Here is a 62,010-nt window from a genome sequence, read left to right on the forward strand (position 1 = left end):
TTCACACTGAGCACATGAGCACATGTGACAGACGTGACAGAGTCTGGAGACGCCGTGGAGAACGTTCTGCTGCCTGCAACATCCTCCAGCATGACCGGTTTGGCGGTGGGTCAGTCATGGTGTGGGGTGGCATTTCTTTGTGGGGCCGCACAGCCCTCCATGTGCTTGCCAGAGGTAGCCTGACTGCCATTAGGTACCGAGATGAGATCCTCAGACCCCTTGTGAGACCATATGCTGACACATGCACATTTGTGGCCTGCTGGAGGTCATTTTGCAGGGCTCTGGCAGTGCACCTCCTTGCACAAAGGCGGAGGTAGCGGTCCTGCTGCTGGGTTGTTGCCCTCCTACGGCCTCCTCCACGTCTCCTGATGTACTGGCCTGTCTCCTGGTAGCGCCTCCATGCTCTGGACACTACGCTGACAGACACAGCAAACCTTTTTGCCACAGCTCGCATTGATGTGCCATCCTGGATGAACTGCACTACCTGAGCCACTTGTGTGGGTTGTAGACTCCGTCTCATGCTACCACTAGAGTGAGAGCACCGCCAGCATTCAAAAGTGACCAAAACATCAGCCAGGAAGCATAGGAACTGAGAAGTTGTCTGTGGTCACCACCTGCAGAATCACTCCTTTTTTGGGGGTGTCTTGCTAATTGCCTATAATTTCCACCTTTCGTCTATTCCATTTGCACAACAGCATGTGAAATTTATTGTCAATCAGTGTTGCTTCCTAAGTGGACAGTTTGATTTCATAGAAGTGTGATTGACTTGGAGTTACATTGTGTTGTTTAAGTGTTCCCTTTATTTTTTTGAGCAGTGTATAATATAATTACCTGGAATTAAATACAGAGGAGTCTGTCTCCTCTCTCTGCCCTGGTCCACTGAGGATCCCTGAGTCTAAGGCAGAGCTGCTGTGGAGAGCTGCTCTCATGCGACTCGGTAGCCAGCCTCTAAATCTATCAAACGAGAAGGCATGGTTAATGCAGAACTAACCCAGTTCTCCCTAGACATATCAAAGACAGAGCACACACCCTATCCAATAATCCTGTACACTCTATTGAATTAGATGGTGGCCACTGTTCGTCTTTGGTCAAGCAGCTTACCTCTTTTTCAAGTTGGAGTTGAGGCCAACTTTGGTGCCTTTCACCAGAGGTAAAATTGTGGCTAGAACACACAAGCAGATGGTGGTTTGAAGCACCACTTTCATATTGGCTAGAACCTGTGAATAACAATGGAATGAATTAGCATGATTTTCAGAACAGTACAATTCTCACCTTTCCCCACGAGTAGTTGAGACAATCTCCTGGCTCCAAAAGCATACCTGGATTATACCATGCTTACATAAGAGGGTCCAAAAGGCAGGTTCCCTCCAGCCCCTGGTCATTCCTTTATTTCAGGGTTACATTTTGCCTAATGTAATAGCTGGACAAAAACTGTATTGGCTAGAATTCCTCTGTGTTCAGGAATACCATACATTCTAAATGGATGAGACTGGGCTATTTTCTTCAGTAAGAACAATATAGTAAGAAAGCTGCACCCCTGTATATACACACACAAAACTGCTTATCTTGGACAACAAAGACAGCACCCCTGTCTATACATTCCTGCCTTGACTTCAGAAAAAAATATGTTTTACCTAATACAAGTCAGTAACAAAAGATACATTCACAAGTTCAAATGACAGAGGTGACTTACCTCAGTCTCAAAACAATTTTACTTCACCGGGAGGTTGTGAGGAAAAAGAGTAATATGTATCCCAATGGCTCCCAGTTGCATACAATCGATCTATCCAGTTGGCTAGGTGTCCTTTTCAAGGCTATAGAGTTACCTATTAGTCTGAGTGTACATAGCCAAGTGAGAGGCTTTATAGGGGGGATGGGAGGGACTTATACCTGAGTGACAGTCAATGTGGGAGGGGCTTGTGTATGTGAAAGCTTTTCCCATCCCATTCTCCAGCAGACAGCGGGATAAGCCAGTCAGGCTCGTGAGGCCCATGTAATGTAGCACAGCTATACACTGAGTGCACAAAACATTAAGGACAACTGCTCTTTCCGCGACAGACTGACCAGGTGAATCCAGGTGAAAGCTATGACCCCTTATTGATGTCACTTGTTGAATCCACTTCAATCAGTGTAGAGGTTAAAGAAGGATTTTTAAGCAGGTTAAAGAAGGATTTTTAAGCCTTGAGACAACTGAGACATGGATTGTGTTTGTGTGCCATTCAGAGGGTGAATGGGCAAGAAAAAATATTGAAGTTCCTTTGAACGGGGTATGGTAGTAGGTGCCAGGCGCACCAGTTTGTGTCAAGAACTGGAATGCTGCTAAGTTTATCACGTCAACAGTTTCCTGTGTGTATCAAGAATGGTCCACCACCAAAAGGACATCCAGCCAACTTGACACAACTGTGGGGAGCATTGGAGTCAACATGGGCCAGCATCCCTGTGGAATGCTTTCGACACCTTGTATAGTCCTTGCCCCTCGACTAATTGAGACTGTTCTGAGCGCAAAAGAGAGAGGGGGGGAGTGATGAGTGATGAGAGTGACATTCATATTGACAGCCAAATGAGTAACAGTGTTGATGTGTGCCACTCGTTGTTCTCAGTTTTCTAAAACATTTTGTTACTGGTAACCTCTGTGCTGTGTCTAGACTTGACAGGTAGCCTACCCCTTTCCTGCAGTCAAATCACCCAATCGCTCTGTAGTGGCCTCATTGGTGGAATGTTATAAATGTTTTTCATAATTAATAAACATTGTTTTTAAAAACCTGCTGAAAATCTGGTGTTTCTAAGTCAAATGGTTGTGTTATATTTCAGTCTTCTGTGAGGTATATGAAGTGTATTATTGGGATGCAAACTCAAAATGTAACACATTTCAACTCTATATCTCAGATGGTACAGGTGTCAATTTTTTTAAAAGCCCATAACCATGTGTGTGAAGTGTATACTCTTGTTTCAAAGTAGATTTGTTTAAGACCTTCAAGAAACACTCTGTGTGACCCTGATTTACAGTAGTACCCTGGAGGAAATTAGGGTTAAGTGCCTTTTCACCTTATCGGCTAGGGTATACAAACCAGCGGTTTTTCGGTTACTGGCCCAAAGCTCTAACTGCTAGGCTACCTGCTGCCCAAGCATCAGCTGTAACTCATTGCTGATCAGACTCCACACTTGTCCCCACTCTCCTTAATCACCACTGCCACCCTACTTAAACCTGAACAAACTAACATTCCTCCTCTTTGTTCTGCAGTGCATGTCACGTTGCACAACGCTGCGGTGCTAGCCTTATCAAGTTTTGCATCTCTCCTCCTATATAGTATCTCTAAGGTTCTTCCAAGGATCTCCTGAGGGGATTGCCATCACCACGGTAGCCTAACTACCACAGCCTGTGTCTACCTGCAACTCCAAGCCAAACTCTAGAGTCCATTCCCAGGAGCCTTCATCCGCAGCCCTTCGTTTCATCCGGTCCATTCCCATCCTGAATCCTCATTCTCAATGTATTGTCCTTAAACTCGTGAAATATCAGGAAAGGCCATTTGTGCCTGACATTGGTCAGTTCCGGTGTTATAAGACTGATGGTTTCTCAACACAGACATGTTTACATCGCAGGTTAGGATAATTAATGTGGCAGGTTAGGTGAATTAGCTTGACAGGTTAGGAGAATGAGGTTAAGCTTAGGGAAAGGGTTAGGTTTAGCTACAATACTACAGTTGTCAACAACAGCCATGGACCAATTGGAGAATCAGTCAGTCTGCAATTACACACTTCTCGATATCCCCACTCTGGCTGGATTCCAATAGGAATTACACATCACTTTGCAAGCCATCATAATGTGACTTGCATGCAGTGCTGACACTGTTACACTTTCTCAGTGTAATGAATTAACACCTGTAGTGCTACAGTAAACAAATATTGGGTGTTGTTTTAACGCTGTATGATGTAAAGTCTAATTAGCATATTTCCCAGGGTGAACTTTCTTCTCGAGTGAATTGTAGAGTTACAGCCATGACTGTATTTGTTAGTGACAGAAAGGAAAGGAAAGGTGATACCTAGTCAGTTGTACAACTGAATGCATTCAACTGAAGTGTGTCTGCCGCATTTAACCCAACCCCTCTGAATCAGAGCTGCGGGGGGCTACCTTAATCAACATCCACGTCTTCGGCGCCCAGGGAACAGTGGGTTAACTGCCTTGCTCAGGGGCAGAACGACAGATGAGACATGGTTATTGAATTCTTTCCTTTTAAAGGCCTATGGCTTTTACCAAGGGAGCACTTAGGAGAATGCTATAATTAAAATTAAACACCATGAAAATACAAACATCAAAAGGCCTTACTTTGATGGCCTAGTTTTATCCTGTGGTAAATTCAGTTGATTGGACATGATTTGGAAAGGCACACACCTGTCTATATAAGGTCCCACAGTTGACAGGGCATGTCAGTGCAAAACACAAGGCATGAGGTCAAAGGAATTGTCCGTAGAGCTCCGAGACAGGATTGTGTCGAGGCACAGATCTGGGGAAGGGTACCAAAAAAAATCTGAAGCATTGAAGGTCCTCAAGAACACAGTGTCCTCTATCATTCTTAAATAGAAGATGTTTGGAACCACCAAGACTCTTCCTAGAGCTGGCCACCTGGCCAAACTGAACAATGGGGGGAGAAGGGCCTTGGTTAGGAAGGTGACCAAGAACCCAATGGTCATTCTGACAGTGCTCTAAAGTTCATCTGTGGAGATGGGAGAACCTTCCAGAAGGAAAACCATCTATGCAGCACTCCACCAATCAGGCCTTTATGGTAGAGTGGCCAGACGGAAGCCACTCCTCAGTAAAAGGCACATGACAGCCCACGTGGAGTTTGCCAAAAGGCACCTAAACACTCTCAGGATTCTATGATGTGATGAAACCAAGATTGAACTCTTTGGCCTGAATGCCAAGCATCATGTCTGGAGGAAACCTGGCACCATCCCTACGGTGAAGCATGGTGGTGGCTGCATCATGCTGTGGAGATGTTTTTCAGCGGCATAGACTGGGAGACTAGTCAGGATGGAGGCAAAGATGAACGGAGCAAAGTACAAAGAGATCCTTGATGAAAACCTGCTCCAGAGCGCTCAGGACCTCAGACTGGGGCGAAGGTTCACCTTCCAACTGGACAACGACCCTAAGCACACAGCCAAGACAACGCAGGAGTTGTTTTGAGACAAGTTTTTGAATGTCCTTGAGTGACCCAGCCTGTGCCCGGTCTTGAACCCAATCGAACATCTCTGGAGAGAATTGAAAATAGCTGTGCCGCAATGCTCCCCATCCAACCTGACAGACCTTGAGAGGATCAGCAGAGAAGAATGGGAGAAACTCCCCACATACAGTTGTGCCAAGCTTGTAGCATCATACCCAAGAAGACTCGATGCTGTAATCGCTGCCAAAGGTGCTTCAACAAAGTACTGAGTAAAGTGTCTGAATACTTATGTAAATGTTATATTTCAGTTTAATAAAAATAAAAAATGATCAAACATTTCTAAGAACCTGTTTTTGCTTTGTTTTGATGGGGTATTGTGTGTAGATTGATGAGGGGGAAAAAAACGATTTTATCAATTTTAGAATAAGGTTGTAACGTAACAAAATGTGGAAAAAGTCAAGAGGTCTGAATACTTTCCGAAGGCACTGTATACAGTAGCGGAACTAGAGTTTTCTACATGTGGTGGCCAGGGGGTGGTCAAGGCTACTTCAGGGGGTCCATAGACCATGACAGAAAATGTGTGTGTAACCCTAACCTGGCATCAAAGGAGCATGAATGAATCCTATGATTGCTGATTAGAGGTCGAAGTGATAATTCACTGAACCCGGAGTTCTTCAATGTGGCAGATAATGTGGTCCAAAATGGTTACTTCACTAGAATTCTTTAACATACTATGAATAGTCAGTGTCTCTACCTCGGAACTGCAGCTCAATTTCTTTCTTTCTTTCTCACGCACGCACGCCCACGCACACGCACACACACGGGTCACTCTGTTTTCATGAATATATAATCTAGTGTTGAGCATCCAAAATATTTTCTGAAAATAAAGCTCAAGCACAAAGGAGATAAGAGAGCATTTGTGTGTTACATAAATTGCATAGTTTATTTACAAAAAAAATGTATTTACAAAAAAACACACTGCAATTTGACATACCAGGTATCAAGCAGAAATCGACTTGAAAAATATAAATAATTTTGATGCCCATCAATATTACAAATTTACAGAATTATATTTATGCTCATATATATTATGTTTTGGAATTGGCCTAATCAAGACCAAATTAAATCTGTGTGGCATGATACCCTTTGGATTTATAATTTTAGAATGTCAGTGTACTAGTTAGTACACAGTGCAGGTTTTAATCATGACCAGAGGGAGCGCCTAAGTGCCAAATTATCCTAGGTCGATTTAAAACAGCATAATTCTGCGGTTCTGGTGAGAACTGGCAAAATGTTTCACAAACTCATTCATGTTGAGGGAGTGTGCCCACCTTGACTCAACACTGAGAATTCCGAGGTGACTTAACTTGTCATCAACCATTGTTGTCCTACGGTGGGTTTTAATCCGTTTTAAAGCTGAGAAGCTTCTCTCGCAAGAAGCACTGCTGACTGGTGTAACAACAGAATTCTTACAAAGTCGAAATAGCTCATGGAAGACCTTTTTATAAGGTTCTAGAAACACAACAAAGTCAAGGAGAGTATACGGTCTGTTCCTTCCACTTTCCTATCTAGAAGCCGCTTGGTTTGATGAACCTCATGTTTGAGGTCCTCTAAATCTGACTCAAAGGTCTGAGCAAATGCCAACAGAGGCTCTTCGTTCAAGAATGTTGTACACTTTTTGTTGAGAGACTGGACCCTTTGCATTATCTCGCAATTCTTCTTTGAAAAACACCTCTGCAGCTCAGCTGTGTATTTGTCAAGCACCTGATAAAAGATAGCTCTTTGGAAGCTATCCCCATCACTTTGGTCACTATTTTTCTATCCTACAGTGCTCATCATCAATGAGTCGTGAAATCTTAAGCTTGTTTTAGGCTGTCTTTACACACTGTTTGTACACTTATTTTGCAGTGCTCTGCAATCTCTTCAACCTCTTTCCATAGTTCTCCAAAGTAACCCCCACTTCTGTAGTCCTGAAATGTGTCTGTAAGGGCACCTACTAGAGCCACAGCCCTTGCTAGGTTAAGAGAGCTTGATTGGAGCATGTCAGAAAGACATTTGGCATCACCAAGCACTTTACAAAAGGTAACCAAAAGCCCTATGAAATGTAAATCTATCTGAGAAAGAAGGCCCCTTGCCTCCACTGATCTATCACCACTATTTTCAAGTGTGATATTCTGTAGCACTCTCAGAACTGCTGGAAGACTGTCCCTCAGATCACGGCATGCCATGTATCTGCATGCCCACCTTACATCCGTAAGTCTCTGTAGTTCCCTGGGCTGCTGCTGTGGATACAGCTCTTTCTGAACTGCAAGCCACTTGAGATGAACGTACGAGCCAGATACAAAGTTGGAGCAGGAGACAAAAAAAGTTAACTGCCTCAGGCACTGATTTTACAGCATCGACAAGAACCAAATTTAAACAATGTGCATTACAGTGGACATAAAATCCAAATCTTGCACTGTTCTTAATCCGTGCAGATACACCAGAATGCTGTCCGCTCATGACGGATACACCGTCATAGCCTTGCCCCACAAGATTATTTCTGTAGTCCAGACCATGTTTTTCAAGGCAATCAATTATCATTTTTGTGAGACCTGTTGCATCTAAGCTTTCAGGCGGCGCTGGACAGACGGCGGCTCAGGCAGCGCTGGACAGACGGGAGCACCTGGAGGAAGGAAACGGAGAGACAGCCTGGTGCGTGGGGCTGCCACCGGAGGTCTGGTACGTAGAGGCACCGGATAGACCGGACCGTGGAGGCTCACTGGAGGTCTCGAGCACCGAGCCTGCCCAACCCTACCTGGCTGAATGCTCCCCGTAGCCAGGCCAGTGCGGCGAGGTGGAATAGCCCGCACTGGGCTGTGCTGGCGAACCGGGGACACCATGCGTAGGGCTGGTGCCATGTACCTCGGCCCGAGGAGACGCACTGGAGACCAGATGCGCTGAGCCGGCTTCATGGCACCTGGCTCGATGCCCACTCTAGCCCGGCCGATACGAGGCGCTGCTATGTACCGCACCGGGCTCTGCCTGCGCACTGGGGACACCGTGCGCCACACGGCATAACACGGTGCCTGCCCGGTCCCTCTCTCTCCACGGTAAGCACGGGGAGTTGACGCAGGTCTCCTACCTGACTTCGACACACTCCCCGTGTGCCCCCCCCAATAAATATTTGGGGCTGCCTCTCGGGCTAACAGCCGCGCTGCCGTGCTGCCTCCTCATACCGCCGCCTCTCCACTTTCGCTGCCTCCAGCTCAGCCCTGGGGCGGCGATATTCTCCAGCCTGTGCCCAGGGTCCTTCTCCGTCCAGAATCTCCTCCCAAGTCCAGGAGTCCTGCGATCGCTGCTGCTGCCCGTTACCACGCTGCTTGGTCCTTTGTTGGTGGGTGTTTCTGTAATGCTCGTTGTTGGGAGAAAGAGAGGAGGACCAAGATGCAGTGCGGTGAGTATTCATAATGCCTTTTAATGAAAAACGAATACTCGAACAAAACAACAAAACTAACGAAAAACGAGAATGACACGAAACGAAACAGTCCTGTCTGGTGAATTACACAAAGACAGAAAATAAACACCCACGAAACACAGGTGGAAAAAGGCTACCTAAGTATGATTCTCAATCATTGACAACTAACGACACCTGCCTCTGATTGAGAATCATACCAGGCCAAACGCAAAAACCAACATAGAAAAACCAACATAGATAACCCACCCAACTCACGCCCTGACCATACTAAACAAAGAAATAACAAAAGAACTAAGGTCAGAACGTGACATATGCTTAGATATGCAGAAAAATTGACATATTTCTGGCATAGAGTTAAGCATAATGAATATGGCTCTAGATTGCAGGAACAAGTTGTTCCAGGTGTTTGAAAAACTCAAAATTATCCAAGACGGGAGGCCTAGTACCCCTCTGGACCACCCCCCAGCCATCCTCATGTACTTTGTGCCCCCTCAGATGTTTAGGGTGCATGACGCCCCTGCGAGAAAGTGTAGGCTATATAGAAATAATGACGCTCAAATAGAACAATTTTATCAGCCTAATCGAAGTGTTGATGACAATTCACATTCCAGTGTTCGACCTTCTAAACAAAGCTGCATGGGATTTAATGTGATTCCGTGCAGCCAATGGCAATGTCCGCTTTAGGTATAATGCCTGGAGCCGCTTGTGGATTTGACAGCTGTAACGCAGTCCCACCTCCGACACTGCCAAAACAACCACCATGCGGATGTCGGCTAAAGCTTGTCTGATTGAATAGAGCCCTTAATCTAGTTAGTCAAGAACTACATAGCCCAGAAATTAGTACTCTGAAGTCAATGTCTCAGAATCGTTTTATTTATTCTGAATTTATTAGAATTAGGCTGTCACAACTTCTACCGAAGTCGGTTCCTCTCCTTGTTCGGGCGGTGTTCGGCGTCACCGGTCTTCTAGCCATCACCGATCCATTTTTCATTTTCCATTTGTTTTGTCTTGTTTTCCCACACACCTGGTTTTCATTCCCTCATTACGTGTTGTGTATTTAACCCTCTGTTCCCCCCATGTCTTGTGTGGTATTGTTTATTGTAAGTTCTTGTGCACATGTTGACTGGTGCGCAACGGATGTTGTACCCATGTCATGTTATTCTTGATGCCGTTGGTTTTGCTATTAAACTGCTCCGGCTATTACCTAGTTCTGCTCTCCTGCGTCTGACTTCCCTGCCACCGGTTACACACCCCTTACATAAGCCTAGTCCTGATTTAATTTAAGCTCTGTCCAAGAAACTGCACCCATGTATACCCAGAAACATAATGATTTAGTTTAAAAGATGGGGACATTCACTGCAACATTGCAAATAGGCAGTTCATTTTCTGTAGGCAGTTCATTTTCTGTGGTTATGACAACGGCACTTTAAATGCTCCATTAAGTATTATGGATGTATTTTAAACAGGCGATAAGAAGCTGTGAACGTGCCAATTGAGATGCACTGCCAGTCTGCACAGTTTCCACTAAATAAAAACACTTTGAAACCAAATTGCATGCACTGCATTTCTACAGAATGGAGATGAAGGAACTTTGGGCAGGATAACCACTGTGGCTTATTTCATTGGGTTGTATTGTATTAGTCAGGATTCGTAGCATGAAAAATTCAACTCACTTAATGAATCAATGAATCAATGAATCAAATGTATTTATAAAGACCTTTGTACATCAGCAGTCACAAAGTACTCTTCAGTAACCCATCCCAGAACTCTTTTGTTGAACAGAGCAGTGTAAATTTAAAGCAAGCCAATGTGTTCACTAGAAAGTTGCCCAAAGTTGTTGAAAAGCATTGAGATGACAGATTATGATAGTTACGGAGAATTTTAAATTCTGCAAATGAGAAATATGGTCAAAGAAGCTGGTTGCCAACAGGTAATATGATCTGATATTGGAAGACAACTATCCGTGTTTCAAAGCCGGAGAAAAAAAATCTAGATTAACTAGATAAGAAGTGTCAAACTCATTTTCTTGGGGGCTTCAACGAGGTCCAGAGGGCCACACTGAAAATTGGTTATATTCCCCTGCTGTCAAAATTAGCAAAGAATAGTTGTCTATCCATCGTTTTGGGAATTTGAAATGCTCTCCGACTCTTTGGTGATCATTAGTAAGCTGGACAGTCAAGAAACTGAATGAATATAGATCCATTATAATTTCTAGACAGTTTTGATTTAGTAATTTTAAAGTATATTGAGTTAGTTTGCCCCCCCACAATTGTTTTATTATTATTTATTTTTTATCTATATTTTTTTACTCAAACCACCCTCGGGTCGGATTGGACACCCGCGGGCCGTATGTTTGACACCCTTGAACTATGTACAGTTCCTTCAGAATGTCTTCACACCCCTTTTCCACATTTTGTTGTGTTACAGCCTGAATTTAAAATGGATTAAATTGAGATATTTTTGCCACTGGCCTACACACAATACCCCATAATGTCAAAGTGGAATTATATTTTTCGAACTGTTTACAAATTAATAAAAACTTAAAAGCTGAAACGTCTTGAGTCAATAAGTATTCAACCTCTTTGTTATGGCAAGCCTAAATAAGGTCAATAGTAAAAATGTGCTAAACAAGTCACATACATTAGAAACTTATAGGACTCATTCTATGTGCAATAATAGTGGTTAACATGATTTTTGAATGACTACCTCATCTCTGTACCCCACACATACCATTATCTGTAAGGACCCTCAGTCGAGCAGTAAATCTCAAACACAGATTCCTCCACAAAGACCAGGGAGGTTTTCCAATGTCTTGCGAAGAAGGGAACCAATTGGTAGATGGGTGAAAATAACAGACATTGAATACCCCTTCGAGTATGGTGAAGTTATTAATAACACCCAGTGACTACAAAGATAAAGGAGTCCTTCCTAACTCAGTGGCCGGAGAGGAAGGAAACCACTCAGGGATTTCACTATGACGCCAATGGAGACTTTAAAAGAGTTACAAAGTTTAATGGCTGTGATAGGAGATAACTGAGTATGAATCAACAACATTCTTGTTACTCCACAATAATAACCTAAATGACAGAGTGAAAAGAAGGAAGCCTGTACAGAATAAAAATATTCCAAAACATTCATCCTGTTTGCAATAAGGCACTAAAGTAACTGCAAAAAAATGGGGCAAAGAAATGTACTTTATGGCCTGAAAACAAAGTGTTATGTTTGGGGCAAATCCAACACATCACTGAGTACAACTCTATAATATTTTCAAGTATAGTGGTGGCTGCATCATGTTATGGGCATGCTTGTCATCGGAAATTACTTTTTGTAGGATAAAACTAAACAAAATCGAGCTAAGCATAGGCAAAATCCTAGAGAAAAACCGGGTCCAGTCTGCTTTCCAACAGACACTGGGAGACAAATTCAACTTTCAGCAGGACAGCTAGTTTCCGTCCTCCTCTGGGTACATTGACTTCTATACAAAACCTAGGAGGCTCGTGGTTCTCACCTCCTTCCATAGACTTGCACAGTAATTATGACAACTTCTTCCAACCTATCAGAGCTCTTGCAGCATGAACTGACATGTTGTCCACCCAATCAAAGGGTCAGATAATTAATCTAGTATTGAAAGCATAAGCTACAGCTAGCTAGCACTGCAGTGTGTAAAATGTTGTGAGTAGTTGACTCAATAGTTGAACAGTTTTGAACAAATTAGTACCTTAAAAATGAAAGAGAGATAGGGACAGAGAGAGAGAGAGATAGCTATATTTCGTTGTATTTTTTTCAATTTCACTTACATAGCTAGCGAATGCAGCTAGCTAGTTTAGACTACTCAAATACCTGGCTCAAACAGAGAGGGATGCTATGTTAGCTAGCTGGCTATGGCTATCCAACAATGGGAACTATTCCAAGTCAGGGTAAGCTTTTGGTTTTATGAATTTATTGCCACCGGGGCCCGCCGGTGTAACTGCTAAACTGCTTGCTGACTGTACAATGTACTGCATGATTGTAGCAGGTTTACTAACGTGTTAGTTCTAGTAGTTATGTTGACTATGACGTTAGCTAATATGGTGACAATGATGCAGGCTGTGTGTAGAGGTTAGTGGTATGAAACTTTGGTTTGGAAAGTTTTTTTTGCCTGGTCAGACAGCTGTGTTGTAGCAACCTAGCTTATGATGGGTATAGGTAAAATTCAATTATCATGTAGTAGCCGAAAGCTGACAGTCATCCAATATGCTGTCATAGAAATCGTCTTGAATGGCACCGACCGCTCCTGCTGTGTATATTGACTGTCAGACCACGTTGATATATAATGACTATCAATGATGTCAAGAAGTTTGTATACATTTTTTGTTTGACATGTCTCTTGATGTAATGACATGACAACTGCTTCAGAGTTTAGGGCAACCTTTCCCGCTCTTTAGTTCCATACTGGCTGAAGACCTAGCTAGCCAGTTACTAGCTAACATCAGACACAGATAAAAGTGTAAACCTATAATTATCTTTGCCTTAGATGAATAGGGAAAACCTCTAAATATACACACTGCAGTCGTTTTGGCACCAGTAGACTACCTACCTATCTATGTAAACCACGTCCCTCTGCGAGCACGCCTTCTGCGATGTTGGTTACAAGGCGGTACTTATTTAAATTAGACAAGAGAATAAGACATTACCATTGGTGTATTCAAATGTAGCTTTTGTGATGTCACAAAAAAAACGTAATAATCCCGCCTCCTGAATCCAAGTCTTTGACATGGGGGGGAGCAGTAACTTTATGCTCAATCTCCATCAATGTAGAAGCAACAGCCATTTTTCACACTTTGGTAGTCCTGGTTTCTTCCAAATATCATCCAATTTCATGACAAAGTTGATTTGACTGTTTGGGACTTTTAACACAATACCCTACCTGTTTCATAAGGCCTTATTTTGATGGCCTAGTCTTAAACCTATGCAGGGGCCTCAAACTCATACACATCACTTAGAACCAAAACCACACCAATCATTATTATATTTCCCAACATGCTCTATTGCAGGTTGATTTTGAGAAGCGTATGTTTGTGCATGTACATTGATTGGTAGTACAATAGGTAGTTACAGTCTTGTCTCATCGCTGCAACTCCCCTACAGATTCCGGAGAGGCGAAAGGTCGAGAGCCACGTGTCCTCCGAAACACAACCAGTGCCAAGCCGCACTGTTTCTTGACACTGCTCGCTTAATGTCCAATGCCCAATCGGCGAGTCAATTGCAGGGATGCTTAGATTGTACTACTGGAGTGAATTTGAAGAATCATCAGCTGACCTGAACAAGTTGACTAACGTAATATCTGGCTACATTGAATTCTGTGTTGATTTAGTGATCCCTTAAAAACATGTAAGATATTTCCTAACAACAAACTATGGGTGACCAAAGATTTGAAAATGGTGCTAAGCAAGAATAAACAAGTGTTTGCCTCCGGGAATCCACTCGAAAGAAAAGAGGTACAGAGAGAGGTGAACAAAGAGATAAAAAAGGCGAGATGCCAGTACAAGGATAAGGTGCAACAGAAACAGCGAGACTCTCGGTCTGCCTGGTTGGGCATTAAGAATATGGCAAACACCCCCTTCAAAGGGAGGCAATGTATCGATCCCTACCTGGACGAGAGGGTGTGCCTTTGACCGTTTTGAAACAGGGGTTCCCCCGCTCCCCTGGCCTGTCTGGAGGAGGATGTCATGCCAACCGAGAGCGCGCTTGTCATCATTGAGGAAGTCGTACAACGAGTGTTCTAAAGCACTGGAGCACAAAAGAGCCCGGGGCTTGATAACATAAGTGGTTGTGTCTTGAAACACTGTTCCACTCAGCTGAGCAGTGTCTTCTGCTCTGTCTTTCAGCGATCCCTGGATACATTGGAAATTCCATCTCTATGGAAAAAATATGTTGTTGTACCTGTCCCAAAAACCTCTCATCCATCTGCATCAAATGATTACAGACCTGAAGCTCTTACCTCTCTCTTGATTAAATCTCTTGAAAAGATCATCAAGACATACATAATCAACACCACCAGACACCTTCTTGACCCCCTCCAATTTGCATACCGTTCAGAGAGAGGGGCAGATGATGCCATCCTCTCGCTCTTACATCTGGTGTACATGCATTTGGAGGGCAGTAAAACCCATGTGTGTATCATATTCACAGATTTGTCCTCGGCATTTAACACAATCAATCCATTGGTCCTCGCGGACAGACTGAGAGGAGACTTCAGACTTGATGCCATGCTTATCACATGGATCACCAACTTCCTAACTGATAGGTCTCAGCGGGTACGAGTTGGCAACACACTCTCTTGAGGTGCGCACTACTTCAGTTGGAACCCCCCAGGGCAGTGTTCTTTCACCAGTACTATGCATACTGTATACAGACAGCTGCCGGAGCCGGTTCCCAGAGCACCACCTGATCAAATACTGTATGCTGACGATACTGCTTTGGTCAGTCTCCTCGAAGGGGGTGAGACAGAGCATGGACCGGCTCTGAATGATTTTACTGTCTGGTGTGAGTTATCCCATCTAAAATTAAATACATCAAAAACGAAGGACCTGGTGATTATCATTCAGAGGAACACTACCATGCACACACCATCACTGATAAAAGGTGAGCCCATTGAAATAGCGGAGGAGTACAAATACCTTGGGCTAGTCATTGACAACAAGCTGTCCTGGGATCAGTGTACTGACGCTATTTTTAAGAAAGGCCAACAGAGACTGTACTTCCTACAGAAACTGATCTGACCATCATGGTTCTCTTTTACAAATCATTCATGGAGAGCATTCTGTCCTACTGCTTGACCTGCTGGTTTGGGAATATCAAGGTTGCACAGAAAAACTGGTTGGGCAAGATAGTCAGGACTTGCGGAAAATATCTGTCATCTCTCTACTTGGGCAGAGCACTCCATAAGGCAAATAAAATAGCGGTTGACTCTTCCCATCCACTCCACCCTGAATTCCAGCTCCTTCCCTCTGGTTAAGAAAATAGGGCCAAGTACTCTTTTATTCCGAATGGAATTCAGTAACTTAACAAAAATGTTGGACTAATTGCACTTAGCACTTGCACTATGAAACTGCACTTACCCCGCCTATTTGCTTGTAAATATCCTTTGCTATTTATTTTATATTTTTAGACGTGATATGTTTTATGACTGCTGCAAGATGAATTGTCTCTCTGAGGACATTAAAGTTTTCTGAATCTGAATGTTACATGGACTTATTGCACCCGTTAACCTAAAATGGTTGTTCCAGTTTAGATGCTTTAGGTAGTCTCGTAGCTTAGACTTACCAACCTTGGCAGTAATTCTGAATACAGGTTGTGGGTGATATCCCCACACTGGTTGGATTTGAACAGGAATTACACATCACCTTGCAAGCCAGCATGATGTGACTTGCAGGCCTAATGTGGGCTGTAAACCATGAGTTTTAGACCATTATATTAGACTCACAGGGAGAAAAAGGTTTAGATTTGTTCCTAAAGGGGTGTAAACACTTGTCACTGTAGTGGTAACCTGTAGTGGGCTCCCAGAGTGGCGCAGGGGTCTAAGATACTGCATCTCAGTGCTTGAGGCGTCACTAAATCAAATCAAATCAAATTTTATTAGTCACATACACATGGTTAGCAGATGTTAATGCGAGTGTAGCGAAATGCTTGTGCTTCTAGTTCCGACAATGCAGTAATAACAACAAGTAATCTAACCTAACAAATTCCACAACTCACAACACTACAGACACCCTGGTTCGATTCCAAGCTGTATCACAACCGGCCGTAATTGGGAGTCCCATCGGGCGGCGAACAATTGGCCCAGCGTCGTCCGGGTTTGGCCGGTGTAGGCTGTCATTGTAGATAGGAATTCCTTCTTAAGGTCATCCTTCGTACCTATAGTTATAAGTGCTTAATTGTACCCCAATTCATACCTCAGGCAACATCAGGCCTGCAAGCAGGATTGCAAACTTCCTGTAACTTTCCCATGCTTCACCATAGAAATGGGGCAGTTTTCCTCCAGACGTGACGCTTGGCATTCAGGCCAAAGAGTTCAATATTGGTTTCATCAGACCAGATAATCTTGTTTCTCATGGTCTGAGTCCTTTAGGTGCCTTTTGACAAACTCCAAACGGGCTATCATGTGCCTTTTACTGAGGTATGGCTTCCGTCTGCCCACTCTACCATAAAGGCCTGCTTGGTGGAGCGCTGCAGAGATGGTTGTCCTTCTGGAAGTTTCTCCCATCTCCACAGAGGAACTCTAGAGCTCTGTCAGAGTGACCATCAGGTTCTTGGTCACCTCCTTGACCAAAGGCCTTTCTCCCCCGATCGCTCAGTTTGGCCAGGCGGACAGCTCTAGGAAGAGTCTTGGTGGTTCCAAACTTCTTCCATTTAAGAATGATGGGGGACACTGTGTTCTTGATGACCTTCAATGCTTCAGACGTTTTTTGGTACCCTTCCCCAGATGTGTGCCTCGACACAATCCTGTTTCGGAGCTCTACGGCAATTCTTTTGACCTCATGGCTTGGTTTTTGCTCTGACATGCACTGTCAACTGTGGGACCTTATGTAGACCGGTGTGTGCTTTTCCAAATGATGTTCAATCAATGTAATTTACCACAGTTGGACTCAAATCAAGTTGTAGAAACATCTCAAGGGTGATCAATGGAAACAGGATGCACCTGAGCTCAAGCTCGAGTCTCATAGCAAAGGGTCTGAATACTTATGTAAATAAGGTATTTCTGTTTTTTATGTTATATAAATTAGCAAAACTTTCTACAAACCTGCTTTCACTTTGGGGTATTGTGTGTAGATCGATTAGGAATTTTGTTTATTTAATACATTTTAAAATAAGGCTGTAACGTAACACTATGTGGAAAAAGTCAAGGGGTCTGAATACTTTCCGAAGGCACAGGTTTTTAGAAATGTTTGCTAATTTATTTATTTTTAATTAAAAAATGAAATATCACATTTACATAACTATTCAGAACCCGTTAGTCAGTACTTTCTTGAAGCACCTTTGGCAGCGATTACAGAATCGAGTCTTCCTGGGTATGACGCTACAAGCATGGCACACCTGTATTTGGAGAGTTACTCCCACTCTTCTCTGCAGATCATCTCAACCTCTGTCAGGTTGGATGGGGAGTGTTGCTGCACAACTATTTTCAGGTCTCTCCAGAGATGTTCAATCGGGTTCAAGTTGGGCTCTGGCTGGGCCGCTCAAGGACATTCAGAGACTTGTCCCGAAGCCACTCCTGCTCCATTTTAGCATAAGGCTGTGACATAACAAAATGTGAAAAATGTCAAGAGGTCTGAATATTTTCCGAAGGCACTGTATATGTCACAACAGGTGTAAATATGACAGTGTTATGACCATATTATGACAGGTTATGACAAGTTATGTCAGCTGTCATGACATTTTATAACATTGTTATGTCAAGTAAAGCGTTACCGAAAAATTTGTTATTTCTCTTTGTGTATTATAAGATTAATCAATCAATTGCACAAACATAGATATTAAAATAAACAATCAAAAATCTACCAGCAATACAGCATGCTGGGAAATATGATCATGTTTTTGGTTAAAAGTGAAAAAGTTTCAGGCCCCTGCATTTTGGTAAAACTAAGAAATACATATAGCATTGTGATAAAACATTTAAATAATTTATGATAACATATTCTCTTTGCACCGAAAATGGATGAATGCAACAACCATATCTATGTCACTAACTAATACAGTCATGGGTAGTAACCAATTATTTATATATACACTAGATGACTGACAGGGGGCGCAGTTTTGAAGCCACCGCGCTTCCGCAATCCCCAAACGTTGTAAAAATATTTTAGAAACTATAGAAATGTTTTATGTCTACATTTGTTTTTGCCACGTTTATTCTATTTCAGACACCTTAATGCATACTTTGAAATTGTATTATGTTATTTAAACATACAAATTAATAATAAACAAATATATAAAAACATTTTCCTTAAAGTATAATTTTTAGAATGTACAAATGTCATGGTCCCCACTACAGCTACAAAATATTAAAATACATGTAATTTTGGCCTTGAAAGATTTAATGGGGGACTCAAACATCTATGGAGGACTCCCTTGAAACTCCCCTTCTGGGGAGTGCCAATATGGCTGACCTGTGGCTTCAAAGCCTCTCAATGGCCAATACATAGCATCAGCACACATGTATACACTACATGACCAAAAGTATGTGGATACCTGCTTGTCGAACATCTCATGCCAAAATGATGGACATTAATATGGAGTTGGTCCCCCTTTTGCTGCTATAACAGCCTCCACTCTCCTGGGAAGGCTTTCCACTAGAGGTTGGAACATTGCTTCGGGGACTTACTTCAGCCTCAAGAGCATTAGTGAGGTCGGGCACTGATGTTGGGCGATTAGGCCTGGCTTACGGTCGGCGTTTCCATTCATTCCCAAGCTGTATGGACCTCGCTTTGTATATCACATGGGTGTTGTCATGCTGAAACAGGAAAGGGGCTTCCCCAAACTGTTGCGACACATTTGGAAGCACAGAATCGTCTAGAATGTCATTGTATGCTGTAGCGTTAAGATTTCCCTTCACTAGAAGAGGCCTAGCCCAAACTATGAAAAACAGCCCAAGATCATTATTCCTCCTCCATCAAACTTTACACTTGGCACTATGCATTCGGGCAGGTAGCGTTCTCCTGGCATCTTCCAAACACAGAACCGTCCGTCGGACTGCCAGATGGGGAAGCGTCATTCAATCACTCCAGTGAACGTGTTTCCACTGCTCCAGAGTCCAATGGGGGCGAGCTTTACACCACTCCAGACGACGCTTGGCATTGCACATGGTGACCTTAGGCTTGTGTGTGGTTACTCTGCCATGGAAACCCATTTCATGAAGCTCCAGATGAACAGGGCTGACGTTGCTTCCAGAGGCAATTTGGAACTCGGTAATGAGTGTTGCAATCGAGAACAGACAATTTTTACCCACTACGTGCTTCAGCACTCAGCGGTCCAGTTCTGTGAGCTTGTGTGGCCTACCATTTTGTGGCTGAGCCGTCGTTGCTCCTAGATGTTTCCACTTCACAATAACAACACTTTCAGTTGACCGGGGCAGCTCTAGCAGGGTTGACATTTGACGAACTGATTTGTTGGATAGGTGGCATCCTATGACGGTGCCACGTTGAAAGTCACTGAGCTCTTCAGTTAGCCCATTCTACTGCCAATGTTTGTCTATGGAGATTGCATGGCTGTGTGCTCGATTTTGTGTACCTGTCAGCAACAGTGCGATTGAAATAGCCGAATCTACTAATTTGAAGGTGTGTCCACATACAATATCAGTCAAAAGTTTGGACAAACCTACTATTTCAAAAACATTATTTTTTACTACTATTTTCTAAATTTCTACAGAATAATAGTGAAGACATCAAAACTATGAAATAACACATATGGAATCATGTAGTAACCAAAAAAGTGTTAAACACTTTTTTGAGATTCTTCAAAGTAGCCACCATTTGCCTTGATGCCAGCTTTGCACACTCTTGGCATTCTCTCAACAAGGTTCACCTGGAATGCTTTTCCAACAGTCTTGAAGGAGTTCCCACATATGCTCACCACTCTGATGCAGCACTCCATCACTCTCCTTCTTGTCCAAATAGCCCTTAAAACAGCCTGTAGGTGTGTTGGGTAATTGTCCTGTTGAAAACAAAACTGATACTCCCACTAAATGCAAACCAGATGGGATGGCGTATCACTGCAGAATGCTGTGGTAGCATTTATTTGGGCTGCAAATCTAATGGTAACTCTAATGAACTTATCCTTTGCAGCAGGGGTAACTCTGGGTCTTCCTTTCCTGTGGCGGTCCTCATGAGAGCCAGTTTTATCATAGCGCTTGATGTTTTTTGCGACTGCACTTGAAGAAACTTTCAAAGTTCTAGAAATGTTCAGGATTGACTGAACTTCATGTCTTAAAGTAATGATGGACTGTCATTTCTCTTTGCTTATTTGAGCTGTTCTTGCCATAGGGCTATCTTCTGTATACCACCCCTACGTTGTCACAACACAACTGATTGGCTCAAATGCATTAAGAAGGAAAGAAATTCCACAAATTAACAAGGCACACCTGTTAATTGAAATGCATTCCAGGTGACTATCTCATGAAGCTGGTTGAGAAAATGCCAAGAGTGTGCAAAGCTGTCTTCAAGGTAAAGGGTGTCTACTTTGAAGAATCTCAAATATAAAATATGTTTTGATATGTTTAACACTTTTTTGGTTACTACATGACTCCATATGCGTTATTTCATGGTTTTGATGTTTTCACTATTATTCTACCATGTAAAAAATTGTCAAAATAAAGAAAAACCCTGGAATGAGTAGGTGTGTCCAAACTTTTGACTGGTACTGTACTTTTGTATATACAGTTGAAGTCGTAAGTTTACACACTTAGGTTGGAGTCACTAAAACTCGTTTTCAACCACTCCACAAATTTCTTGTTAACAAACTATAGTTTTTGCAAGTTGGTTAGGACATCTACTTTGTGCATGACACAAGTAATTTTTCCAACAATTGTTTACAGACAGATTATTTCACATATAATTCTTTGTATCATAATTCCAGTGGGTCAGAAGTTTACATACACTAAGTTGACTGTGCCTTTAAAAACATTCCAGAAAAGGATGTCATGGTTTAGAAGCTGCTGATAGGCTAATTGACATAATTTGAGTCACTTGGAGGTGTACCTGTGGATGTATTTCAAGGCCTACCTTCAAACTCAGTGCCTCTTTGCTTGACATCATTGGAAAATCAAAAGAAATCAGCCAAGACCTTAGAAAAAAATTGTAGACCTCCACAAGTCTGGTTCATCCTTGGGAGCAATTTCCAAACGCCTGAAGGTACCACGTTCATCTGTACAAACAATAGTACGCAAGTATAAACACCATGGGACCACGCAGCCGTCATACGCTCAGGAAGGAGATACGTTCTGTCTCCTAGAGATGAACGTACTTTGGTGCGAAAAGTGCAAATCAATCCCAGAACCACAGCAAAGGACCTTGTGAAGATGCTGGAGGAAACAGGTACAAAAGTATCTATATCCACAGTAAAATGAGTCCTATATCGACATAACCTGAAAGGCCGCTCAGCAAGGAAGAAGCCACTGCTCCAAAACCACCACAAAAAAGACAGACTGTGGTTTGCAACTGCACATGGGGACAAAGATCGTACTTTTTGTAGAAATGTCCTCTGGTCTGATGAAACAAAAATAGAACTGTTCGGCCATAATGACCATTGTTATGTTTGGAGGAAAAAGGGGGAGGCTTGCAAACCGAAAAACACCATCCCAACCATGAAGCACGGGGGTGGCAGCATCATGTTGTGGGGGTGCTTTGCTGCAGGAGACACTGGTGCACTTCACCAGATGTGAATAGATGGCATCATGAGGATGGAAAATTACGTGGATATGTTGAAGCAACATCTCAAGACATCAGTCAGGAAGTTGAAACTTGGTCGCAAATGGGTCTTCCAAATGGACAATGACCCCAAGCATTCTTCCAAAGTTGTGGCAAAATGGCTTAAGGACAACAAAGTCAAGGTATTGGAGTGGCCATCACAAAGCCCTGACCTCAATCCTATAGAACATTTGTGGGCTTAAAAAGCGTGTGCGAGCAAGGAGGCCTACAAACCCGACTCAGTTACACCAGCTCTGTCAGGAGGAATGGGCCAAAATTCACCAAACTTATTGTGGGAAGCTTGTGGAAAGCTACCCGAAATGTTTGACCCAAGTTAAACAATTTAAAGGCAATGCTACCAAATACTAATTGAGTGTATGTAAACTTCTGACCCACTGGGAATGTGATGAAAGAAAAAAAGCTGAAAGAAATAATTCTCTCTACTATTTTTCTGACATTTCACATTATTAAAATATAGTGGTGATCCTAACTGACCTAACACAGGGAATTTTTACTAGGATTAAATGTCAGGAATTGTGAAAAACTGAGTTTAAACGTATTTGGCTAAGGTGTATGTAAACTTCCGAATTCAACTGTATGGTGTACATCATTGCTGGTAACTCTTAAATTTACTTGAAATGCAAGGCACGGGGAAATATTTGAATAAGGCTTTACACTATGCATTGTGTTAATTTAACATTTTTCTATAGTCTATATGGGTCCACAGACTCAACACTTTCAGTGTTGATTTAACACACAAAAAAGTACACTGTAGAATTTGCTGTGCAGTATGTCAAGATACGGTATAAAGTTTATAGTTAGAAAATGATTTAATATGCAATGGATATCTTCCATTGTGTATAACCAGCATTGACTTGATGAAAACTGAGAAAATTGTTGGGTGGTAGTGTCTGCTCTACAAGAGTATCATCATTATTAATTGTCAGGGAAGGTGTGGCGTGTGCATTGTTGACACAGGAGCTTAAGGCGGAATTAGGTAATGATACAAATGTCAAGTGTGTTTTGATAGCATTTTGAACGACCTGACAGTAAGTCAAGTCCTCTAGAATCTATACAGAGACAAGGCAGTGAGTAATTAATTGGACACATGCCAAAACGTAGACACACTATGGTGCCATGGTAAAAATGTGTTCTTTGGAATAGCCAAACCATGATTCAATGGTGTGTGTTCAAACATGACTGTGCAGTGTCTCGATTCAAAAAAATTGTTTTCTTAATCAATACTGCCGATGTAATCCGTGTTCCTTTCCTCTTGGTCCATTCATCCCTGGGGCGGCAGGTAGCCTAGTGGTTAGTGTTGGGCTAGTAACCAAAAGGTTGCTAGATCAAATCCCCGAGCTGACAAGGTAAAAATCTGTTGTTCTGCTCCTGAACAAGGCAGTTAACCCACTGTTCCGAGGCTGTCATTGTAAATAAGAATTTGTTCTTAACTGACTTGCCTAGTTAAATAAAGGTAAACAATCCCCTCTCTCTTCCTCATTCACCTGCTGCTTCTGTTAATGTGGCATTCAGTGACTTATTGAGTGCTTAGATGAAGCTGTTATTATTTTTTAAACAACAATGACATAGTGGATAATGTGATTCTACATAACTGACCGCATTGGCCAGGCTCTTGTGTTGAATCAGATCCCCCAGAAACATTCCTTGGGATGTATCATGGTAAAGTGCTAATTAAACCTCAGCATACACTATATTAAGGAACCGCACATCAACGGCCTACTGATTTAGGTAATCATTTCTTGTTCCCTTCTCTTTTCTGTAACATGCATTTAACAAAATAATGTCAAGGCCCCAACATTCCACTTGGGTACACTCCAAACAATGGAAATTCACTGGGTCGGTTGTGCTCCGTGGAAAAATACAGGTCTGAATGTTTGGGGGACACGGTTCGCTTCTGGATAATCCTGTTTATGACTCTGTAAGTAGGGCCAATGGAATAAAACTAAATAGTGGATTTATTTTTGTATTGGTGGTTTCGATCTACAACACACTGGTCGGTCAGAATTACATTTGTTTTTTAGAACAGTAACATACACTATATATACAAAAGCATGTGGGACACCCCTTCAAATTAGTGGATTCGGCTATTTCAGCCACACCCGGTTCTGACAGGTGTATAAAATTGAGCATACAGCCATGCAATCTCCATAGACAAAACATTGGCAGTAGAATAGCCTTACTAGAGCTGCCTGGGTCAATTGTATGTTCTGTTATTGTGAAGTGGAAATGTCTAGGAGCAACAACGGCTCAGCCGGGAAGTGGTAGGCCACACAAGCTCACAGAACTGGACCGCAGAGTGCTGAAGCGTCTGTCCTCGGTTGCAACACTCACTACAGAGTTCCAAACTGCCTCTGGAAGCAACGTCAGCACAAGAACTGTTCGATGGGAGCTTCATGAAATGGGATTCCATGCCATCTTATGTTGATTAATGGATGGGGCCAAACACTCTCCAGTGGTCTTCTGGAAAGGTTTCACTGAGAGCATGGAAAGCTTGAGAAGAAGAAAATAGAAAGGTTCTTATACTAGTTCTGTGTAGGTTTCACTGAGTCCATTTTTCCTGACTCTGAGCCAATGGCACAGATTAACATCAGCCTTGGGATAGCATATCTATAACATTTTGAGTAGCAAATCTATTTCTTTTGAGATACCTCTACTCAGTTATCTGAAACTCGTGGCTCGGGGACTACATCTGGCCCGTCTCATGTAAATGTAAGTGACAGCCACATTGCAAATGGTCAACTTTGAAGCCACAGATCAATCAAATCAACTTTTTCATAAAGAATGCCATTATCTTCCAACTATTGGATCATGGAGGAATCCATCACAACACCATTTGGGTCAAATATTTGTCACTAAGGCAATAAGCGGCACAAATACGTATCACATTTCCCAGATATTTAGGACTTGACTCTGAGGGGTACACTACAAAGCAGGATCAAGGAGTTAGCTAGCTAACCTGCCTAAATATTATGAAATATATATGTACACTACCGTTCAAAAGTTTAGGGTCCCTTAGAAATGTCCTTGATTTTGAAAGAAAATACCATTTTTTGTCCATTAAATAACATTAAATTCATCTGAAATACAGTGTAGACATTGTTAAGGTTGTAAATGACTCTTGTAGCTGGAAACGGGTGATTTTTAATGGAATATCTACATAGGCGTACAGAGGCCCATTATCAGCAACCATCACTTCTGTGTTCCAATGGCACGTTGTGTTAGCTAATCCAAGCCTACCACTGTTGTGTCGTCTGCAAACTTGATGATTGAGTTAGAGGCATGCATGGCCACAGTCATGGGTGAACAGGGAGTACAGGAGGGGGCTGAGCACGCACCCTTGTGGGGCCCCAGTGTTGAGTGGAGATGTTGTTTCCTACCTTCACCACCTGGGGGCGGCCTGTCAGGAAGTCCAGGACCCAATTGCACAGGGCGGGGTTGAGACCCAGGGCCTCAAGCTTAATGATGAACTTGGAGGGTACTATGGTGTTGAATGCTGAGCTATAGTCAATGAACAGCATTCTTACATAGGTATTCCTCTTGTCCAGATAGGATTGGGCAGTGTGCAGTGTGATGGCGATTGCATCGTCTGTGGACATATAGGGGCGGTAAGCAAATTTAAGTGGGTCTAGGGTGACAGGTAAGGTGGAGGTGTAGGTGATATGATCCTTGACTAGTCTCTCAAAGAACTTCATGATAACAGAAGTGAGTGCTACGGGCGATAGACATTTAGTTCAGTTACCTTTGTATTCTTGGGTACAGGAACAATGGTGGCCATCTTGAAGCATGTGGGAACAGCAGACTGGGATAGGAGATTGAATATGTCCATTAACACACCAGCCAGCTGGTCTGCGTATGCTCTGAGGACGCGGCTAGGGATGCCGTCTGGGCCGGTAGCCTTGCGAGGGTTAACACATCAAGTGTGCATATGAAGTGGCTATGTTGAGCGTAAAAGTGATAATTTGCAAAAGGTCCTATAGGCTAGATTTAGAGTTATTTGGCAACATTAGTTGCATGGTGTGACTATAGGCTATTGATGATTTGAAAGAGTAGCAAAAAAAGCTTGAGCTCTGTTCCTTGCCTCAGGCTGCACAGTTGATCATATTTTCACCCATCAGACTATTCTCAATTTAATCTTGTATTTACTATTTAGAATGACCCATTATCAAATGGGCCGGAACAGGGGCAGGGGAAAAAAAAGACTTGTCATCTGTTGGATATTCCGCCCAAAACTCTGTATACCATGGGCTCTCAAATCCTTAGCTTAGTGATGAGCTTTGAGGGCACTATGGCGTTGAACGCTGAGCTGTAGTCAATGAATAGCATTCTCACATACAGTAGGTGTTCCTTTTATCCAAATGGGAAAGGGCAGTGTGGAGTGCAATGGAGACTGCATCATCTGTGGATCTGTTTGGGCGGTATGCAAATTGGAGTGGGTATAGGGTTTCTGGGATAATGGTGTTGATGTGAGCCATTACCAGCCTTTCAAACACTTCATGGCTACGGATGTGAGTGCTATGGGTCTGTAGTCATTTAGGCAGTATACCTTAGTGTTCTTGGGCACAGGCACTATGGTGGTCTGCTTAAAACATGTAGGTATTACAAACTCGGACAGGGAGAGGTTGAAAATGTAAGCGAAGACACTTGCTAGTTGGTCAGCGCATGCTTGAAGTACACATCCTGGTAATACGTCTGGCCCTGCAGCCTTGTAAATGTTGACCTGTCTAAAGGTCTTACTCACATCGGCTGCGGAGAGCGTGATCACACAGTCTTACGGTACAGCTGGTGCTCTCATGTATGTTTCAGTGTTATTTGCCTCGTAGCGAGCATAGAAGTAGTTTAGCTCGTCCGGTAGGCTCGTGTCACAGGGCAGCTCTTGGCTGTGCTTCCCTTTGTAGTCTGTAATGGTTTGCAGGCCCTGCCACATCCGACGAGCGTCAGAGCCGATGTAGTACGACTCGATCTTAGTCCTATATTGACGTTTTGCCTGTTTGATGGTTCGTCGGAGGGCATAGCGGGATTTCTTATAAGCTTCCGGGTTAGAGTCCCGCTCCTTGAAAGAGGCAGCTCTAGCCTTTAGCTCAGTGCGGATGCTGCCTGTAATCCATGGTTTCTGGTTGGGGTATGTACGTACGGTCACTGTGGGGACGACATCATCGATGCACTTATTGATGAAGCCCATGACAGATGTGGTGTACTCCTCAATGCCATTGGAGGAATCCCGGAACATATTCCAGTCTGTGCTAGCAAAACAGTCCTGTAGCTTAGCATCTGCGTCATCTGACCACTTTTTTATTGATCTAGTCACTGGTGCTTCCTGCGTTAATTTTAGCTTGTAAGCAGGAATCAGGAGGATAGAATTATGGTCAGATTTGCCAAATGGAGGGCGAGGGAGAGCTTTGTAAGCATCTCTGTGTGTGGAGTATAGGTGGTCCAGAGTTCTTTTCCCTCTGGTTGTACATTTAACATGTTGATAGAAATGAGGTAAAACTGATTTAAGTTTTCCTGCATTAAATTCCCTGGCTACTAGGAGCGCCGCCTCTGGGTGAGCGTTTTCTTGTTTGCTTATGGCGGAATGCAGTTCATTCAATGCTATCTTGGTGCCAGCCTCTGACTGTGGTGGTATGTAAACAGCTACAAAGAATATAGACGAAAACTCTCTTGGTAGGTAATGTGGTCTGCAGCTTATCATGAGAAACTCTACCTCAGGCGAGCAATGGCTCGAGACTTCCTTAGATATCGTGCACCAGCTGTTGTTTACAAAAATACATAGACCGCCGCCCCTTCTATTACCATACGCCACTGTTCTATCCTGCCGGTACATCATATAACCTGTAACCACCATCATATAACCTGTATGGTGATATTGTCGTCGTTCAGCCATGACTCCGTGAACCATAAGATGTTACAGTTTTTAATGTCCCGTTGGTAGTTTAATCTTGGCATTGTCCATTTTATTGTCCAAAGATTGCATGTCTGCGAGCAGAATTGAGTGGAGTGGGGGTTTATTCGCCCGCCTCCTACTCCTCAGAAGACAGCCTGCCCTCTGGCCTCTCTTTCTCCGCCTCATCACGCAGATCACTGGGGTAAGGGCCTATTCCCGAGGGAGCCGTATATCCTCCACCTCGGGCTCGTTGGAGTCGTGTGTAACGGTTCTCGTCTGGTGCAGGAGAAGAGGACCAAAATGCAGCGTGGTAAGTGTTCGTCATATTTTAATAATAACCGAACACGACAAAATACAAAAATCACAAAGAGAATGATAACAAAAACCGAAACAATCCTGAATGGTGACACAAACACAAAAACAGGAAACAAACACCCACAACCGAAATGGGGAAAACAGGCTACCTAAATATGATTCTCAATCAGAGACAATGATCGACAACTGCCTCTGATTGAGAACCATATCAGGCCAGACATAGAAATACAACAACATAGAAAACAGAACATAGACTACCCACCCCAACTCACGCCCTGACCAACCGAACACAAAGACAAAAAGAAACTAAGGTCAGAACGTGACATCGTGAAAGAAGAAAAAGGATTCTGCTAGTCCGTGGTAAGTAATCGCAGTCCTGATGTCTAGAAGTTATTTTTGGTCATAAGAGACGGTAACATTATGCACAAAAATAGTTTTAAAATAAGTTACAAACAACGCAGATAAACGAACAAAAAACACAATCGGTTGGGGGCACGTAAAACGTCTGCTTTCTGTTCCGGGACTACTTTTTGATTTGTTGAGCAGGCAATTAAGGAATGAAAGAGCAGTAACAGATAAATCCTGTTAATTTGACATTGTTAAACACTGGGCCAGAGTCCTTGGATAGAAGGGGGATTGATGGACATTGCGGTCAAGGTTATGTGTAATTCCCTTCTCTGAGTCATAACTTTTTTGGCACAAGAACAAAGCAGTCAATATTGTCTTAATTCATAAATAGCAACTGCTGCTCTACCTGTATGACACACTACTCCCACAGGGCACAATACTTATGTGCTAGGAAACGAATGATGATACAGTAGCGCACAGATAATTCTACCTTTAGGCACTGCCACATCAAGCCCACAGCCTTTCACTCACTAAAAGAAAGCCTTCCTGAACTGTTAACTTCTTCCTCTTCTCCCTTATACTGCTTTCAGGTATTTTTAGACAGATATTCAGGTATTTTTAGAGAGTCTACTTTTTTAAAGGATGCTGGTATACAATGCGTTGGTCAACTCAACTTTGGCTTATTCAACTCCAGCCAGAAGAAATCAATAGAGAAGTGTAACAGATGTAAATCGTACTCTCCCTGCGTTGTGTTTTGTCCAAGTAAATCACATCAGCCAGTGGTCCCAGTTGAGCATAATTTATTTCTGTTGCTGTTATTAAATAGGAAACAGCACGTTAGTTGTGCAGGGCTTAACGGTATTGATGGCTGTCGCTGGCAAAATCCCTTGCATCACATTTTCAGACTGGGCGAACAAAATACAATACAAAATATAATATGTGTAAATACCTGCTGTTAAATGGGAAACAGCATGTTAGTTGTGCAGGGCTTAACGATATTGATGGCTGTCGATGGCAAAATCTGTAGCATGAAGACAACTGTGTTAGCAGTGGGCTTATGTGACCATTACGTTCGTGTATGCTAGCTAACACACTTATTTACAGCAATCATATGCCAAAGCACATCCCAGAAAGCCCCTCAATCCCTAACAGGTACCGTATACCCACATATGTATAAATCAGTAATGTACAGCAAACTTGTGCACATTGTAAAATAGAAAACAGTATTCAGAACGTGACCTACCTCCTGCATCACATTTTCATACTGGGAAGAGCTGACGTTCGCGATCTCCCCCTATCTGCAAGCGGGGCCCATCACAACACGCCTTATTGTCATCAGAGTTTAACCAACCAATAAGAATGCTTGAACATTAAATACACCTTTCTTTAAAAGGCAAGTGGAAACATAACCAACCCTGTTACAGAAGCATAAACTGATGTGCTGGCTGGCTAGAGCGCAGTACTGTCCATGGTACGGTCCATGGGGGGTGTTGGTGCAGGTCCTTTTTGCTGAGACACATTTGCACACATTCCTCAGTGTTCTTGGGGGAGGATGAGGAGAGGAGAGTCTCGGTTTTAACGCTTTGTGTCTTGTCACGTATACAACATTCCACACACAGATACACAGCGAACAGAGTAGCACCCCATTCCATGTCCACTTCAGACTGCACGCTTACCTGTACCTGTGTGTGTATGTGTAACCTCTAGCCATAAACCTAATATAAATCCTGCTGTAGAAGGGGGAATGGCACACCCCTCACCTTTTACTTGGCTCCTTTAATTGTCCAGGGATATTTATAACTGGAATAAACAATTGAAACAGATGGGTTTAATTTTCCTGCTGGCCTTGGGCATGACCTTCCTGTAAGAGAGCAGGGTAGACTGAAGTTAGAAACTCTGATTGAAGCCAGATTCCTTTGTCCCAAACGTTGAATCTTTGCCTCCTCACAAATTCCAATTAATTCTTTTTTTTTTTCAATGTTATTTCACCTTTATTTAACAAGGTAGGCTAGTTGAGAACAAGTTCTCATTTGCAACTGCGACCTGACCAAGATAAAGCAAAGCAGTTTGACACATACAACAACACATAGTTACACATGAAATAAACAAACATACAGTCAATAATACAGTAGAAAGAGTCTATATACAGTATGTGCAAATGAGGTAAGATAAGGGAGGTAAGGCAATAAATAGGCCATGGTGGCGAAGTAATTACAATATAGCAATTAAACACTGGAATGGTAGATGTGCAGAAGATGAATGTGCAAGTAGAGATACTGGGGTGCAAAGGAGCAATATAAATAAATAAATACAGTTTTGGGATGAGGTAGTTGGATGGGCTATTTACAGATGGGCTCTGTACAGGTGCAGTGATCTGTGAGCTGCTCTGACAGCTGGTGCTTAAAGCTAGGTGAGGGAGATATGAGTCTCCAACCTCAGTGTTTTTTGCAGTTTGCTCCAGTCATTGGCAGCAGAGAACTGGAAGGGAAGGCGGCCAAAGGAAGAATTGGCTTTGGGGGTGACCAGTGAGATATACCTGCTGGAGCGCGTGCTACGGGTGGATGCTGCTATGGTGACCAGTGAGCTGAGATAAGGCGGGGCTTTACCTAGCAGAGACTTGTAGATGACCTGGAGCCAGTGGGTTTGGCGACGAGTTTGAAGCGAGGGCCAGCCAACGAGAGCGTACAGGTCGCAGTGGTGGGAAGTATATGGGGATTTTGTGACAAAACGGATGGCACTGTGATAGACTGCATCCAATTTGTTGAGTAGAGTGTAGGGGGCTATTTTGTAAATTACATCGCCGGAGTCGAGGATCAGTAGGATAGTCAGTTTTACGAGGGTATGTTCGGCAGCATGAGTGAAGGATGCTTTGTTGCGGAATAGGAAGCAGATTCTAGATTTAATTTTGGATTGGAGATGCTTAATGTGAGTCTGGAAGGAGAGTTTAAAGTCTAACCAGACACCTAGGTATTTGTAGTTGTCCACATATTCTAAGTCAGAACCATCCAGAGTAGTGATGCTGGATGGGCGGGCAGGTGCGGGCAGCGATCGGTTGAAGAGCATGCATTTAGTTTTACTTGCATTTAAGAGCAGTTGGAGGCCACAAAAGGAGAGTTGTATGGCATTGAAGCTCGTCTGGAGGTTAGTTAACAGTGTCCAAAGAAGGGCCAGAGGTATACAGAATGGTGTCGTCTGCGTAGAGGTGGATCAGATAATCACCAGCAGCAAGAGCGACATCATTGATGTATACAGAGAAAAGAGTCGCCCGAGAATTTAACCCTTTGGCACCCCCATAGAGACTGCCAGAGGTCCGGACAACAGGCCCTCCGATTTGACACACTGAACTCTATCAGAGAAGTAGTTGGTGAACCAGGCGAGGCAATCATTTGAGAACGCTATAACCTTGTGTTCGTATTCCCTTATTCTGTATCTTTGCTTCTTCACATAATCAAACACAACGCTATAACCTTGTCGTATTCCCCTTATTACCTAAAGCCGATGATAACTGAACACATACACCGAGTATACAAAACATTAACAACACCTGCTCTTTCCATGACATAGACTGACCAGGTGAAAGATATGATCATGATAACTGGTGATGATAGTAGTGTCTACATGAACCTTAGTTCTGTATGATCTCTGCCTATATTTCATGGTTTGAGGGGCAGTATTTCTGTTACATGTATTTGAAATACGTATTTTAAAGTCCTTACTCTAGTCTCCTTTTCAGCTCATTTACCACAGTCCCTGTGCCCAAGAACACCAAGGCAACCTGCCTAAATGACTACAGACCCGTACCACTCACGTCCGTAGCATGAAGTGCTTTGAAAGGCTGGTCATGCATCACATCACACCATTATCCCAGAAAACCTAGACCACTCCAATTTGCATACCGCCCAAACAGATCCACAGATGATGCAGTCTCTATTGCACTCCACACTGCCCTTTCCCACTTGGACAAAAGGAACACCTATGTGAGAATGATATTCATTGACTACAGCTCAGCGTTCAACACCATAGTACCCTCAAAGCTCATCACTAAGCTAAGGACCCTGGGACTAAACACCTCCCTCTGCAACTGGATCCTGGACTTCCTGACAGACCGCCCTCAGGTGGTGAGGGTAGGTAGCAACACATCTGCCACACTGATCTTCAACACTGGAGCCCGTCAGGGGTGCGTGCTCAGTACCCTCCTGTACTCCCTGTTCACCCACGACTGCGTGGCCAGGTACGACTCCAACACCATCATTAAGTTTGCAGATGACACAACAGCGGTAGGCCTGATCACCAACAACGACGAGACAGCCTGTAGGGAGGAGGTCACAGACCTTGCTGGGTGGTGCCAGAATAACAACCTATCCCTCAACGTAACCAAGACTAAGGAGATGATTGTGGACTACATTAAAAGGAGGACCAAGCACGCCCCCATTCTCATCGACGGGGCTGCAGTGGAGCAGGTCGAGAGCTTCTAGTTCCTTGGTGTCCACATCACCAATAAACTAGAATGGTCCAAACACACCAAGACAGTCTTAAAGAGGGCGCGACAAAGCCTATCCTTAAAAAAAAAAAATGATTTGGCAAAGATTTGGCCTCAGATCCTCAAAAGGTTCTACAGCTGCAACATCGAGAGCATCCTGACTGGTTGAATCACCACCTGGTACGGTAACTGTACGGCGTCCGACCGCAAGGCACTACAGAGGGTAGTGCGTACGGCCCAGTACATCACTGGGGCTAAGCTGCCTGCCATCCAGGACCTCTACACCAGGCGGTGTCAGAGGAAGGCCCTAAAAATGGTCAAAGACCCCACTCACCCCAGTCATAGACTGTTCCCTCTACTACCGCATGGCAAGCGGTACCGGAGCGCCAAGTCTAGGACCAAAAGGCTTCTCCAAAGCTTTTACCACCAGGCCATAAGACTCCTGAACAGGTAATAAAATGGTTACCTGAACTATTTTCATTGTGTGCCCCCCTCAACCCCTCTTTACACTGCTGCTACTCTCCGTCTACCATATATGCATAGTCACTTTAACTATACATTCATGTACATACTACCTCAATTAGCCCGACTAACCGGTGCCACCACACATTGGCTACCCAGACTATCTGCCAATCCCTCTTTTACACTACTGCTACTCTCGGTTTATCATATATGCATGGTCACTTTAACCATACCTGCATGTACATACTACCTCAATTAGCACGACTAACTGGTGCCTGTATATAGCCTCGCTACTGTATATAGCCTCGCTACTGTATATAGCCACGCTACTTGTTATTATTCACTGTCTTTTTCCTGTGTTTTTTTTATTCCCTTACTCATCCATTGTTTACCGAATACCTATTTTTTACTTACAATTGCATTGTTGGTTAGGGTCTGTAAGTAAGCATTTCACTGTAAGGTCTACACCTGTTGTATTCGGCGCATGTGACAAATAAACTTTGATTTGAACAGGCTCATCTCAATAGATGATCCAGGTGTCCTCTGACATGGAGCAAGTTGGGGGGGAAGGCCTTTCCTCTTTTGCTTCTTTATTACTCCAGGAAGGGGGAGGCTGATGACAGAGGGCACCATCAGGTCAACTCCTTGAATGGCCTACTCCATGCAGTTTTAACTTGTCTAAAAAACATTTTTTACCCTTAAAGTACAATTCCACCACTTTTCAACCTAATTTCCATTCTCCAGCACAATAACAGTGTAATTCTGGGTATATATATATATATATATATATTACACACACACACACATTACCAGTCAAAAGTTTGGACACACCTACTCATTCAAGGGTTTTTCTTTATTTTTACTATTTTCTACATTGTAGAGTAATAGTGAAGACATCAAAACTATGAAATAACACATATGGAATCATGTAGTAACCAAAAAAAGTGTTAATGATATGCTGTAATATATAAACACATTACCTAGCAGTCAACCTGCTTGCACCAATCCCATGGATATATGGTAAAATACAAACCCCATCTCCCCTCAATGAATGTAATTTATTAATACCTTCATTACAGTGACCGTAATACGATAACAGTAATTCACTGCATTTTGTATTTTATTTTGGTACATTTAGGGTATTTTACATTTTGTACCAAGATACATTTTGATGTATTGTTACTCATCTCCATTTATGAGCTGAGCAAGGACATATGAATCATTGACCTGAACAAAAATGCTCTGCATACTTTTTAACCTAAACCTACCTTAGAGACGAATGATGTACACATACTCTGATAAACTGTGTGTCTCGCCAGATGCTTGGTTAAGGTCACAACTTTCACTAAACCAACAATGCCTGAGAGGTTCATTGTCTCCAAGGACACTATGGCGTAGCCGCTTTATTTGAGTATTATAAACTCAAAACAAACAGAGCCTGTCCAGAGACACTTAAGGCTCCTTAACTTGGAGTACCCCTTCACAGCAAATACCTGAAATTCCTTCGTTTTTACATTTCCAGGTATTTGCAATACCTGGGAGTTGCGGTTTCTGTTAAGGTGTCTTTACTCAAATGTGGTACTTTTCCCACCACTGATAACCATCACATCGAAGTAAAGTTATAGTCCCGCAATGACGTGTGGTCCTCTTACTATGGCTCGTGGGGAAAGCGTGCAGTTTATTAGGCTACAGATGAAATAAATGACGATGATTTTCATAGGGTGGTGAAAGTGCAAAGGCATGAGCTTGATGCGCCTTTCCTAATAAATATCGAGGGTCTTATTCTGGTGACTTTATCGATGCTTGGCTGCAGCTCTTTTGCCCATAATAATCTCAGGTCATATCTGCGATCTATTGGCTAGATCGCATGTGTCAATACTAAGGTGGGAACACTCGCTGTATAACACAACATCAGTAGAGTTGAAAATGTGATGGAAACCCATTTCACTTTAATTTAACCGCAAAATGTATTTTTACGTGCACTACATCATAACGGCAAAGCCTTTTATCCACAACAGGTCAATTGGATAAACACGCCGCTGGTGGGACAACGCGAATATTGTCTTTATTCGGAATTGTTAATATTGCCATGAAAATCTGTGGCCAATTGGATGGAAACCTAGCTACGGACTAGAGACACTTCTAGGCCAGAGATTTGGCTTGTGGTGGAAAAAGTACCCAACTGTCATATTTGAGTAAAAGTAAAAAGACACCTTAATAGAAAATGACTCAAGTAAAAGTGAAATCACCCAGGAAAATACTACTTAAGTATATTTTAACAATTACATTTACTTTCGATACTTAAGTATCAAAAGTAAAAGTATAAATTATTTCAAATTCCTTATAGTAAGCAAGCCAGACGACACTCAGAGGTTATTTAAAAGGAAGCATGTGTGTTAAGTGAGCCCAAAACAGTTGGGATGATCAGGGATGTTCTCTTGATAAGTGCATGAATTAAACAATTTTCCTGTCCTGCTAAGCATTTAAAAATGTAACGAGTACTTTTGTGTAAAAATTACATTATTTTCTTTAGGAATGTAGATGAGTAAAAGTAGTCAAAAATATAATAAGTAAAGTACAGATGCACACAGAAAAAATACTTTAGTACTTTTCACCACTGGATTTGGCCAAAAAAGCTATAAAAACGATTTATTTCAATATGAACGAAAGTTAAAGTTTCTCGGCAGATAAATACAACACTTATGCAGATAATCTTGGTTTACGTCTCACTGTAGATTATATTTTATTTTAGAAAGTGGAGGGTTTGTGCAGTGAAGTAATGGAAATAGGGACCCCAAACACACACACTGTTAACAGCATAACATGTATTATCCATGACATAAATTAAAGTAAATTATGTGTAGGAGAAGACCAAATGAAGAATAACCTGCGTTTTCTAAAACTATAGTGCCCCCTGGAGTACATAATTTGAAAGTACTGTAACGACCCGGTATTGTGTTCTGTGTTTGTGGGTGTGTTATGGTTCTCATGGCTACTAGCAGGGGTTAAATATGTCAGGACAGATGGAAAGGTTGGGGGGGTATGATGGGTAATACCGCGGGATTTGGAAATGCATAAATAGGGATTACTGTCTCATTGTTCTCTCTCTTCTGTTCGGGCCTTGATCTGTTCATATGAGAGTGACCCTTAACTCAACATGTATAATTGTGTACGTTCGGCATTTAGCGGCGTGGGCTGTGGCCTGAACAATAGCCCAGTTTAGGAATAAACCTGTGTTCTAACCTGTACACCTAGAGTCCGTCTCTTTCCTCTTTAATGACCCAGTCGGGTCATTACATTGGTGTCAGAAGTGCTTTCGAACTACGGGATCGAGACTAGGCGAGTTAGCTGTTCAGTATAGGCCGGGTTGGCTTTAGCGTGACTCGCATCTACGGTCATGATGCCTGGGGCGAGGCGGAAAATTAAGGAAGAGTCGGACAAAGTGTCCGTTGTGGGCTCGGGGGTACCCGGTCGGGAGGGTCAGGCGGCGACTGCCGTAGAGGGGCTTGAGAGCCACTTGGCGGGAGTTAAATTTTCAGTCAGCAAGATGGCAGAACTGGCGGGTTTTCCTTCACATCGCTCGAGAGCAGACGTCACGGCGACGGGGATATCGACGTCACCGGGTGCGGAAATGGCTGGGCCTGCTTATGTAAACAGAGATGGCAGCGACCTATTGCCATTAGCCACGGTAGCGGCTAAACTACCAAAGTTCAATGGACAAGGTAAATGGGAAGTTTTTTTCACTCAATTCGAGTTGTTGGCTAGAGCCGGGAGGTGGTCTGACGAGACGAAAGCGTTACAGCTTGCCCTGAGCCTGGCGGAGGAGGCGTCGGAATGCCTGCTAACGCTAGCCCCGAACGATAGGGGCGACTACGGTGCGCTAGTGGAGGCATTGGGGGGCCGTTTCGGCAGCGACGCGCAGCCCAACATGCTGCGGATTGAACTGTGTAACAAAAAGAGACTTCAGGGGGAATCATTAAAGGCGTTGGCAAGTGGTATTCTGAGCCTGACCAGGCGGGCTTATGCAACTATGCCGATTGGGGTGCAAGACGAGCTGGCACGGGACAGTTTTATTAGAGCGCTCTCTTCCACCGAACTGGGTAAGCATGTTCAGATGGCGGACCCACCATCTCTGCGGGCTGCAGTGGAGATAGCCAGGAAGAGGGAGCTGATCTGGGGTGAGGGAGTGAGAGTGGAAGTCACCAGTCAACCAGAGGTGAGAGCAGCGGTGGCTGGGGTGCCAGGGGTCACAAAACCAGAGTGGGTTGACGAGTTGGGCGGGCTAGTCAAGACTGCTTCGCTTGTCATGGAGAGGGGCTCCAGGCAACGTCGCAGTGTCAGCTCAACTCCTATTGTCTGCTGGGGTTGTGGCCAACCTGGCCACATTCAGCGGGAGTGTGGCAGATTCCCCCGTCACCAGGGAAATGACAACGGGTTCTCGCGCAGGGGGCAGCGCGGGCCCACCCCCCCGCCCCCGAACCCACTGTAAGCAAAGGAGGTACCCAGCAGCGCAGACAAGAGGGTGGGGACCTGCTCCCCCAGGGTGTAGCTGCCGCCGTGTTTCCTAGTCCGGTAGTTGTGGTGGGACGTACCACCGTTGGGGACTTCTGCAATGTCATCGTCAAGGTAGAGGGGGTGGAATGTTTGGCCCTGGTCGACACGGGCTCTACAGTAACCCTGGTGAGACCAGACATACTACCTGTTGGGGTGCGGGTGGAGCCGACCCTTGTCCAGCTACGGACTGTCACGGGGGAGCTAGCCCCCATGTTAGGGAAGTGTCAGCTATCTGTGACTGTGGGGGGGAGAACTGTGGGGTGTCCGGTGTGGGTAGCAGCGGTGCAGGACCCCTGTATACTGGGAATGGACTTTTTGAAAAACTGTGGGGCTCAGTTGGACTTAGCGTCAGGCACTTTGAGGCTGTCGGGGGGGCCCACAGTGGGAATGTCGCCTTCGGGAGGGCCAGCAGGGGGCAGGGCTGTCCCTCCGTCTTCCTCCAAGCTTGCAGAAACTCCACCGGTCATCCCGGCTGCTCCCTTGGTCGTTGTGCCATCCCAGCAGCTGTCTCCGGCGGCGACGGCCTTCACTCCCCATCATGGTGCAAGCACAGGCAGCCCAGTAGCCCAAAACACACTGGCTCCTTCAACCCATCAGCCCGACGGGGGGAAGGAGGAAGCTATCGACGCCGTCGAGGCTGTGTGGCTGAAGAACTGTCAGGGTCTGGATGAGGGACAACAGAGACAGTTAAAGCAGCTGCTGTTGGACTTTAAAGATAGCTTCGCTTGGGGGGAAGATGAGGTAGGACAAACGCACCTAGTTCAGCACGAAATAGACACTGGGGACGCCCGACCCATTAAAATTCGGCCCCGTCGTATTCCCCTTGCCAGGAGGGAAGCAGCAGACACAGCTATTGTTGACATGTTGCGGGCTGATTTCATTGAGCCATCAGATAGCCCATGGTCCGCGCCGGTCGTCATGGTGCCTAAGAAAGGGGGTAAACTTAGGTTTTGTGTTGACTACAGGGGCCTAAATTCTGTCACCACTAAAGACTCTTATCCCCTACCGAGGATTGATGAGTCGCTAGACCACGTGAGAGGGTCCTCGTGGTTCTCCTCCCTTGATCTGCGCAGTGGCTACTGGCAGGTGCCCCTCTCGCCAGGGGCACGTGAAAAAACGGCCTTCTCCACAGATAGGGGCCATTGGCAGTTCAAGGTGCTGTGCTTCGGGCTCTGTAATGCTCCTGCCACCTTTGAGAGGCTCATGGACAGAGTGCTGGCGGGGGTTCCGAGAGACGAGTGTGTTGTGTACCTAGACGACATATTGGTGCACGGCACATCGTTTGAGGGGGCACTGGGGGCAATTAGGCGAGTGTTGGAGAGAATCTCGGGGGCGGGGCTAAAATTACATCCGGGAAAGTGCCATTTCATGCAAAGGGAGGTGGCGTTCCTGGGGCATCAGCTGGGTGGTGAGGGCATCAGCACGATGCCAGACAAAGTAGAGGCTGTGAGGGGGTGGCCAGTTCCAGGGGGGAAAAAAGATGTTAAGAGCTTCCTGGGGCTGGCATCCTACTATCGTAGGTTTGTGAAGGGGTTTGCGGGGGTAGCGGCTCCTTTGAACCACCTTCTCAAGGAGGACACTGTTTCAGTGTTTCAGTGGACCGAAGAGCACCAGCGGGCGTTTGAGGCCCTCAAACGTGCCCTGATGGAGGCCCCTGTCCTGGCCTCACCAGACCCGAACCGTCCGTTCATCCTGGACACCGACGCAAGCAATGAGGGTTTGGGGGCTGTGCTGGCTCAGCGTGGCCCTGATGGGGAACACGTAGTAGCTTATTACAGCAGAACTTTTGATAAGGCTGAAAAACGCTACTGCGTGACAAGGAGAGAGCTTTTGGCTGTCGTGGCAGCAGTACGCCATTTCAAGTACTACCTGGGGGGCCTGCCGTTTGTGGTCCGGACGGATCACAGTGGCTTCTCTCCTTCAAGGAGCCAGAGGGTCAGATTGCCCGCTGGCTGGAGGAGCTGCAACCCTACGACTTCCAGGTGGAGCACAGAGCCGGCCTTCGCCACAGCAATGCAGACGCCTTGTCCCGCCGCCCGTGTGCTGAGGATGGCTGTGGGTACTGCGCCAAACGGGTGGAGCGAGAGAGAGAACTGTGCAGGGAGGAGGGAGTCACCGCCACGGTGAGTCAGCTGAGTGTGACAGAGTGCCGGGAGCTTGAGGCTGTGGACGTTGGGGAGTGGAGGCGTCGCCAGGAGGAGGACGCAGAGCTGCGTCCTGTGCTGCGGTGGGTGGAAGAGAGAAGACGACCGCCGTGGGGGGAAGTAGCCCCTCTATCACCAGTCACCAAAGGACTGTGGGCTAAATTCACAGTCCTTAGAGTGGCTGAGGGAGTGCTCCAGAGGGGGTGGAAAAAGCCAGCGACTGGAGAAATTACGTGGCAGGTAGTGGTGCCCAAAAGGCTGCAGGGGAGCGTGTTACAGCAGCTTCATGGGGGAGTAGGCGCAGGGCATTTTGGGGTCTCCAAAACGTTAAAGCGCATGCGTAAAGGCTTCTATTGGGCAAGGCACAGGAGGGATGTTGAGGACTTTTGTAGGCAGTGCGACGAGTGTGCTGCTAAAAAAGGACCTCCAGGTCAGTCACACGCCCTCCTACAACAATTCCCAGTAGGGGAGCCCATGGAGAGACTGGGGGTAGACATAGTAGGGCCGTTTCCAACCACAGACAGCGGTAACAGGTGGATTCTAACTGCCATGGACTACTTCACGAAGTGGCCGGAGGCTTACGCTCTCCCAGACCAGGAGGCGGGGACAATAGCTGATGCGTTGGTGGGGGGAATAATCAGTCGGTTTGGGGTGCCACAGTCTATTCACAGCGACCAGGGAAGAAACTTCGAGTCACGGGTGTTCTCAGAGTTGTGTAGACGGTTAGGCGCGGAGAAGACGCGCACTACTCCGCTTCACCCCCAGAGTGATGGGCTGGTGGAAAGATTTAACAGAACATTAGCACAGCAGCTGGCCATCGTTACCTCAAAACACCAGAGAGATTGGGACACCCACTTACCGTTTATTCTTATGGCGTGTAGGTCGGCTGTTCAAGAATCGACTGCGTGCTCCCCAGCACTACTAATGTTAGGTCGTGAGTTGCGCACCCCAGCCGAACTGACGTTTGGCCACCCTCCTGATAATGACGACGGGGTTTTGCCTGGCCCGAACTATGTGTGTCGTCTGCAGAACCGGTTAGAAGCGGCTCACACCTTCGCAAGAGAGCAACTCGAAAACGCAGGGGTGCGCCAAAAGCGCCACTACGACTCGCGCGCTAGGGGGAGGCACTTTGGAGCGGGAGAATGTGTGTGGCTTCACAACCCCACGCGCAAGAAGGGGCGGTGCCCAAAGCTGGACAGTGCATGGGTGGGGCCGTGTCTGGTGATAGAGAGAGTGGGGGAGGTGACGTACCGGGTGGAGGTTCCCCCACGGAGCAGGAAGGTGGTGGTCCACCGGGATCGATTGGCACCCTACAGAGGGAGGAAAACGGTAGGGAATGGGAGTGAGGGCTCTGATGTGAGCCCACGGGAACAGTCTAACGAGGAGACTCTAGCACAACCTGAGCCTGGGGAGGGGGCTGCTTCTTCGGAGGGCGCTGGAAATGACATTGGGGCAGAGGAGCGTTCTGGGGGGCCACCGCTGAGAGTCACGGGGAGGCCCAAGAGACTGATGCGACCTCCGGGTCGTTTTAAGGATTTTGTTGTGTAACCCTAGGGGCTAGGGTTTAGAAAGGGGGGGGCTATGTAACGACCCGGTATTGTGTTCTGTGTTTGTGGGTGTGTTATGGTTCTCATGGCTACTAGCAGGGGTTAAATATGTCAGGACAGATGGAAAGGTTGGGGGGGTATGATGGGTAATACCGCGGGATTTGGAAATGCATAAATAGGGATTACTGTCTCATTGTTCTCTCTCTTCTGTTCGGGCCTTGATCTGTTCATATGAGAGTGACCCTTAACTCAACATGTATAATTGTGTACGTTCGGCATTTAGCGGCGTGGGCTGTGGCCTGAACAATAGCCCAGTTTAGGAATAAACCTGTGTTCTAACCTGTACACCTAGAGTCCGTCTCTTTCCTCTTTAATGACCCAGTCGGGTCATTACAGTACCATACCATTCTCCTTGTTTCAATGGCAGCATCATATCAATTAGAGACTGGGGTCTTGTATCTATTACGTTCTATTGTGAATATTGTTACATGATATATCAACAATCAGTTCTCTACTTACGTGTGCATCCTTGCAACAACTGCATACAATTATTGTTTAAGATTGAACCCTGTAATAAAACAATCAGTCTTCAGCTATTTAAACACATTAATGACTACAAAATACAAGAAGTTGTCATTTGTGAAATTGTCAGTATACAACTCCATCCCCCACCATGAGTGTGGTTCTGGCACCGTGCTACAAAGCCCTGTAATTTGCTACACTATAAAGGGGTTGCTGTGAATTTGTCAGTTACAGGCAGCTCAGTGGCAGGTAAAAAATTCTGTATTTCATATTCCAGTACACCTACAGTAATATAAATATGGTATAAAAGTACTGTGTAATGACAGAGTACAATACCTTAAAATGTACTATTATAAAATAAAATAAATAAATGCTCCCGTAATCTGAATGAATGGATGATTGAGGGGAGGGGTTTGTATTTCACAGTACTTTACGGTAATTACAAAGGATTGGTGCAAGCGGGTGGTTGCTAGGTGAAGTGTTTACACATTACAGCCTATCAATGAATATTTGCGTGTTTTATATCACGCATACTTCTAGGGGCCAACAAAGGCTTTTAAACTGGCCGGAACTACATGGCAAAACAGACCAAAAGGACATGAAGATACAATGCTTAACCATTTTTGTGCCACTCCAATCTGTCCCCTGTAGAATTTAAATAGAGATCAATAGTAATGGTAGAGGCACCAACTCCGCCATGGCTCGTTGGCCAAAGTCTTTTGGGAAATGAATCAGGTTTTTGGAGGGGTTTTGGATAAACGCTGAAAATAAAGTCTGTGGTAAACACAGGTTTACGACCTTACACGTTTTGTTCTATGAGATATTCTTCATCGGGTAAACGTCACTGTGAATTTTGAAGCATTTCTGTAATCAACACAAGCATGAAAGCACATAGGTTATGGTACCCGACTGATATCTCATAGATTAAAACATATAAGATCTCCGAAGCCTGTGTTAACGTCAGACCTTATCCCAAAACCCCATTCATTTCCCCCATAAGGATGGCAGTAAATCATTTTCAGTTTTTAGGACTACAACATGGGGAGTTCTATTGATGGGACACTATAACCACATAGGAGTTCAAGTGATAGAGCACACTTGCTCACAGGTGCAACAAATACAGCCTTTACAAGGCATTCCTCAAAATATTTGAATGAGCCAGAAACAACAATACCATGCACCCACTAGTGGTCGAGGGCTGCCGAGTGGCGCAGTGGGCTAAGGCACCGAATGTCAGTGCTAGAGGCGTCACTACAGACCCTGGTTCAATTCCAGGCTGTATCACAACCGGTCGTGATTGGGAGTCCCATAGGGCGGCGCACAATTGGCCCAGCGTCGTCCGGGTCAGGCTTGGCCGGGGTAGGCCGTCATGGTAAATAAGAATTTGTTCTTAACTGACTTGCCTAGTTAAAGGTTTTTAAAAAATAAAGGGGTTTTGGTGCACCAAAGATATGGTACGGTACTGTATTCTGTGTGGTGAAATTACAGTAACATTTGAAATACAGCAATTCTTTCCTAGCCCATAACATTTTCCCACAATGCGCCATAATGTACAGTATGTTGCCGTAAAACTTTGAGTATTTTAATATTGATAATACCTCCGATTACTGTACAATTTTTCATTACAGTGTAGCAGCAAAGTTTCAAGTGTAACACCGCAAATGTCCCATTTCTTAGTATGTGTACGCAAAAATTACATTTAATAAAATGGGAGTAGTACACTATGATGGCTAGTTATTTGATTATTATTTTCATGAGTAATGAAATTTGATGATGTTAACATGGAGTTTTGTTCATACTACTTTATGGGTTATTAAGTGCTATGACTTTGGCAATGGAACCTGATTAAAATTATGCAAGCTGTAGTTTTACATTTACAAAAGACAAACAATTGTGAAATCCCTTAGGAAAAAAATGTATAATCAAAACACGGTCAAAAACGTTTTGATGAAAGGAATCTAACGTTTCGGACCACACTCCACCTTCCTCAGACATTGAATTACTAGTGTCAAGCGTGCAGCTCCTTCAGTCCTTCATATGAAAGCAATTTGAATCTGTCTGTTCATTTTACTATCAGGCTATGCAGGTAGTATAAAGATCTGTACTGCACCTGCTGTGAACTGGGTCGTGTTCATTAGGGCACGAAACAGAAAACGTTTCAAATCGATTTGCAACGGAAAAAGACAATTTCCTATTGGACACTGTTTCAGTTTGTTGACTTCCATTTGGTGCCTAATGAACACAACCTGGTATCTGTGTAAAAGCGAGCCTGCCTTCCCTGTTCCCTTTTGAGTTAATGAATGCTGAAGACGCAACATTTCACACTGAGGGCAAAGTTGCATCAATGTTCCATCAATGTTTCAGCAACCATGAGTGTGTTGAATGGGGGCTCTACTGGGTCTGGGCGGGTCGGTTCTTCCGCTCCTGCCAATCCTTCTTCCTCAGGCTTAGTTCTGCCTCAGTGAAGGCTGCTGGGCCCCAGTTAGTGATATTCTGAGGCCCCTTTGAACCTGAGAAAACAAAAATCATAAAGGTCTTTCACATCACTGCAGACAAAGGAAAGGAAATGAGGAGGGGAAGCCACTTTAGATTATTGAGATGCGCCCAGGCCACAGATGGTGAGAAAGAAAAATACCAGAACAGGACAGAGCGGAAATATAGCTAAATGAAGAGAGTATTGATAAAAGGAGGAGAGAGGGAAAGTGCGCAGTAATATAGTGTTGTGTTACCTGGTTGAATGAGGCGGACCAATCCCTCATGGTGGGCCACTTTATGTTTCCAGGTCCTGGTGTTGTTCGCTGCGTCCTCCAGTTTCTGCATTACCTCCTGTGACAAACAAAGAAGAGACGATCTCAGTCGATTTGTACAAGTAAGTCATCTCATTTTCAAATTAAGTGGAAGTTGGTTTTTAATACTGAAACAGGACAACCCACGGCTCACCTGTAGAACTCTAGTGCCCCCTACAATTGCCGTCTGGTAGTAGTTGCCTAGACACCGCTCTAGCACCCCCTAAACATCTAATTAGGCATTGTTCTAGCACCACAACTCAAGCACCCTAGTTCTAACAGACCCAAAATTAGTCCTACTCCTGAACTGAAAAGCATGCTCAATGAAGAACCTCTGTCGAAAGTACATTTTAGTCCAGAAGCAGGCCGTAAATCTTCAATCCTGGAAACCGACCCTAATACATGTCTCACCTGGTACTGCTCCAGTGCCCCCTGCCTCTCACTCTCTAGTTGCTCCAACTGCAGCATGGCGGCTTGCAGGGCACTTTCCTTGGCCGTTCCCTCCTTCTCCAACTCCTGTTTCTCCGCCTCCGTCTCAGTGATGGTCCTCTGCTGGTGGAGGTGGATCTGCTCCAGCTCAGCCCTCTTGGTCACCTCCTCCTCCAGTAACCTGGAGAGACGTGGACAGAAAGTCCAAGGAACAGATAGTACAGAATGTGTCACATTCAAAACAGGGGAAAAAAGAGATGTGTTGATCAAAAACACAATTACACTGCAAACATAAATCCACCCTAGCATATACGCAACGCACGCACACCCACACAAATGCCCTACTCAGAACACAATGTGAGAAGTGCTGAGCCCAGAGAAGCACAAATGTCAGCAGAGGAAGGAAGGAAGTGTTTCTGTACTGGAGGGACTGTTGCCCACGTGTGTGTATCCCCCTCGTGAATCCATTGGGGGGGGCTTTGTGTGCGTGCGTTTCCCTCTTCCTCACTGACAAACTCCACTTGTCAGACAATTACAGTGACTCAGCCAGAGAGACAATGAAGTCCATCACTGTACATTCATCTCAAGAGTGCATGCGTATATGCCTGCTTTTCTGTGTCTGTGGAGCACTGACCGGGCCTGGAGCCTGCGAACTGTCTCCTCGTCCTGCCTGGCGCCTCTCTCCTCCTCCAGTGCGTCCTCCAGGCGGTGGTACATGTCCTCCAGCTCGCGGACGCGCTGCAGGTACTGCTCCAGCTCAGTGGACTTCTGAGCTACCTGCTCCTCCATCTCCTGTCGCACCTGAGGACCGGCGAGAAGACACTTGTATAAAGAGCCCTACAGGTATCCAAGACTAAATCTAGTGGTGCTCTTGGACCGGACGACCCATTCACTAGGAGTCGGCGCTTAGTAGGCTGTAGCACTCATTTAACTTACTTCAAATGTATTAAAAACTCTACTTTGGGTGACCTATCCCTTTTAATCACTCATTTAACCCATTGTGTACCACTCACTTCCTTTTCTATCTTAAGCCCACTAATTTCCTATCATTCAGCCCTACCATTCAGGCTATGACAGTTCCTGATTGGAAACACTTGCCACCGCAAATGCCAATCTGTAAAAATGATGTTAATTTTCTTTTTTATAACAGGGGGGGGGGGGGGGAAAAGGACGCAACCCTTGTGGGTACATCCTGAAACAGAGCAGACATTGACTTGAGAGAATAAAATAAATGGAACACCTCATTGATAGATGGTTCTATAAACTGATGTCATTTATAAAGTCTGCCAGTAGGATGTTTGGACTACATGTCAGAGGTTATGAGCTTAAGAGCATAAACAGGGGGATAAAATAACTAGAAAGTTGAAATCCTTTTTCATGGACCCAAGAATTGACTGAATAAATAAAGAGAAGTCTCACTGGGTGCAGTGGGTCCCTGAAAAGCCAGCGTAATGAAATAGTAGCCAACTAAAGGGGTGCGGCCCAATTTGTTGAAGTCAAATAAGTAGCTGGCCACAGTGTTTAGTAGTCAGCTGTGGGTGTCGCTTACAGTCTAAACAATCTCTCTTTTGGTCACTAAATTGTGTGTAGGTAGGTACCATTTTCTCCCTCTCAAGGTCCACCCTGTAGCGATCCTGTTGTTCAGTCTGCGTCTGCAGGAGTCTCCTCTCCTCCTCTGCCGCATTGGCCGCCGCCTCCTCCAGTTTCTGACCAATAGCGGAGGGAACAGTCATTACATAATTGAGCATAATTGACGACAGATACACCTGACGCAAATGGTAAATCTTAGCACTGGCGGAAGCGCTATAGGTCCAAGGTTGTGTCAGAAATATTTTTTGCCATTTTCACTGCATGAATTATGGGACTGCAGCTGGTGGTAGCGCGAAAGGGCTGGGTTTTGATTAATACAAAAGTTAGAGGCTTGCTCCTCACTGGCCAATCAAAACGTGCTCCATGGCTAAATATGTGGTTGCTTCAAATTGTGTATTTACGGTCTTATGTATTGCGGCGTCATCAACTCCAATCCGAATGTTAGTCCATTATAGCCTAGTTTGTTAAATAGCCTACAGAAACAAAATGTAGGCCATATCCCATCTTTGTTAAATACGTTGAACATGTTTGCATTCCACATTGTTCTACGTTATTGCGGCAGGTAGCCTAGTGGTTAGAGCCATTGGGCCAGTAACAGAATGGTTGCGAGATCGAATCCCGGAGCTGAGAAGGCAGTTCTGCCCCTGAACAAGGCAGTAAACTCACTGTTCCTAGGATGTCATTGTAAATAAGACTTTGTTCTTAACTGACTTGCCTAGTTAAATAAAGGTTCAATAAAAATAAAATAAAAATAATTGCATGCTTTCAATATGTATAACATAGCATATAGTAGCCACCCTTTGCCTTGATGACAGCTTTGCACACGCTTGGCATTCTCTCAACCAGCTTCATGAGGTAGTCACCTGGAATGCATTTCAATTAACAGGTGTGCCTTGTTAAAAGTAAATTTGTGGAATTTCTTTCCTTCTCAATGCGTTTGAGCCAATCAGTTGTGTTGTGACAAGGTAGGGGTGGTATTCAGAAGATAGCCCTATTTGGTTAAAAGACCAAGTCCATATTATGGCAAGAACAGCTCAAATAAGTAAAGAGAAACGACAGTCCATCATTACTTTAAAACATGAAGGTCAGTCAATCCGGAAAATTTCAATAACTTTGAATGTTACTTCAAGTGCAGTCGCAAAAACCATCAAGCGCTATGATGAAACTGGCTCTCATGAGGATCACCACAGGAAAAGAAGACCCCGAGTTACCTCTGCTGCAGAGGATGGGTTCATTAGAGTTACCAGCCTCAGATATTGCTGACCAAATAAATGCTTCACAGAGTTTAAGTAACAGACACGTCAATATCAACTGTTCAGAGGAGACTGCGTGAATCATGCATTCATGGTCAAATTGCTGCAAAGAAACCACTACTAAAGGACACCAATAATAAGAAGACTTGCTTGGGCCAAGAAACATGAGCAATGGACATTAGACCGGTGGAAATCTGTCCTTTGGTCTGATGAGTCCAAATGTGAGGTTTTTGGTTCCAACCGCTGTGTCTTTGTGAGACGCAGAGTAGGTGAACGGATGATCTCCGCATGTATGATTCCCACCATGAAGCAGGTGTGATGGTGTGGGGGTGCTTTGCTGGTGACACTGTCTGTGATTTATTTAGAATTCAAGGCACACTTAACCAGCATGGCTACCATAGCATTCTGCGGCGATACGCCATCTCATCTGGTTTGTGCTTAGTGGGACTATCATTTGTTTTTCAACAGGACAATAACACAACACACCTCCAGGCTGTGTAAGGGCTATTTGACCAAGAAGGAGAGTAATGGGGTGCTGCATCACATGACCTGGCCTCCACAATCACCCGACCTCAACCCAATTGAGATGTTTGGGATGAGTTGGACTGCAGAGTGAAGGAAAAGCAGCCAACAAGTGCTCAGCATATGTGGGAACTCCTTCAAGACTGTTGGAAAAGCATTCCTCATGAAGCTGGTTGAGAGAATGCCAAGAGTGAGCAAAGCTGTCATCAAGTCAAAGGGTGGCTACTTTGAAGAATCTCAAATATAAAATAGATTGATTTGTTTAACAGTTTTTTGGTTACTACATAATTCCATGTGTTATTTCATAGTTTTGAGGTCTTCACTATTATTCTACAACGTAGAAAATATATATATTTTTTTTTAAATAGAAAAACCCTGGAATGAGTAGGTGTGTCCAAACCTTTGACTGGTACCGTATGTAAATGAGATATTTCTCCATTTAATTTTCAAATAAATTTGCAAACATTCCCATCACTTTGTCATGGGGTATTGTGTGTAGATGGGTGAGAAAAAACATATATTGAATCCATTTTTAATTCAGGCTGCAAACAAAATGTGCAATAAGTCAAGGGGTATGAATACTTTCTGAAGGCACTGTTAACTTATAAATGCCTCATGCGCTTAGTTCAACTGTCATACCCAATCAGGACCCAAGACATAACCTTGTTTGTAAACAATGAACATGTAAACCAACACTGTATAGCCTCAAAACATGGTTCAAACTGTCATTTTGATCTCATGGAAGTTCAGTCCTTGCATCCATAGCTCGGTCTATGAATTTGAAGGCGGTTCATTTCTACAGCCCCATCCTTCAGCTGTTCACCAACACAATGGCAGGGCAGGACACTTTTTTCATTGTTTGAACTGCAGATTGTCCCTTCCAACAACTACGTTATTTTAAATTCAACTTGGTTGTTAATTGAATCCGGAGTAAGCCGAACGTCTAGAGCTGCCGACCTGTTGAAGTAGAAATCAAGATTAGTGATCGCTGTTCTGACCTCCAGAAGCCGTTTTCGGGCATAGGAAATGAATGGCGGAGACATGACGTACAAAATAAGTTGAAATCAACATAAGAACAACAGCAGAATTGTTCAGGACCCTGTAAAACAGCTGCTATCCACGACAGTGCAATCTTCAAAACTGCCGACTAATCCTAATTTGACTCTTTCCGTGCAGCCGTGACTAGTCAATTGACCTAACTCGTTCGTTACTCACTCACTACCGCAGGTTAGTGTGAAGTGACCAACCGATCACAGAATGGCTACCGTGTACAAGTGAACCCAGGGTTAATAAAGGGCGCCGACCCCTCACCCTCCAGTCCTGTGTGTACCACAGACCTGTCCTGGACTGGGGAGTATGAGAGACGGGAACTTGTTGCACCTCAATGGGAGATTGTTGTTCATTCATTATGCATCGAGTACTAGGGGCACAATGAACGTTCAGACACAGGGACATTGTTGCCCCAATAAATCCAATGATTGTCCACAGCTACACTGCATGTGTTACATTGGACAATAACGTTTTATGGTATTGTTGTATGGCTCATTTGAGCTTGTCCAGATGACTAGTCATGGGTCTCATCTATAAGAGCTCTGCTACAATGGGTATTGAAGAGAAGCACTGGTATGTACTGGAACTTAGAGCACCATCTTTCTTACCAATCTCTACAGAAAATAGAGGGCCTGAACATACTGAAGATGAAGTGTTAGTACAGTAACACCGACCAGTGAAATAACATTTCCGAATGTTTTTTCACTCATAACCGGAACTGCTTTGTTAATATAAAATCAGCTCAATACATGTGTTAAAGAGATCAATGGAATTCAACCAAAACAATGGAAACGCCACGAGGGGGAAAGATTCAGAATCTCCTCATTGCCGCCCATCAAAATCCGCCTACAATTTAAACAACAGTCCATGTGTATGTCACATAATGTTAGGGTAAAAAGTATAATATTAGTATGGATGTCGTCACAAATCAACGGCATTACACTTAAAAAAACGGCTTCAAATACCACCACCAAATTCTATATGGCTAGCTATGCAACCAGCTTATACGAATGGGAGTTAGCATTTTGCGGACATTTTTTCTGAAACCAAAAAGAACAACTTCTAAATATTATGCAGCGAAAACAACCAAATACAGTCTACCACATTGTGGGCCTGTTAGAACACAAATTATGACGAATTTGACGAATATCCACTTTCTTAGATCCGATTTTTTGAATGGTCGCCAAATGGTCTGCATTCCATTGACCTCTTTACCGCATGTATAGGAGAATACTGCCATCATGTATTTGATTTTAACTGTCCATGTTTTTAGCTGCCGAGTGAAATGAGGAAACATCTAATTTAAGTGACATTTCATCTGTAATTAAAGACCCAACTGAGCAGTGACAATTGGACTTCAACTGTGAATAAACTGCATCAAAAGGCCAGACTGAAAGAACTTTAATCAGTATTAAGAGAGTTGACTGGGAAAATGAGTGAAGTGGAAGTGACAAAAAGCTAAGTGCACACACACACTTCATTCCCCTGAACAGCACAACCCACATTCTCACATTGCGAAACCATTGAGGAAACCAAAAAGTAGGGCTATTCTATTGTTAACATTCAGAAGCACACATGGCACTGAATCTACCTACCACAAACTGTTTCTGTGGGAGGAACTTCACACATGTAAAAAGTTAGTCTTTCAGGTGACCTACATCCTTAAGTAGCACTGTCATTTCACAGGTCTTCTCTTCATTTAAGCGATGACGGAGATGAACCACATTCCCCCCCCACGACTGTTTTAAATGTGTACCAGCAACTATCCTCGTGACTTCCAGACTAGACTAAGAACAGTGGAGATAGTAGGTGGAAACGGATTCTAATGACTCCATTTGGTAACACTTTACTTGACACCCATAACCATGTCATAATATGTCATAACCTGTCATGATATGGTCATAACACTGTCATTACTCATATATTTACACCTGTTGTGACGTGTTATTGTATGGCTGGTTATGACACCTACACAAGAGTGTCAAACCCACATTTATTCCCCCCCATAAAATTCCTCGCCAAGAAGTATCCTTTTGTTGGAAAGTTTGTTTCTAAAATCCTGTTTAATTTTTTTTATAAATTCTTTAGTCATATTTTAAATAACTTGTAGAGATATACACTTTATGACACTGTCATGAAGCATTATGACCATCCTGTGTCACTTTACTTGGACTAAGAAAATATACTTTATGACACTGTCAATAAGCATTATGACCATCCTAATCATATAAGCCAGATAGGCCTATCAGGTACATGCCCTTATATCAGTCATCAGTCTTGTCCTGCACCTGAAATCCGCTCCTGCATTCATCAGCAACAGAGCATTGGGGTAGGTGCATGTCTGACATCAATGTGCGAGCAATTACAATGATCATTTTACAGGGTCTAATATATATACATATATATACAGTGGGGAGAACAAGTATTTGATACACTGACAATTTTGCAGGTTTTCCTACTTACAAAGCATGTAGAGGTCTGTAATTTTTATCATAGGTACACTTCAACTGTGAGAGAAGGAATCTAAAACAAAAATCCAGAAAATCACATTGTATGATTTTTAAGTAATTAATTTGCATTTTATTGCATGACATAAGTATTTGATACATCAGAAAAGCAGAACTGAATATTTGGTACAGAAACCTTAGTTTGCAATTACAGAGATCATACGTTTCCTGTAGTTCTTGACCAGGTTTGCACACACTGCAGCAGGGATTTTGGCCCACTCCTCCATACAGACCTTCTCCAGATCCTTCAGGTTTCGGTGCTGTCGCTGGGCAATACGGACTTTCGGCTCCCTCCAAAGATTTTCTATTGGGTTCAGGTCTGGAGACTGGCTAGGCCACTCCAGGACCTTGAGATGCTTCTTACGGAGCCACTCCTTAGTTGCCCTGGCTGTGTGTTTCGGGTCGTTGTCATGCTGGAAGACCCAGCCACGACCCATCTTCAATGCTCTTACTGAGGGAAGGAGGTTGTTGGTCAAGATCTCGCGATACATGGCCCCATCCATCCTCCCTTCAATACGGTGCAGTCGTCCTGTCCCCTTTGCAGAAAAGCATCCCCAAAGAATGATGTTTCCACCTCCATGCTTCACGGTTGGGATGGTGTTCTTGGGGTTGTACTCATCCTTCTTCTTCCTCCAAACACGGCGAGTGGAGTTTAGACCAAAAAGCTCTATTTTTGAATCATCAGACCACATGACCTTCTCCCATTCCTCCTCTGGATCATCCAGATGGTCATTGGCAAACTTCAGACGGGCCTGGACATGCGCTGGCTTGAGCAGGGGGACCTTGCGTGCGCTGCAGGATTTTAATCCATGACGGCGTAGTGTGTTACTAATGGTTTTCTTTGAGACTGTGGTCCCAGCTCTCTTCAGGTCATTGACCAGGTCCTGCCGTGTAGTTCTGGGCTGATCCCTCACATTCCTCATGATCATTGATACCCCACGAGGTGAGATCTTGCATGGAGCCCCAGACCGAGGGTGATTGACCGTCATCTTGAACTTCTTCCATTTTCTAATAATTGTGCCAACAGTTGTTGCCTTCTCACCAAGCTGCTTGGCTATTGTCCTGTAGCCCATCCCAGCCTTGTACAGGTCTACAATTTATCCCTGATGTCCTTACACAGCTCTCTGGTCTTGGCCATTGTGGAGAGGTTGGAGTCCGTTTGATTGAGTGTGTGGACAGGTGTCTTTTATACAGGTAACGAGTTCAAACAGATGCAGTTAATACAGGTAATGAGTGGAGAACAGGAGGGCTTCTTAAAGAAAAACTAACAGGTCTGTGAGAGCCGGAATTCTTACTGGTTGGTAGGTGATCAAATACTTATGTCATGCAATAAAATGCAAATTAATTACTTAAAAATCATACAATGTGATTTTCTGGATTTTTGTTTTAGATTCCTTCTCTCACAGTTGAAGTGTACCTATGATAAAAATGACAGACCTCTACATGCTTTGTAAGTAGGAAAACCTGCAAAATCGGCAGTGTATCAAATACTTGTTCTCCCCACTGTATATACATACATACAATGATAATTTTACAGGGTCTATATACATTTAAATATATAGACCCTGTAAAAGTATAATTGTAATTGCTCACACATTGATATCAGACATGCACCTACCCCAATGCTCTGTTGCTGATGACTAATATATATATATATATATTAGTCAACACAACCAGCCATATATATATATAGTAGGCTGTTATGTAATGGAACGTTTTGCGGGTTTTGATGTGACAGGTTAAAGGAAATACTAATAGCCTGTTATACATTAAAAAGTATTAGTAAATTCATAGTATGTGAGGATCTTAAAACATCTAAGGTTAAGAAGATCATGCAGTCAGTATTAGTTGATAGATTGATAACATTTATATAATTCTGTTAAAATCCGTCAAGCATACAAAGGGTACGAATTGTGAGAGGAATGTGTAAACGTTATGTTGATTCCTTTATGTTGTCGTGGATAAAAGTGCTAATCTGTGATCTTTATTTTAATTTTTTTATTTTACCTTTATTTAACTAGGCAAGTCAGTTAAGAACAAATTCTTATTTTCAATGACGGCCTAGGAACAGTGGGTTAACTGCCTGTTCAGGGGCAGAACGACAGATTTGTACCTTGTCAGCTCGGGGATTTGAACTTGCAACCTTTCGATTACTAGTCCAACGCTCTAACCACTAGGCTACCCTATCTACTAAATGCTCTTAATCTATGAGCCTGAGATCGATTGCTCTGGTCTCCACTCAAGTTCACGGAGAATTCGCGGTCTTTTTCTCATAGCACTAAACGTTCAATGGGTAAACATTCCGTATCACTATCGTGATTCTTTCTACCCTTTTTCAGGGGTGTAACATTTTTGGAGGCTCCGCTGAGATAGCTGCTCAGATGTCCAGTTTCCACATCCTGGTCGCTGAATTCCGAGCCAGCTAAATCCCCACATAATAACTCAGGCAGGCTGCAGTGAGGAAAGTGTTGCTGTTCGAGGAGAGCTGGAAGTTGGTGGTTAAGTACGTGTCACCTGAGGCCATTGATCGACCATCAGAGACAGTAAGGACCATCTAATTCAGAGTCAACTCCTGCACAGTAAAAGTTCCTCCTGTTCTGTCAAGATGACAACCGCCTTGGAAGAACTACAGGAAGAGGTAGTAGGAGAATTGCACACCCTGACTAAAGATAAGTTACTAGAGATATGTGATTTCCTTGACATATCAGGCGAACAGAGAAGAGATGTTCAAGACAAATCCCGCATATCATTGATGACTCACATTATGAGGTTCCTTGAAAGAGAGGAAGTTGCGGAGTTAGAAGATGGCGGCATGTCGGAATTGTTGCTACTTAAAGAGACAATGACAGAGATAAGTGGCAAAGATAACAAAACATGGCAAACTGACCATGATATTGAAACAGCCGGAATACATCACAGAATAGAAGAACTGAGAACTGTAACCCCACAACAAAGGGTGGGAACTGAGCAGATTACTGCAGCCAAAGCCAGTGATTCCCTGCGTCAGCCCCAACCCCATGCCAATCTTCAGGGGAGCGTGCCGCTCTCACCCAATGCACAGCCCAGCTCATACTGGCGCAAAGAGTTTAAAATTTCTGGTCAGATAGGTGAACCGGGCCAGAAAGATAAACAGATTTTTTCCAGCCTTGCCCATCAGATCGAGAGCGGACTTAACAGAGGCTATCCTGAGGTAGAAATAGTAGATGCAGTAGTCAGGGCTATTTCTCCAGGCTCACAGCTACGCAGTTACTTGGAAGGTAAACCCCAGCTAACGCTTACCACACTTAGATGTATCCTGCGTTCCCACTTCCAAGAGAAGAGTGCAACAGAGCTTTACAAACAGCTAGCTTCAGAAGCACAGCATAGCAAGGAGACCCCTCAAAGCTTCCTGATGCGCGTCTTAGATTTGAGGCAAAAAGTACTGTTTGCATCCCAGAAGTCAGAATCAGGGCTTAAGTATGACCCTGCTCTAGTCCAGCGCATGTGTTTACACATAGTCCTTACAGGTCTCCAGAGTGACAGTATCAGGATAGACATGCAGCCTCTCCTGCTAGATAGCGAAACATCAGATGAGGTTTTGCTAGAGAAGCTTAACATTGCTTGTGCTAATGAGATAGAAAGACGAAACAAAAAGCGGTTTCATGCCCCACAGCCTGCTACAACTGTAAGTGTAGTCCAGTTTGAAGATACGCCATCCACAAAGTGTCCTATGAAGGAAGCCAAAGCTAAGATACCCGCAGAACTGTTAACAGAGTTAGCTGAACTTAAGACAGGTGTAGCTTCTCTAAAAGGTCTCAGTGCAGAGATTGCTCAGATTAAGGAGACATTACAGCAGCCTATGTTTCGGTCACCGCCTTGTGGCTATGCCCCACCTCCAGTTAGGAGGCCAGATAGGGACCCCCAGCCACCTGTGTCCCAGCAGCAGTATTACAGCAACTACAGTCAGTCCCAAGCACCTGACCCTGTGCAGCATCAATATGCACCTAACCAGTATGCCAACCGCTCTGCTCAAGCTCCAAGGAGGTGTTTTGTCTGCCAGCAGGCCAGAACAGATGCACGCTGCACCCACTGCTTCCGATGTGGGAGTGGAGAACATTTTCAAGCTGGATGTAAAATCCGGGGAGTCAGACCATCAAGGGAGGCCCATTTAAACGGGGAAAGGTTACCGCTGAGGGACGAGTGTTAACCGTAGCTACCAAAAAGTCCCAGAAATGTGCAAATTGTGCCAGAGAAGATGCATTTGAGAACCTGAAACAATGTTCATCATGTAAAGAGACACTGTACTGTTCCAAAGTATGTCAAAACCAACATTGGATTAAACATAAGGAAAAATGCACTCACCTGAAAATTAACTCTACCAGTGAAAGGTTTTCCTGCACAGAGGAAAATGCCCACTCCTTACCATCCCTAGCTCAAGGTCGCCACCCCCGTAAGGTCACGTCGCTAGTCGGCAGACAGTGCCTTATTGAGTGTCACCTGAATCGCCACCACCTCCAAGCTCTATGGGACACAGGCTCTCAGGTATCGGTCATTGATGAACGATGGAAAGAGGAATCTCTCCCAAACGCAAGGCTGAGAGATGTTTCAGAAATCCTGGACTCACCTGCTGATCTAAGGTTGACTGCAGCAAATGGGACTGAAATGCCGTACCTGGGATGGATTGAAACAACTTTTCGGCTAGCCTCTGAAACTGACGAAACAAAGGAACTGATCATCCCAGTGCTGGTAATGAAAGGCTGTCACCTATCTCATCCCATCATAGGTTTCAATGTTATCGAGCACATCCTGACAATGACCGAAAAGACTAAACGATACAGTACAATAAAAACAGCTTTCCCAAGCCTCAAAAGAAACAAGGTGAGTGCTTTTATACAGGCTGTTAGCGCAGAACAGACGGATGAATACGCAGTGAAAACCAAGAAAGAGAAGGTTGCTGTACCAAAACACAGTAGCATTCAGATTGAGTGCCGTGTAGCTTCCCAGCCTTTCAAAGAGGACATGACAATGCTTTTCCAGCCAGACCTGAACCCGCAGTGGCCAGACGACCTTGAGTTCTTTGACACACTAGTCAGAGTCAGGAAAGGTGCTTTTCCAGTTATCAGGCTTGATGTCTCTAACCCTACTGACCACGACATTGCCCTGCTAGGACGCACAATAATCGGTACAGTACAAACCATTATGACTGTGTTACCTGCCCAAGTCTTTGAAAAAACAGTCACCCCAGCCACAGTGAATCACACCAGCGTTCGAACCCCATGTACTGCTACTGAACAGTGGGATCCACCAGTAGGCTTAACTCACCTAACCGAAGAGCAGAGAGAGGTTGTTAGGCAAATGCTTAGAGAAGAGTGTCACTCCTTCTCCAGATCAGACAATGACATTGGCTGCATTGAACGATTGAAAATGACTATTTCTCTAAAGGACTCTGAACCAGTCAAGCGCACATACATGTCAGTGCCCAGGCCACTGTATCAGGAGATGAAGGGTTACCTTTATGACCTCATAGCCCAGGGCTGGGTTAGGAAGTCAAACTCTTCATATTCTTCACCTGTCGTGTGTGTTCGTAAGAAGGATGGGACCCTCCGATTGTGTATAGATTACAGAGACCTGAACAGAAAGACACATCCCGACCGCCAGCCCATCCCTCGGGTCCAAGACATCATGGACAGTTTAGGTGGTAATTCCTGGTTCTCCCTCTTAGATCAGGGAAAAGCTTATCACCAGGGGTTCATCTCTGAAGAAAGCAGACCACTGACAGCATTTGTGACCCCGTGGGGACTCTATGAGTGGATACGGATGCCATTCGGCCTCATGAACGCTCCTGCAGCTTTTCAGCGGTGTATGGAGGAGTGTTTGGAAGGGCTCCGGGATGACATCTGCATTCCTTATCTGGACGACACGCTTGTTTTCAGTAAAACTTTCGACAGCCATGTGAATGATGTGCGAAAAGTTTTGCAGCGTCTCAGAGAGTATGGCATTAAACTCAAACCAAGTAAGTGTGATCTCTTTAAACCCCAGGTCCGTTATTTGGGCAGAGTAGTGTCTGCAGAGGGCAGCCGAGTTGACCCAGCCGATTTTGAAGCAGTAAGAGCATTGAAAGAAATCAGACCAGGGACTGTGGGCCAGCTCAGACAAATGCTTGGTTTACTCACTTACTACAGACAGTACATCAAAGACTTTTCTAGGAGGGCCAGCTGCCTGTATGACCTCCTGAAAGCAGATTCAAAGAAATTACCTGACCACCCACGGAAAACAAAAACAAAGAAACTAAGTCATGTGGTGCCCTCAAACAAGCCAATCCTGTGGACTGACCAGCATCAACAGGCTCTTGAACAGCTGATTGAGTGTTTGCTTCACCCACCAGTCTTAGGTTTCCCTGATTTCACTCAGCCATTTGTTGTACACACTGATGCGTCACACCAAGGCTTGGGAGCAGTTCTTTACCAAAAGCAAGATGGGAAGCTTAGGGTCATTGCTTATGGCTCTCGAACCTTAACAGCAGCTGAGAAGAACTATCACTACCACTCGGGCAAGCTAGAATTTCTAGCTCTAAAATGGGCAATCACTGATAAGTTCCATGATTATTTGTACTATGCTCCGTCCTTCACTGTATACAGCGATAACAACCCGCTCAGCTACATTTTGTCTACTGCGAAACTGAACGCAACCACTTCCAGGTGGGTTTCAGAATTGGCTGATTTCCACTTTACAATAAAGTACAGGCCAGGCAGAGAGAACGGTGATGCAGATGCGTTGTCAAGGATGCCACTGGATGTAGAGTCACTGATGAGAGAATGTTCTGAGGAGCTTCCACCAGACACCATTGCCGCCACGATACAAGCAGTTGAGGTACAGAAAGAGGCTGTTGTACCTTGGTCACTTTCAGCTGCAGCTATGTCAGTGTCAGCTGAAGGTGAGACAACCACTGCAACAACCAGCTCGATCCCAAAAGATGGGATAAGAGAAGCACAAGAATCTGATCCGGTCATCCGTCCTGTGCTCAATTTCAAATTGTCTGGTTCCAAACCACCAGTTAAAGAGCAAAAGGAATTCAGTCCAAAGACAAAATGCCTATTCAGAGAATGGGACAAATTGACAATAGACAGTGATGGCATTCTGTACAGAATCACTACAGCCCGCAAGCAGTTAGTTCTACCAGAGCAGTACAAAGGTAAAGTGATGGAAGAGTTGCACAATAACATGGGACACCAAGGTACTGACCGCACTGTATCACTAGTACGTGACCGCTTCTTCTGGCCATATATGCAATCTGACATCGAGCACTATGTGACTAAAACTTGTAGCTGTGTCAAGCAGAAAAAGCCAGCCCATGAAGCAAGAGCTCCTCTGACAAACATTGTGACAACACAGCCATTTGAACTGGTATGTATAGACTTCCTTCATCATCTCGACAGATGCAAAGGGGGATATGAGTACATCCTCGTGATTGTTGATCATTTTACACGTTTCACTCAAGCCTACGCCACCACATCAAAGTCAGGTAAAACTGCTGCAAATCTCATCTTCAATGACTTTGCCCTGAAGTTTGGGTTCCCGTCCCGCATCCACCATGACCAAGGGGGAGAATTTGAAAATCAGTTGTTCCATCAGTTAAAGAAACTCAGTGGCATGGCGGGGTCCAGAACAACACCCTACCACCCGATGGGGAACGGTCAAGTGGAACGCATGAACAGAACATTGTTGCAAATGTTAAAGACACTAACTGAGACACAAAAGTCAAATTGGAAGGAGTCTCTGAACAAACTGGTTTATGCCTATAACTGCACCCGTTGCGAAGTGACTGGCTATTCACCATTTTATCTTCTGTTTGGGAGATCACCCAGGCTTCCAGTTGATATGCTCTTTGGATTGTGCTCAGAGGCAGGTTCCAGTAACCATCGAGACTACGTGGAGAACTGGAAACGAGGGATGGAAGAAGCATACGCCATTGCAAATGAAAATGCTCAGAAAGCTGCTGAAAGAAGTAAGAAGTACTATGACACTAAAGTTAGGAGTTCAGTGCTACAGCCTGGTGAGCGAGTTCTGATTAAAAACCTGACACCAAGAGGAGGACCAGGCAAACTCCGTAACTATTGGGAAGATACAATTCACACAGTAGTGAGACAAATGGGTTCAGACCTGCCGATTTATGAATTGAGACCAGAAAAGGGTAGGGGACGCTCCAGGGTCCTGCACAGAAACCTGCTCATGTCCTGTGACCACTTACCTTTTGAGACGCAACCAGAAATGACCAAAGATGACAAAAGTCAGAAAAAAAGGAGACATCAGCCTGCATCACATCCTCTAGATTCTGATGAAGACAGCGGGGATGAATATGACCTTCATGAGCCGCTACAGGTTCCCACATCTCCTACAGTACCTGAGGAGAGGAATGCTGAACCAGCGAGAGGGTGGGAACACAGGCCCCCACCAGTGAAACAGACAGTTGCGGTGCCAGTCCCTGATACGCTACCAGCACAGCCTCTTGTTGAAAAGCGGCTGGAGGAGACAACAACAGTTCAAGACCTGCCTGCTGAGGAGATGAACTTGCCTGCTGAAAATTTGCGTGATGATCGTCCACCAAGTGCCTTTCCTTCATTAACTGATGCTGCTGAACCTGAGGAACCAGCCTACCAGCTGCCACAAAGAGAGAGACAGCCTCCAAGACGTATCACCTATGATCAGCTTGGTATCCCTTCCTGCTACAGTATCCAGCCACAGTTGTTCCCTGTCTACTCTGCACCAGGACTGGTTCCACGGCTGCCATCACTACAGCAATGTTACTTTCAGCCACCTTACACGTATGGGCTTCAGCAAACATGAGGCTACAGAGTTGACATGTTTGACCATGGACTACTGACTGATTTCACAGACTGTCACAAGAGACAATTTGCAGACTATGCATTTAGATCATTAAAATTGATGGACTGTTGATCAATAGTATGAGAAAGGACTGTTTATGTTATACAGCTGGTCAACAGATATGGACTGTGAATAACTTGTTAGTTATATTTGAACTGTGACCCTTGACCTCTGCTCAAGTACTACCTTACAGAAGAGGATTTTCTAGGTCCAGTGCATACAGACTGTTGAAGAAGACAATGTTGGTAATGTTGGGACAACATTTATTTTGTCGGGGAGAGTGTGACAGGTTAAAGGAAATACTAATAGCCTGTTATACATTAAAAAGTATTAGTAAATTCATAGTATGTGAGGATCTTAAAACATCTAAGGTTAAGAAGATCATGCAGTCAGTATTAGTTGATAGATTGATAACATTTATATAATTCTGTTAAAATCCGTCAAGCATACAAAGGGTACGAATTGTGAGAGGAATGTGTAAACGTTATGTTGATTCCTTTATGTTGTCGTGGATAAAAGTGCTAATCTGTGATCTACTAAATGCTCTTAATCTATGAGCCTGAGATCGATTGCTCTGGTCTCCACTCAAGTTCACGGAGAATTCGCGGTCTTTTTCTCATAGCACTAAACGTTCAATGAGTAAACATTCCGTATCACTATCGTGATTCTTTCTACCCTT

At 44.2% G+C, this 62,010-nt stretch overlaps 2 protein-coding genes across 2 annotated transcripts in view; both read right to left on the bottom strand.

The window, feature by feature from the left end:
- LOC139530285 (pro-adrenomedullin-like) overlaps positions 1-1,856 on the bottom strand; it is a 3,797-nt gene extending 1,941 nt beyond the window's left edge. Inside the window, exons 1-3 of the mRNA XM_071326537.1 lie at positions 1,694-1,856; positions 1,102-1,217; positions 832-954 (exon numbers count right to left, since the gene is read on the bottom strand). Of these exons, the coding sequence (XP_071182638.1) occupies positions 832-954; positions 1,102-1,205 (227 nt within the window). The 5' untranslated portion in view covers positions 1,206-1,217; positions 1,694-1,856. The remainder of the gene's footprint in view (positions 1-831; positions 955-1,101; positions 1,218-1,693) is intronic.
- Positions 1,857-43,900: 42,044 nt separating this feature from the next.
- Positions 43,901-47,392, bottom strand: LOC139530287 (switch-associated protein 70-like). The gene is made up of 5 exons (XM_071326538.1): positions 47,146-47,392; positions 46,182-46,348; positions 45,530-45,728; positions 45,062-45,158; positions 43,901-44,842 (listed from the first exon to the last, which is right to left on the bottom strand). Exons 1-5 carry the CDS (start codon positions 47,293-47,295, stop codon positions 44,724-44,726), a joined length of 732 nt encoding a protein of 243 aa, XP_071182639.1. The 5' UTR covers positions 47,296-47,392; the 3' UTR covers positions 43,901-44,723.
- Between the last annotated feature and the right edge of the window lie 14,618 nt (positions 47,393-62,010).

This window comes from Salvelinus alpinus, chromosome 9 (genome assembly GCF_045679555.1).
Source record: "Salvelinus alpinus chromosome 9, SLU_Salpinus.1, whole genome shotgun sequence".
NCBI classification, from domain to species: Eukaryota; Metazoa; Chordata; class Actinopteri; order Salmoniformes; family Salmonidae; genus Salvelinus; species Salvelinus alpinus.

Excerpts from the sequence above, each read along its gene's own strand:
- LOC139530287 (XM_071326538.1), bottom strand. The coding sequence starts at position 47,295 with ATGCTCAATTATGTAATGACTGTTCCCTCCGCTATTGGTCAGAAACTG. Across the intron at positions 45,729-46,181 it reads GTTCGCAGGCTCCAGGCCCG|GTTACTGGAGGAGGAGGTGA; the intron begins GTCAGTGCTCCA and ends ACGTCTCTCCAG. Across the intron at positions 45,159-45,529 it reads GGGCACTGGAGCAGTACCAG|GAGGTAATGCAGAAACTGGA; the intron begins GTGAGACATGTA and ends TGTTTGTCACAG.